The 72089-nt window shown below is 45.4% G+C and overlaps 1 protein-coding gene across 1 annotated transcript; it reads right to left on the reverse strand.

Moving 5' to 3' along the window:
* Positions 1 to 2716: 2716 nt before the first annotated feature.
* On the reverse strand, positions 2717 to 56168 carry LOC146072895 (transcription factor Jun-like). The gene is made up of 2 exons (XM_083180077.1): positions 55605 to 56168; positions 2717 to 18966 (listed from the first exon to the last, which is right to left on the reverse strand). The coding sequence occupies exon 2, from the start codon at positions 18705 to 18707 to the stop codon at positions 17280 to 17282; it is 1428 nt and encodes a 475-aa protein (XP_083036203.1). The 5' UTR covers positions 18708 to 18966; positions 55605 to 56168; the 3' UTR covers positions 2717 to 17279.
* Positions 56169 to 72089: the final 15921 nt, after the last annotated feature.

Genomic DNA, 72089 nt, shown 5'->3' on the forward strand with positions numbered 1-72089 from the left:
ATATGTATGAGAAGTGAAAATACACCACAGACCTGTTTGAAGCACTTTCTGGCATAGTATATGCTGGCCACCTTCTCCTAACGGACTTTAATCTGTCTCTTCCTTTGGGCTTGGCACCAAATGCTGTCACTGGTCCAGTCCTACTAACCAAAACCCCTCAGTGCTGCTTTCATTTTTACAAATTGCACTATGAGCTTCCTCTCCAGACACTCGGTAGCTCCCTTCACCTCCATTCCAACAGTGCAGCTCCCATTCCTCACCTGGGTTTTCACCACATATTATTCTGCCTGCGAGCTCTTAAGACCTGCCACTTAGCAGCCAGCATGGTCGAAAGTCCCTTATCACCACCCGCTGGCACTGTGTAATACTGCTTCCACTGTCACCAATGCAGTCTGACAACAGAAGGGACGGCATCTGCAGTAACATAAAACTGCTGTTCTAGAAATTGAAGAACTTCATGTGGGGCTTTAACTTAATGACAGGCGCAGAACAGGGGGTAATGGAGGAGGTTCTGCCCCTGCCGTTCTGCCCCTGCCCAGCCACCCTCCCTACCAGTTCTCTCCCCCCATACTGGCCACACCTAACAAACATTACACCTTTAAGCCAGACATAGCACGCTGCCCCCTGCCAGCCATGCAGTGAACTGCCTTCACAATTCCCATATCTACACGCGGAATTTGGTTCACTAGCTCTGCCCAGTATCTGACATCAACAATGTACTTCCGTGCACTGCACTGTCCGTTCCTGCAGAAGCCTGTTTATTCCCACAGCACCGGCTCCTCCAAGCAACTGTAGGGTCTGTGGCACCATCGTTAGGGTGAGCAATGCAAAAGGGGGGGGGGGAATAAGTGCTGACAGGGGGGAAATCAGCAGCGTTGACAGGGGGAGGGGGGAATCAACGACGCTGACACTTGGGAGAGGAGGCTCTCAGCCCACTGAATATTAATGAGCGGATCCCCACTCATAACTTATGCGCTTTCAGTGCCGCTATCCCCAGGGAACCCACTCATTTATATTTACCGCAAGCTGGGTCCCCGCTCTTACTACTGCTGTCAGCGTGCCAGGTTGCAGGCAGGGTGCTGTCAGGCAAAATGCCTGTTTGATTTTCCACCTATTCAGAATGCTTTCCTAGCGGAAAGCATTCTGGTGGGAATACCAAACTGGAAGGATCATATTATTGATGGTTACAGATAATGGATCTGATTAATCATATGCAAGTCCAAATTCTACACCTCCAACATTTCTTCAGCATAACTTACAGGTAGATTAAACAGACTGAGGCTTGGGTTTTTTCTATTCAACTGATGGACTGAAAACTGGGACACTGAATTTTATAGAAATCAAGTTAATGGTACTTGCTCTGGCACACTGTCGGCAACCCCCATGGAGGACTTAGCCAATAATAGCATTTTAATGTAAAACAGCTATACCTCATTTCATGTTTGACGACTTTTCATCCTCCTCCTGTACTGCCCAGAAAAGAGATGCAGATAATGGGGGGAGGGGGTAATGCCTTTCAGCATTAGGACCCATCCTGCCATAAATAATGGGTCTGCGGGGGAGCTTTAAAATGATGTAATGGTCATAAAAATACATCACAATTTTCTCTATCCCCTCCCTACAGAAATTCAATTCTCTGCTGACTTTACTAGAAAGTGAGTGGGATGCAATAGATATACCCACTCTACCAGAAAAAATCATGAGTATCCCACACCTTCCATTACAGTATGTTACAATATATCTTTTTCATGTAAATATACTTTTTTGCACATCTCTATGACGATTTGAGAAGTAAAAATACAAAATGATTTGGAAATGTGTAAACAAGCAGGTTTAATAAAACAACAAGATCCACAAGCCACAAAGAACATACCAGATTACATATGTAAACAACAGTTTAAAAATAAAAAAATTCACGGTCATGTGAATAGAACATTGATGCATGTATAAATGTGATAAAGATTCATTAGAATTAATAAAAATATGTTCAAATGACATTGCAGACCAAAATTACAGATGGAGCCTTCTTCAACTAGCCTTCTCTGGAGAGCCATGGCTCACCAAGGTTTATTGTCATCTATTGTTCTCAGCTGCAAAATACAATACATAGAACAGTACAATAGGAGATTAGCAGAGGATTAAGTCCGACAGCTCTGGCTCACTTAATCCTATTAAAGGGCTAGACGAGGATGGTTTTATCTTTACATTGATGCATTGATATTACATACGTTAGACCATCCCTTATGTTTACCTAGGTACAAATTAAAACGATAAACATAATTTGTGGGAAGAAGGGCACATAAGATTAGTTACGGTTTTAATTGCAATGGCCAATCAGAGTGTATACAGATTATTAGCACAATGCATCAAAATAGATCTTCTATCAGGCATTTCATTGAGAACATTAAAAATAGCTACAGCATGAGGCTGAACTGTAAACTTCAGAAATCAATTAAAAACCTCTGCAACAATAAAAAGGGTTAAAAACTCTTGTCTGGAATGTCTCATACATTGGTAGTAAAAAATAAATGAATAAAAAATGTATATACAGATGGAGCGAGCACCATCTTTGCAGGTGCTGGCGATAGAATCACAAGCCCCGCCAGCGGCTGGCTACCGCCAAGGGCGCGCGCGCATGAGACGCTCACGCGCCCCTTTTGCAAACGGAGCCTGCCGCCGGTCCCTGCCACCTCCCCCGCTGGTCCCTCCCCCTCGCTTCACTGCCCCCCCCCCCCCCCCCCGAACTGGGCAGCGTCTTCTGAAGCGGAGACTGGCAGGGAGACACTGCCCAGCCGCCGTGATACTGGGACGCACGTGCGTGTGAGACACATGCGCGTCCCAGTCTCTATCGCCGGCGCTCGCCAGTGCAAGGGATCTGGCGAGTGCCGGCCAAGGATGATGCCCGCTCCATCTGTAGATACCCAAATGAATTTCTCAAAGATCATAAAATTCAGTTTTGATCACTATTCTTCCTGGGAGAGTATTGTTGTAAGTAAGGGGGATATAGCCTATCAGCCCCAATGCTGCTTCGGCTAATTAAAAAAATGGGTGGCTGTCGTGATTAATGACGGATTGTCATTATTACAATGACTAATTGATGTCCATTTTTATCATTCAAGAATGGACCCGCGATTTGGAGAAATTGCATGGGGATCGGGTATAAGTGAAATTTAGCAAAACTGTAACAGAGTCTGAATCAGGCCCATAGTTAAGAAGGATTATAGGCCTCATAGCACTGAGGTTCGGGTTTGATTCCCTCACGTTCTTATCTGTGTGGTTAGTATAGTCTCCCTGTACTCCAGTTTCCTCCCAAAATCACCAAAATATTGGTAGGTTAATTGTCTCCCAACAAAAAGTCGGTGTGTACATGTGTTAAGGGCAGTCTAGATGTTATCTGCTGTCAAAATTCAGTTTCTAGGCTGCAGGGGCTAAGTTTAGTGCCATAACAGAAACAAAAGATCACAGAGCTATTTTGAGGAGAAATTTAAATACCATGGGATATGCAAAAGTAATTTAATTATTTGACAATAATAGAAAAAAAATACATAATAAAAAATCATAATAGAAGGGTGCAGTCTCTATCATTGGTATTTCCTCTGCCTCCGCCATGGCAGCCATCATGAATGGGTTTCTCCCTGCTGGGTAGTGCTTTTGGAAAGGAAAAAAAGACCTCTGGATCCTATAAGAAGACTCCTCCTCCATACACCAGTGTCTTTTTTTCCTTTCCGGGTAGTGCATGCATGTGGACACCTGCTCACCTTTGGCTGCAGACTGTCGCTCCCTGCAGCTGCTTTGGCTTCATGCAGAGGAGAGGAAGAGCATAAGCTCTTATGATGCCGAATGCGGGCCCCATGGGGTAGCTGTGCGGCGGCGTCCAGGGGAGAGAGGTACCAAGCAGGCAGTGTGTTGCCGGCACGCGCTCCCCTGCCCTAGCTCTGTGCTAAGGGCGGGCGCCGAGTAGTGCGCGTAACGTGTACTCAGGAGGAAGCGCGTCATTAGGGCGCGACTTCCGGTACGCGTCAGGTCTTAGCGGTGGTTTGTCAGTGTCACGCTGATCTGAGGTCTGGGAGAGCAAGCGCCGGTGAGCGCTAGCATCTAGGTGACTTACAGGTCGGAGCTGTGTTTTTTCGCGAGAGAATTTTCTGACACGGAGGTGAGTTTGTAGCGGCGGCGTATTATGCCGTTTGTTGTGGAATGGGACTGTATTATAACAAGTACTTATTAGACGTGACTGTGTTTTTTTAGAGTGGCGCACTACTAAATATGGAGGAAGACAGGCAGTTGGGCGCAAAAACTGGGTGAGCAATGGCGATGTAAGGGTGTCCACATAAGTGTTGGTGTTGTTAAGTAGTTGTTAGTAACTGGTGGATGTCATTATAGATCCGAGTCTAGCAAGGATAAAGGGAAAAGTAAGCAGAAGAAATCAGTACAGAGCAAATGCACAGCATGTGATAAGACGCTGCCGGACAAGCACATTGGGACTGTATGTGAAGGCTGTAAGGCGTCTCAGTTGTTTCCCCCCGGCTCAAATGGCGAGCCTGGTACAGATGTTGAAGACAGCCCTGGCTGATACGTTTGCTCCTAAAGAGGATACGGGCAAGATGCCCATTAAGCGGAAAAGCTATGTGCTGAATGAGGATACAGAGGACACGGGGGGTCAGTTGGCCGGTCCTAGTGGGCTTGGAGGCGACTTAGATGATGAAGAGGAGGATGATTCAGGGCAGGATAGGTCGGATTCGGACTTTAATGCCGACATGGTCGAGAACCTCCTGGTCCGGATTTATAAATCATTAAATATTGAGGACAAACAGGAGGATGTAAGCTTGCATGAAATGCTTTTTAAAGACAAGAAACAGAAAACTAAAACTTTTCCCTTGTCTCAAACTCTGAGGGACATAATAACCGAGGAATGGAAACAGCCGGATAAAAGGGTGGCTATTCCGGGGAAGGTTAACAAGATGTACCCTTTTGACAAGGCGCAGGTACTCTCGTGGGAGGAAGCACCTAAGATAGATGCTGCAGTGGCGAGGCTGTCGAAAAAAACGACATTGCCACTAGAAGAGGCCAACGCCTTTAAAGATCCAATGGATCGTAAGATTGAGTTGGGCCAAAGGAAACAACATTTAATTTCAGGAGCTTCCCTGAAAGCAGCGTCAGCAATGGCAGTGACGTCCAGAATAGTAAGAGGCTGGTGTCAGCAACTAGAGGGAGATATTCTGGACGACCTGGCCAGTTCGGAACTGTTGAAAATTGTACAGGATGTGCAACTTGCAGTGGAGTTTGTTTGTGAAGCATCTATGGATGCGGTAAGACTGGCGGCTAGAGCTGGGGCGGCAACAGCCGCAACAAGAAGGGCACTATGGTTAAAACCATGGGCAGCGGACGTTCAGTCCAAGAATAAGCTCCTGTCCATGCCGTTCCAAGGGGACTATTTGTTTGGCAAACAATTGGACGAACTAGTGGCTAAGATATCAGGGGGGAAGTCAGTCTGGCTTCCTCAGGATAAGGGAGGCAGAAGAGTACCCCCAGCCAAGTTCGGGAGATTTCAGCCCCAGGACTACAGAGAGTCACGGGCTTATAGACCAGGAAGACCCTATAGAAGGGGATCCTGGGTCTCAAGGGGCAATTTTCGTGCCCAAAGAAATAGAGATAAATTCCCCTCCAAAAAGGAGGCACAGTGACGCTGGGTCACAGACAGTAGGGGCCAGACTGCTGAAATTTGCAAGCGTTTGGTCCGGGACCACTGGAGACAAGTGGGTCCAAGAGGTAGTATCCTCCGGGTACAAAGTGGAGTTCAACAAAGTCCCCGGAGAGTTTTTTGTTCAGTCTCCAATTCCCGAAAACAGGGAGGAGAGGAAAGCGTTATTAGCAAGTTTGCAAGAGATGCTGGAACAAGAAGTAGTCAGCATTGTTCCAGAAGGTCAGGAATTTCGGGGATGTTTTTCCCGTTTCTTTTTAGTAAAAAAAGCAACAGGGGGATTTCGGACCATACTAGATCTGAGACGACTCAATCAGTTCATAGAGGTAAAATCCTTCAAGATGGACAGTATCAAATCAGTGATACTAGATTTAAGTCAAAGAGACTTCATGACGACAATAGATCTCAAAGACGCCTATTTACACGTTCCAATTTGCATAAACCATCGAAAATATCTGAGGTTCAGGCTGATGGGCACAAGTTATCAGTTCAACGCCCTACCATTTGGGCTGGCGACATCCCCGAGAACATTCTCAAAAGTGCTGGTCGTGCTGGTAGCAGCACTAAGACAGAGCGGGATAAGATTATTTCCTTACCTCGACGATATTCTAATAGTCGCAGACTCCGAGGAGAAGGCCCAAGAGCACACAGACAGGGTGGTGCAGTGCCTGTTAGAACACGGATGGCTGGTAAATTACAAAAAGAGCCAGCTCACTCCGGCTCAAGAAATAATATACCTGGGGGTATTAATCAATGCAAAGGAGCAAAAAATTTCCTTAACAGAAGTCAGAAGAAAAAAGTTAATCCACCAGGTAGAAAACCTGCAAAGAAGACGCGTTGCATCCTCACGAGGCTGCATGGAGGTGTTAGGCCTGATGGCATCAGCTATAGAGGTCGTTCCTTGGGCGAGGTTCCATACAAGGAAACTACAGAACTGTTTTCTTCTGCAATGGAACAAAAACTCAAAGGACTTGTCCCAAAGGATAACCCTGTCCACAAAGGCCAGACAAGACTTGGACTGGTGGGCAGCAGAAGACAGGTTGATAGCAGGAAGATGCTTTGGCATGAAGCCGCAAGTTACGCTAACCACGGACGCCAGCGAAACAGGCTGGGGAGCAACCTTCAATCACCAAGTGGCTCAAGGAAAGTGGCAACAAGATTGGAGGGAAGCTCACTCCAATCTGAGGGAAATGGAGGCGGTGGTCAGAGCCTGCAGGTGGTTTCAAAACCAACTACAAGAGACAGAACTAATCGTGAGGACCGACAACCAGGTGGTAGTGGCCTATGTGAATCGACAGGGAGGTACACGAAGCAGAGCATTGATGGAGGTGGCCACCAGACTATTCGAATGGGCGGAAGGCCGGGTTCTGAGCATCACGGCAGTTTACCTAGCAGGAAAAGAAAATGTGGTGGCAGACCAATTAAGCAGGATAGAATGCCTGCCTGGAGAATGGGGTCTCAACCAAGTGGTATTCGAAAGCTTGGTGGAAAGATGGGGACGTCCGCAGGTAGACCTTATGGCAACGGCAGGAAACAGAAAAGTACCCAGGTTTTTTTCCAGGTTCTGGGAGCCGCTGGCGGAACAAGTAGACGCCCTGTCAGTACCCTGGGACATAGAGAGGGCTTATGTTTTTCCCCCAATACCAATGGTTCAGAGGCTGCTGAAAAAACTGCAGAGGGAGAAGATCGAAGTAATAGCGATCCTGCCATATTGGCCTCGCAGAGCATGGTTCAATACGGTGCAGAAGTTGGCAGTAGACGATCCGTGGAGGCTACCTTCAACCAAGGATCTGCTAGTACAAGGAGAGGTATTCAAGGAGCAGCCGGAATCGTGGAAACTGACGGCTTGGTTGCTGAAATCGGAAGTCTGAAAGCAAAGGGGTTCAGTGAAGACGTAGTAGATATCTTGCTTAAGGCGAGAAAGCCGGTAACCATGAAGATATATTATAGAGTTTGGAAAAAGTATGCGTTTTGGGCGAAGGAGAATAGGAAGAATCCTCGTAGTGTGGTGACCATACTTTCCTTCCTACAAGAAGGTCTGCGAATGAACCTCTCCCCGAGTACTCTGAAGGTGCAGGTCTCGGCCATATCATGCATCTTGGATTGGGACATAGCCAAGAACAGATATGTACAAAGATTCATGCAGGCAGTAAAAAGAATTAAACCAAGGGTAAAAAGTCCGATACCCTCGTGGGACTTAAACCTGGTGCTAGGCGTGCTAACAGAGGCACCGTTTGAGCCACTACAAGAGGTGGCCTTGAAGTTTCTGTCATGGAAAGTATTATTTCTAGTAGCCATGACCTCAGCTCGTAGAGTATCGGAACTCCAAGCACTGTGGATAAAAGAGCCGTACTTCAAAATATATACGGATAAAGTAGTCTTAAGGACGAACCCAATGTTCGTACCTAAAGTAGCGTCAGAATTTCATATTAATCAGGAGATCATATTGCCTACGTTCTGTACAAATCCGACAAATAGTAAAGAAAGCAGGTTACATTGCCTGGACTTGGTCAGAGCCCTGTCCATTTATAAGCAAAGGACGGCTGAATTTCGTAGAGCCGACAATTTATTTATATTATCAGAAGGAGAAAGAAAGGGGCAAAGGGCCTCTAAACAGACTCTATCAAGGTGGATTAAAAGTTGTGTTCGACAAGCATATGTCACAAGACAACAGGAGCCACCAGAAGGGTTTAAGGCGCACTCAACGCGATCAATGGCGTCATCGTGGGCAGAGAAAGGATCTGCGTCACTGACAGAGATTTGCAAGGCCGCAGGGTGGTCCTCAGCCCACACATTTACAAAACATTACAGAGTGGACGTCTGGTCCTCTGCAGATGCTAAGTTTGGGAGGAAGATCCTGAGCGCAGCAGTAAATTGAGACGTGAAGAAACGCTCTATTGAGTTTTACACTATATGGCCGATGGCCTGTTCTTAATTTATACGTGAGTATACCCTCCCTATGAAATACAGTACTGCTTGGGCATGACCCATTCATGATGGCTGCCATGGCGGAGGCAGAGGAAATACCGGGTTATTACCTGGTAATGGGTTTTCCTCTACTCCGCCATGGCAGCGGAATTTCCCACCCTTCAAGGAAATGTTCAAAGGGGGGTGTATGCGGAATAATGATGTTCGTTTGTTTTAAAGCTGAAGAATATAAGACACTGGTGTATGGAGGAGGAGTCTTCTTATAGGATCCAGAGGTCTTTTTTTCCTTTCCAAAAGCACTACCCAGCAGGGAGAAACCCATTCATGATGGCTGCCATGGCGGAGTAGAGGAAAACCCATTACCAGGTAATAACCCGGTATTTTTAAACCATATATGTCTTGTTCCTAGATGTGACCTGGAGCCCTGGTGACAATGCCCTCAAAAAGCAGTGGTCTCAATCACTAGAAGCATCAGGAGTTCCTGGAGTGGAGAAGAAGTTGGTCTAGGAGTTTGGTATTGGTCACAGGCAAATTTTATGCAAACTCAAGGTCCTGAGGTCTGGTCCGGGTCAATTTTATAAGTTGGACTGTGCAGAGATGGGTCTAATAGTCGGATGGATGTCCAGAACCAAAGAAATGCTGGTAGATGCCTCTCTGCAGCCAGAGTGAAGTGGTTATGCAATAAATAAAAATGAAATGCAAATATGCATCACAAGGCACCTGTAGAAGACAGACACCTAAGTGCATCTGTGAGATAAGTGCTGCATCGGAGGATGCCGCATCGGATCACCACTGCAACTTGTACAGACTGCCCAACAGAACTTGCAAGTTCTCAGTAAAAAAACCTTATGGTAAACCTTATTTAAATGAAACATTAATAATTACATTTTTAAAATTATCCTTCATTTAAAGACAATTTTTACCAGCACTCAATACACAAGAAACTTGGAATTTACATACGTGACATAGCAACACTAATCAGAGGCTGAATTAATTACTCATCAAAAGGTGACCGGAAAGTGTGTGTGAGGCTATAATGACTCAGGACAGATCTAGTAGAATTATTCTATAGATTTATGTATGGAAAAAGGAATACATCACTTGGGTTGGCACTATATATCAGAGTTGTATACTAAAGCATTTGAAGCTGGGATCTCATATGCAGATACTGGCCAGTATTCAATGCTCCCGATTCACCGATTTTTCGGCGAATCGGGCTGTTTTCACTCCTTGCAGTGAATGTTTTTCACTGAAAATATGGATTCACCCTATTCAATGTTCACTGTTCGCCGAAAGCGAACAGTGAATGCAGGCCAGTTCTCCGTTTCATGCTCGCTGCAATTCGCTGGTGTATTTCAATGGGTTTTCCTGGGATTCGCCGATAGAGTATCCAATACGCAAATGGAGAACTGCTTTCTCCATTGATTTTCGCCATGATTCTCCGTTTCACGTTCGTCATATTTTTAGGTGAAATGGAATGTGATCTTTTAAAATAAAGCATTTTTTCATTAATATTCATATATTCACTGCACTCTGGTCCCGGCTTGTTACGTGCGGGACCAGAGGAGTGTCTCCCCACCCCTGCCCCCCATGCCAGCATTCCCGAGGGGCAGCCTCTGCTGCCTGTGCCCCGGGAACCCTCCCCCATAAATTCTGGGGCAGGCAGGGAGGCTTACATCTCCCTGCCTGCGTTCCCTGGTAAAATTGCCCAGCAGGGGCAGCAAGCCCCTGCTGCATTTAATAGGGTTACAGGGAGGGCTGGCAGCAAATGCTGCAGCCCTCCTGAACCCTGCGAATGTGCAGCGAATCCTAAACAGGATTCGCTGCACATGGAGAACACAAAACATTGAATACTCCCCACCGTGTGAAAATATGCAAGTGTCTCAGCTTCCAGAATTTGTATTGCGATGCCATAAGCATTTTCATAGTTCCAAGCAACTGTACATGAAAAGGCAGTCCTAAATAAGTCTCTGGTGCCATGTTTTTGTGCACAGAATAGCAGGCACAACCCGACACACACATCGAAAACCGTTGGGACATGCCTTTTGTTTCCCCACCACTACCCATATACCCTCTTTGTGAAAAAAATCCTGAAACAGTCATTGCTAGTGTGCATACAGTCTGACAAAAAGCCCTGATATGCATAAATATCAGGACTGCATACATCTCATTAGGTCCGTGGTGTGTAAATTTTTCTTTTTTTGGGGGTGGGAGGGGCTACCCATTTAGAACACCTGGAATAAAAACCTACACACTCACACACTTTCAGATAAACAGTCACTCGCACCGGCTTACCTGGGGCTAACTTGATAGCCTTCAGTAACACAATTATCCATGTTACAGGGTAATTGGATTTTCCATAATTTAATTTTGAGGGTCACATTGACACAATAAATATAAATAGGGATACATAAAGCTATGGGCAGTGATAGTTAGGACTACAATAGTCTCATCAAATAGGAATACTACTTAGTGATGTCGGTCACAGACGATAGAATTTATTAACAGATCTGGTTTTCTAGCACAACAAATGGGCATTTCTGTAGAAACGCAATAATAATTGATTTGCACCCCAGGGATTACTCTCTGTAAAACTAACGTAAACAAACAAAAGGACTTCTGTGGGCAACAATGTCTACAGGCAAAGCTTTACTTAAGAGAAAATGTATATAAAATAGCTAACCATGGCAGCAGGAATATGGTCCTCCAAGAGGACAGACTGCATGCAGACTGGTTCCATTTAAATAAGTAGCTATAACAGGAAGTGTACAGTCACAATGCCAACAGTGACATGAAACAGGTGCGGTGATTAGGCTATGGTTAAAATGCTATTTACAGCATTTCAACTGTGCGAGCATTACAACTTTCAGCATGCTTAACATTACATAGGGGCTTATTCTGTGATGGAAGCCAAGTAAAACAGAGCAAGAAACTGCTCCTTGGCAATCCCATGTAACACTGGTGGAGCAAATATAAATGCACAGAGATTAAGCTTTGAGTGAAGGGTTCAAACTCATTTTTTCTAAATGTGTCAGCAGATGAAAAAAAACGCATCAAGAAGCACTTTATTTCACAGGACATTGGACTTATTAAATGGACTGCCTGCATTAAACCAGCTCCCCCATTGTATGTAAATCACTGCTACCACACATACGGGGACACCCCTACCTGCTTACTACTTGGACTGTTTTATGCCTAAACAGTGAGTTCATCCCCACAACAGGGACATAGTTCTCCTAAGCGGCAAAACAAACAAAGACAGGTTTATGGATACCCACTCAATCTTGCTTTGGCTATAAAGAATCCAATTGAGGGCCACGCAAAAAAGCCTATAAAGATCCAAGAAATATAACAGGAACAATCGGGACTCCACTATTAGTATTACTAAAAATGTCTTACTCAAATGTCCTTCTCTCTGACAGTTATTTACTGTGTTTATTCAATACGTTTGTAGTGCAATTATTCATATTTTAATAATTGTGGTTATAGTTAAATTTTAATTACCGGTAATTCTATTTGATTTATTACTACTTTCAATTCTTATCTAGTTGTTATACCCAATTGATCACTTTAATTAATTCACTTTAATTAATTAGCTGTCCACCACCTTTTTCTTTTACTTGTGCTACCCTGACAGGGAACTGACCTTCCCTAGTGAGAACAGCCACATGCATGCTTTTACCAATGGTAATCTTTCTCATGGTATGTAGTTGCATTGGTGCCACTCTGTAGCGAATAGAAGAGGTGACACTCACAGGACTTCTTGATATCAGTAAATACGGTGCAGGATGACAAACAAGTTTCAAAGTTTCAGTTTTTTTTGCTAAACTTTCATCAGGATATCCTGATGAAAGTTTGGAAATACAACTGAAACAAGTTTGTCATCGCGGGCCATATTTACTGATATCAAGAAGAACTGTGAGTGCTGCCTCTCATATCCACTACACACACACACACACATATACATATATATATATATATATATATATATATATATATATATATGAATGAGAGAGTGAGCAATGAACCATGCAATTGACAGATATATCAAGTCAACAGTGCTGCAAAATAGATGTGAGGGTGCATATCTGCACCCAACCAATCGAATGATATATATAGGCAGCAGATTCCATTGAATATGACATTAGTGGGTGGGCATATTTTAACGGATCTGCTGCGAGATACATCGGGCGGATGAATGATGTTTAAGTTGGCCAAGTGTGTAGTCAGACTAAGAAACAACTTCACTTGTGTTGCATATTTTGATCCTTTTAAACACAAAGAATATTAGCTATATTTTACTGTACCGTCATTCAAACATCCAATATGCTGCTCCCATTTCTAAAAACAGTCATTCTACTATATATAGCAAGAGATTTAAAAAAAAAAAAAACAGGAATAGATCATCGAAAGCAAAACAAAAAAAATGTAGTTACAAACTAGTATGAATCTATTCCAGTTTTAAAGGAGTGTTCTGCAAATTGAAAACAATTAAGTAAAAAAAAAAAAAAAAAAAAGGGAGCACACAAAAAAGTTTGCCCTTGCATTATACTCAGGCTTGAGAGAGACAGATACAGGTATGGCATACTGTACAATGGCTAAACTGCACTACAAAATGCCTGAATTATAATGCATCACTTTGGCCAGTATTCAATGCCTCTTATTCTCCATATTTTCTGGGGAATTAGTAAATTCCCCGGGATTACAGGGAATTTTCTCACTGGAAAAACAATTTGCCCTATTCAATGGACACAATTCTCTGCAAATGAAGAGCGAATGTCTGGCGATTCTCTGTTTGTGATTCTCCGCGATTCGCCAGTGGTTTTCAATGGGGTTTTTAGTGGAATTCGCCGAGAGTGTATTCAATGCTGAAGTGGAGAACTGCTTTCTCCAGTGATTTTCCCCGGATTCTCCATTTTACGTTCGTCATCTTTTTCTGGAGAATTGGAATGTGATCTTTGAAAATAAAGCGTTTTTTATTTTGGTGTCAAAAAATCAGATTTTTTTCGTGAAGGGGCATGCTATTTTTATTCATGTGCTTGCAGCACATGAATATATTTTCATTTTTTCATATTTTCATTTTTATTTTTTTAAACAATTTTTTATTTTTTTTACACATTCACCAGCAGGGGGCCGAGCCGGGAGCCGCTCATTAATATTCATATATTCGCTGCACACTCATCCCGATCATTACACATGCACGATCGGGACCAGTGTGTAGCGGCTCCCTAACACAGCCCCCTGCCAGCTCTGGGGGCTCTCCCTCTGTCCCCCACAGCCCTCCTTCACCCCCGCAGTGTCTGGCGCAGGGAGGCTTCCGTCCCCTAGCTCCCCGGAGGCATTCGCCGGGGGGGGGGGGTTAAAATTCGCCGCCAGGGGCAGAGAGCCCCTGAGGCGTTGAATAGGGAGAACGGGCGGCTGCCCGGCGAATCTCCCTATAGGGAGAATTGGGGAGAAAGTGCAGCGAATCCTGCACAGGATTCGCTGCAGCTCCCCATAGAAAGCATTGAATACCTGCCTTTTATGTCAAACACATTTGTTTGTACACTACCTTCCAAAATCTACCAATCACAACATAACAGGACTGAAACAATTAATCTGTAACTAAAGTATTTCAAATACAGTATCTTAAATAGAGATTCTTATGCAAAGTTTGATACTACAGAAAAGCGTGACGTGTAGTTTACAAGCCCAAACATTTGACTTTAGCACAACAAAAGATCCAAAAACATTGCACGCAACTACTACATTGAAATATGGATTTTACTCACTGGTTTTCCTAAATACACAATATAGGTAAACATATGAGCTGGTGTGGGAATTCTGGTATGGAAAGTATCACAAACCACTGCAGCAAATTTCCATAATACAAATAACATCAAATACACAAAAGTTTTCATGTTAACACTGCTGTGCCATAAACGTACGCATCAAGAAAGAAAACCCATGTCAACATGCCTTTGTTAGCATAATATAAACAATTTTTCTCATTTAAATTATTAAATTGCCAACATGATAACCTCTCAAAGTAGAGACAAAAATGTGTTGCAAGGCTTTTACATTACCTCCATACTCTAGATGACTATATTAAATGTCATCTTATTTTCAGTAAATTAAAAATAAAATCCAACTTTTTTAAAGACCTTATAAGAAACATTAACATGATCCAAAAAAAGTTATAAGCCCTTAACGAGTCATCGATACGTGATTTAGATGACTTGTACAGCTGGAATGTACACATTAAGAAAGAGGCATATAGAGGTTCGGCTTGTTTCTCATTTGCAAACATGCCTCTTTCAGTTTCTTACAAAAATAGAAGATTTACAGATGTCAAGTTTCAATAAATAAATAGAATCTGAATGATCATAGCATGAAGGGAAAATAAACAACTTTAAGCAAAAAGTCACAAAAACAAAATATTTCAAAAAGAAATTTAAAATAAATGCATTTCCCCCTCATTCTACAGGCATTTATGGTTGAATTGCAAATTGGATAAAATGCAACAACCAGATTTTTATATGTACACATTTCAAATTTTAGCAAAAATACAACAACATTTATATTTAGAAAATAAATATATACCATACAAATATTGACATCTGTAACAGATTTCATAGGGTTTTAGATGTGAAATATATCTATATATAAAAAAATAGATCCTAATGTTCATAGAATCTCAAGCATTTGTGACCAGGTCCCTGCTTCCATCTTTGTATCAGTTTGTAACTCATTTTATGTCTTTAACAATTTTCGTTTTGTCGAGAATGTATTCTTCCTGTCAGAAAAATAACTTGTATAGGAAATAAAGACTTCTGCAACTGGATTACATGAAATTATGACTAGCAAAGGATATATTAGTTATCACGCATTAGGTTTGGTAATAGAGTATCATGACGACTCATGTTCTGGATCCTGACCCAAAAGGTTAAGACCCACTACTTAAGGCTAAAAGCGAAGTAAAACAAGTCTACTCTATAAAATGTGAACTAAGCATAGCACAATACTATAAACTCATGACTGGACTGTATCTGCATACTTTACAAAAGTAAACTTTTAAATTACGCACAAAACCTTTTCCTTTTCTTTAACAGATTTATGATTTCAGGACCATGTGCTAGAAGAGTTTTATATCCATATCTGACACATAGATAACAGAAGCACCATGGTCCATACTTTTAGTAATTTAAATACATGTTAAATAAGTTGCATGTAAAACACATCAATAAACTATATAAAAATACATTTAGAACTTAGTGCAATTTCCAGAAAACATATAATCCATAACAATACTTAATATCTTGCTTAAGACCAAGTGCAATAAATAAAATATAGGTCTCAGTCTAAGCACATTATGGTCATCTAATGTTTAAGGATTTAAATACTTACAATTTAAAAAAAAAAAAAAAAATTGGATTTCACTAAGCCATTTCGTAGCTCAGCGTCTTAAGTGCATATACACTTTTATTTAACCAGGAATGGATCTACACGGAAAGCAGAATTTGGTCCACAACTATTTTTTTTTTCTTTCTACAGTATGTTAAATTGTTGTTTTTTTTTACACCCTGTGCTTTAATAAATGGTGTAGGGGTGGAAAGGGGTTGAGCGAGGCTGGGGGATTAGGACATTGGTCTGAAAGCAATGTTTAGGTTACTGTTGCGTTACTCATTCAGTACCTAATTGTATTACTGCATTAGGAACAGTCCAGAACTTTTATAATGTCACATTTTACCATCATGTATTTAGTGTGTTGTGTTGGTCTTGTAACATTTTATAGTTTTTCCATTGTGAATGTATTAAACTTAAATTTTACAATATATCACTTATACATTACATAGAAGTCATTTTACAGTAAAACCTGATAAATGTGTGTAATTCACTAACAAGAATTAACACATTATGTTCCTTTCCAGAAACTGCTATGTAATAAAGGTTTCTTTGAAGCGAACCAGAAAGTTTTTGGCACCGGACAATAAAAAATAATTTTTGCATAAACTATATTTCTATTTACATTCCAGTTACAAATGCACTGAATATTGTTCCTCAACAACTAAACATAATGACCCTTTGATATCCAGGTTAACATGCACTTTTATTCCTTTCACTGTTGCATATAATACAGAATTTGCTGTTTGCGGAGAAACACATCCAAGCAAGTCCAGCAAGTTAAATAAATGCTGGGTGGAGGCATGGGATATGTAATCTCATTCCTAGAAATGCAATGTCACTGTATGGTCTTGAAAAATAATTATAATCCTTTGAGATTATTTTACAGCAAACAGTATTTAATGCTTTCCTTCCTCTCACACAGTGCAATACTATCGGGAAAATAAAGCTTCTTTACCACACTGCAGAATTGATGAAGTCACATGACCAATCTTTGAGGTTCCAGACCAGAGGATAATTGGTCCATATACTTGTTACTCAGGAACATATGCACTTTCTATATGCAATTCTGCCAGCTCATAGCTTTTCACTTACTGGTACCTACATTTTCCCTAAGACGACCTGCTTCAGAAAAAAAAAAAGAATAGAAAATGCAAGCCAAATGAAATGCAGCCATCCATGTTCCCAAGCCTGGTTTGCAGTCTCTACACACTGTAGAAGTCACTGCTTTTGTTATAACATTATAGATGAAAACCATTTGTATCTCTCCTCAGCAGATAGAGCTGTCTCCCGTCTTGGAGGCTGGTGATGTTTTTGCAACAGCTATCTGACAACCACTTGTGACATGGCTCATAACCTTATGTTTGAGCTGAGAAACTTGCTCTCGCAATACACTGGCAGTGGAAGCCAGGTCAGAGTTTTGTGACTTCAGTACCTTCACCTTCTCCTCCAGACGTGCAATGCGCTCCAACTTTCTTTTACGGCACTTAGAGGCAGCAATTCTATTCCTCAGTCTCTTCCTTTCGGCTTTGATTCGCTCCTGAGTCTCCAAATCAATTGGGGATAATGATGGTGGTGTACTTGTATCTCCTCCACCACTAGCTGGAGCACTGGGCTGTGACACATCAGGTACAGTTTGTGGCTCATCTAGAGGACCCCTCACTGTATGCAAACGATTGAGTGCTGAGAAGTGGAGCTGTACTGCAGGTGTGCTACTAGTAGAATTACCAGTATAGGAGCCCGATGGGGAAGGTTGAGGAAGCGGAGGACTAAGCTGTGTAACAGCTGCAGATGGGTTAAAACTACTGAGGTTAGTATAGACTGGAACCTCCCCAGCTGGATGTAGAGAACGAACTGCATTAGCAGGGAAACCTATAGCAAGAGTAGATGGTGAAATAGGTGCTCCCAGTAACTGGTTCTGTTTGTGTAGGTCAGCCAAGGCCTTTACAAAACCATCTGCAAAGCCTTCCTGCTCTTGTGTGATTGCCTGCTCTTGTGTGATTGCCTGCTGGTTGCGGTAAAGAAAGGGATGTGGTACTGGAGTGCCCTGCTGGGGCGGGGCAGCAGAACCAGGACTGGTATTGTTACTGGTGGCGGTTGACAGACCAGGGTTAGCAGCCTGGATGAGGAGGTGTTCCAGTTCTGGTGGAGAAAGCTTAAGCAGATTCAAAGCAGCAGATGAAGCTGAAGGGAGGAAAGAAATATCCAATGAAGTGGCTGCACTGTTGCTACTGCTAGCTGTACTGTTACCTGCTACTACCACAACTGTTCCATCTTCTCCTGTAGCTGGTACTGCATTAAGATTACTCCCAACCACCACTTCAAGACTCGCTGAAGAATCGCCCAGTTCACCAGTCTCGTTCTGCATCAGTTTCAGAACATCACTGCCATGGGTAATTACTTCAGAGAATCCAACAGGCATGACAGCTGGTGGAACAGATGCTGCTGTAACGGCAACCATGCTTTTCTTTTCCAGGTTGCTACTTTGAATAATAATATTTGCACTCATAAGCTTGTGTTCTGAGGTGTACCTGTCCCCAGTCTCTCCACCACTAGCTTGGAGAGTTGCCGGGGTATCCCCCAGAGAACTGCCACTATATCCTGAAATTCGCGTAAAATCCTGCAAATTCAAAGTTTCCTCGTGATAAAATGGGGGCTCCATTTTCACATGGTCAGTGGTAGTGCTGGACATCATCATTCTCTTATCTCCTTTTCAATCAGAGATTATATATTTTTATATACTGTGAAAATGTAGTCTCCCTCTCCTTCTCTGACTATTTCAAATCCTTTATACTTATATGGTGTTGGAACCACAACACAAATTTCCAGTCACAATCCAGCGATGGGTAAACAAAGCATATCTGGTGGGCAGCAAAGAGAACTATTCTGTATTACATACACGTGCTGCCATAGAATTCAGAATCTCCAGAGATTACAGCTTTCTTATCAGGAATGACCTATGAAACAAAAATACAGATCTCATTAGCTGCAGTGTAAAATAAATTATTGTGTCAATACAGCACTGCTTGAATGGCAACATAGGGCTACATATACAGTCCATTACATGCAGGACTGACACACTGCTCATACATAGATAAGATAGAACCATGAGTAAGTCAGACAGTCACCCCCACACTGCGCAGGGATTGTGCCTAGAATTGCCGTGTGATTATGGAAGGAGAGGTCTCCCCATCTGCAGGACTCGTGACAGATGGGGGGAAAGGTGCCAAGTGATGCCTCGGTCACTGTGTCTGGGGAAACAGATAGCACAGATCCCCCACCTCCCACCGCAGCTCCAGCCACAGAGGGATAGTGGATATGGCCCTGGGGTGCCTCTCTGATACCCGTGAGCAGTGGCTGGGCATTACCAGGAAATGGGCAGCAGCGGGAGCACCAATCACTTACACCACTACCATCTACTTGTTGCAGCTGCCTAGCAGCCAATAGGCCCCTTGTCTGCAGCCCACCACTAATCAGTCTGAGAGGAGAGTAGCGATTGGCTGGTAATTTAGCCTGAGACTATTGTGTGGTGCTGGCTGTATGGACTACAGAGTAGAGATGGCAGAGGGCAGTAATGAGTGTGAAGAGATGTGTTTGGTGCACTAGGAATGGGATGGTTAATGCCTTGTATATCAACTCACTGGCCCGCCCCCAGGCAGTGCTGCACATGCACATTGGCTCTTACAGGGAGGGTTCCGGGGGAACCCTTTACCAACTGGGTATGTGGTGTGTAGCCCATAGGCTACTACCATTTACAGATATGGGGAACATTTTGGGAATGCTTCACGTTCGGGAAATTGCTAACTCAATGTTAGCGGCTGTATACTATACCCCAATTCCAGGGGGTGACACCACAATGCAGGCTCCACCTCTGTAATTGAGAGCTGGGTGCTGCACTGTAACATTATCATTCAGCACCCAGCTACAGTCACTGAGAAGAATCTCCAAGAAAGCTGGACAATACCCCCAGAGAGATGTTAGTGGGAGCTTCCCATGAGGCCATGCGAAGGATGGCCATAATTTATGACCGATGTAGCATAGTTTTGCCATCGATGGAAGAGAACTCGACTGGTTTCCTCCATTGATGGCTCAGCATAACCAAATAAATAAAGTATTTGCATAAATTGTCTACTTCTTTCTCTTCTCCAGGATGGATTCTTATTGGAGGCCATGTTCCAGTAAGGTAAATTTGCAAAATTACATTACATTGTGAACATTGCTTATTGTAGCAATAAGAAATCATATAAAATGTGGGAAACTTGTTAAATACGCCCCTACACAAGCCTGCATAGCTATGTTACTAACTGTATCAAGGGATAAGTAATCGAGAACGAAGGTGGGAAGTTTATCAAAGAACGGGTGTATTTTTAACCATTTGAATGCCATCTCTGTGAGATGTTCAAAATATCTGCTACAAATGCCAGCTTCACTTACATTTGTTATATAAATTCAAATAATGACCTGTGTAAAAATGATGTGTTGTGTAAAACAAAAACAAGATTTTATTTCCTATATAAAAAGGTAAGCACTACAGGTCATTATGATAATTAAAAATATTTGCTTGACAATTTTCACACCTATTTTGACAAATTCACTTGGCACTCAAAGGGTAAGAGGGGCTATCAGCTACAAGGAAAGACCAACCTTGTTTTTGCCACTTTAAAAATATGCACATTCCCGGACAAACTCTGTGCTTCTCATACCAAATTATATTTACTGTATCCCAAATCTTATAAAAAAATTTTAAAAAAGTGCACACAGACTCTACAGTTGTACATTATCAAAAAGTGTAACAATGTGATTGTTAACTAGCCTATTACATACTTGAACCGCATCTTTCTCGCCACACTTAACAAAATATCTATGATTATATACCACATTTGGCCTGCCAACAAGCGAGAATCCAAATGAAACTTCCTTCAACTATTTCCCCCTTTTTATTTATTGGGCATAACCATGGTTTTACAGCTGGCTTTCTATCACAACTTTTTACCACTTGTAATGCCCACGGGCTTCGCTATATTCATCAACTATTAGACCCATCCACTCTGAATATTTGCTCACATGATTAACTGCAGGTTCAATTCCCACATATTCAGATACCTTTATTTGTATATTTATATATAATATATTGAGCAAACTCCCGCCTCCATCTGAAAAGCAGAGTTTGGATGATGTGCTGTCTCGCTGCCCTACTGTGTTGTCCACTACTTCCATGCTTTATGGTCACATTCGTCATAAAATAGACTTGGCTTCGGAAACAATCCATATTGCAGAATGGACCATTACATTCCCTAATCTATCCCTGACCCAAATTCTTAAATCTTTAATCAAACTTAATAAGATATTAATTTCTGCATTATAAGCAGAAATGCAATATAAAAACGACTACACTGCTCATATTACACCCCTAAAATAAAATTTATTACTGGGCTTTCTACAGACTCAAGGTGCTTTAAATGCTTGCAATCCGACACAGATTTAAGCCCTTATTCTGGTTTACTCGCAAAGGCAAATTCCTTCTCAAATGGACCAAACAAGGTGGGGCAGATGTAACATGTGAATAGAGAATTAGATTTGGATGGGGTTTATGTCAAAATGAGATCTATATTGCATTGTAAAAATAAAGCAGTCCATATTGTCCCTACACAGAAACAAAATAACCCACCCAAATCGAACTCTCTATGCAAGTTACATCTGCCCCACCTGTATTGCACATGGTTTTGTCCATTTGAGAAGGAATTTGCCTTTGCGAGTGAAACCGAATAAGGGCCTTAATGCATTGTATGTGGTCTTGTATAGAGGTGAAGAAGTTCTAGGATCTGGTTCACATGGAAATATCCACAACGTTAGGTATTGGGTCTGTTCTAATACCAAAATGGGCCATCTGGAACATTATACCAAGTTGTAGTTCATCTGACCTCTCTGGAGCTGCTTGCCAACTGTTGGCTAAGATTGCAGCTGCTGCCAGGAAGACCATCTTGTCTCAATGGGAATCTACTGATGCATTGTCATTAACCCTTCTACATCCTACAATTTCATATTTATTGGACTGACTAGAATTGTCCCTTAACAAATACAAAAGAGACCAGAAGTTCTTCACCCTCTGGCTTCCCTATATTCACACCCTTTCTTTTCAGATTAAGGAGACAGTCTTCGTGCCGCAGTCAAATTTACTGCCTTGTATAACAAACAATTACTATTCCTTGATACCAGTAGTCCCCCCTCCCCAAATTACAATAAAGGTTCTTGTGTCACAGATCTAATATCTCTGTCCTGCTTGTTATATTAATACAGCATATATAATGTTTATAGGTGTCCCAAAGTGTGACATATTAGTTATTCTTTTACCAATCTTGTTTTTGCTTGACCAATGTTATTTGCATTTTGCAGTCTTAAGCTGTGTACACATGGTGCAATATCGCTGGTGATTTGTTTGTGCTGCATCGATAAATCGCCTGGAACACGCTCCTGTGTTCAGCCTCCTAATGGTCGCAGGAGCTTGCTCCTGCAATCAGCTGTTTCTCTCTGCAGCTCCCATGGCAGAGCCTACTGTTCATCAGCGACCATCTCTGGTCGCTGGTGAAAAGGAGACACTGAGCAATAAATTGCACAGTGTGTATACAGCTTTACAATAAACTATTTTGAAAAAAAAATGTAACAAAACAAATAGAGAAAACATTACATGAGTAAAAGAAGATTTTCTATCTTTATATTGAATTTGCCTCATGAAGACATGCAGTTGCAATGTCAGTGTTCATACTTAGTAAATACAGCTAATCACACGCTGGACTAAGCTATTTGATTTGCTTAGGCATAGCAAGTATCTCCTGCACTGATGCCGACTTGTTGCATTTCCTGAAACTGTGCCAAAGAAGCCAATGTTCTATGAGCACCATCAGCCAAGCCCTCTCATTACTTCTATTAAACTGTGAACTGCACCGTCAGCAATTTTATATTTACTTACTTTTCACACAAGAGGCCTGTGAGATATTGGGAAAGGAGCCATTTTTATATTTACATTTTAAAAGTCTTGGAACTTAAAGGTCTCTTATGGAGCCATGGTTGTACATGCTGAACATTTTGTATATAATTATTTGTAAATGCAGTGATTGTTATCGGGATGCTATATATGGAGGCACTTTGTACATGAAGGTACTTTTTATGATACATCCCATTTACCTACTTATAACCTTACCCCTCCATCCATGTTTTATGTAGCTTGTTAAATATACTGTAATGACCCAGGTACACATTATAACACAATTCATTAGATATGTTTAACCGTCAAGTGAATTTGCCAATATTAGTGTGAAAATTGGCAAACTTTTATTTATCATAATGACCTGTAATGTTTACTTTATATAGGATATATAATCCTTTTCTACACAACAATTTTATATGAATTTATATAACAAATGTGAGCGCTGCTGGCATTTTTAGACGATATTTTGCACTCTCAGAGATGAAGCATGGAGAAGCAGTGATACAGTATGTTGGGGGAGACCAATAATATTGTGCCTGAATACTTCATAACCCCTTTGAGTGCCAAGTGAATTTGTAATGACATATATATATATATATATATATATATACATATATATATATATATATATATATATATATATATATATATATATATATATATATATATATATATATATATATGGAAAAGCAGGTGAAGGACATGCGGCGCTGATTCCTTAGCACCACTCCAGCAATGGACTAGCTCAAACAGGGTACACCTGGGCTAGTGCACTATATCCATAATATGAATAGCAGCCACGGTACATGTTTCCTATCTGGGCGCCCAGGTTTTCTACGTACAGCACCGTAATGAAATCGGATTCGGTACTCGATGATGTACGATGGTATACGATGCGATGCGATTTCCCATAGGAAACAATGTGAAATGGCTCAATTTAGCCAAATTATCATAGGAACAATAGTAAATGGGCCAAAAACACCCCTGAACATTGAAATGTCCCCCCAAAAGTAGTTGACGCCACCCCGCTATCAACGTGAACCCGAAGCGTGGCGAGCGCAGCGAGCCCGCGAGGGGCGACGGTACGCGTCCTCCGACCTTTTCATGCCCTACTATCCACTAGGGCGTGGAGTGAGAATAGAATAGTGTGGCGAGCGCAGCGAGCCACCGAGCCCGAAGCGCGGCGAGCGCAGCGAGCCCCGCGAGGGGACGCGGATACCTTCACAGGTAAACGCTTTCCTTCGCGGGCTTCCCAGGTGTCCATGGCGACGCGGACACCTGGGAAGCCCGCGAAGGGACGCGTTTACCTGTGAAGGTATCCGCGTCCGCTCGCCACGCTTCGGGCTCGGTGGCTCGCTGCGCTCGCCACACTATTCTATTCTCACTCCACGCCCTAGTGGATAGTAGGGCATGAAAAGGTCGGAGGACGCGTACCGCTGCGCTCGCCACGCTTCGGGTTCACGTTGATGGCGGGGTGGCGTCAACTACTTTTGGGGGGACATTCCACTGCTCTGTGGGTTTTTTGGGGGTTTCTGGCCCATTTACCATTCTTCCCTATGCTGATTTGGGTAAATTGATCCATTTAACATTGTTTCCTATGGGAAATCGGATCGCATCGATTTTTATACGGAGAATAGCATGGTGCGCAATTAACTTAGCGGGCGCCCAGATAGGAAACAAGTACCGCAGCCACCTCTTTGAACTCTTGGGACTCACGAGAGGGGGAAGAATCTGTCAAAAAGAAGGACAAGAGGGGCGCTCCATAGTGCATAAATTACAATTTAATAACAACATATAAAAACATGGTCCAGGAAAAGCAACACTGTACTCGTACCGAACCATGCAGCGCTGTGGGCTGGGTACCACAAGATATTCAAATTTTGAATGCCAGGCAAAGAGGGCGCCCTCTGACGAAGTTGTACTACGATTCGCGTTAGGGCGGGGCCTGTGACGTCTGCTCCAACTGCTGCCCGGCTCCCTCCTCCGTAGCTGTTCCCGTGTGGTTCCCGATACACTGACACCTGTTGACGGTGATCCCCAGTGGTGGTTCGTGGTTTCCAGCGGTGCCCCGGCGTTTGGTGGTAAGAGCTTTGCATGGCATTCAAAATTTGAATATCTTGTGGTACCCAGCCCACAGCGCTGCATGGTTTGGTACGAGTACAGTGTTGCTTTTCCTGGTTTTTATATGTTGTTACTAAAATTGTCATTTATGCACTATGGAGCGCCCCTCTTGTCCTTCTTTTTGACATATATATATATACACACACATATATTTTTTTACACAACATTATTTGAAATCATATAATAAATGTGAGCAACGGCAGCAATTTTAGTCGATCACTCAGAGATATTTGAAACGGGCAAAAGTCGCTCAGTGATTTTCCCCATTATTGATTACCATACATGTCGGACAAAAAATGTCCAAATGTTTATGTACTCTTTGCATGCAGAGATCATTATTCATCAGTGATTTACATAAACATCAGACCTATGTAAATCTCTGAATCAGGCACACAGTAACATCTCTTGGTAAAGTTTTGGAAATGTTTTCCTATTTGTGAAAAATGAAGTGTACGGAATAAAGGGGGAAATTTACTAAAGGAAATTTGTAAAAAATAGGTGTATTTGTATCCAGAAATACACTTATTTTTGACATTTACTATCCCGAAAATACGGCAATTCGTATTTGTATTGATAGCACATCAATGCGACTACGAATTGCTGTATTTTCGGGATAGTAAATGTCAAAAATAAGTGTATTTCTGGATACAAATACACCTATTTTTTTTTACAAATTTCCTTTAGTAAATTTCCCCCAATATATCTACTTGTTTTTGTAGATCTCCAATAAATTCAATAGATTGTAAGCTCTTTGCGGCAGCTAACCTTGTAAAAGTCCAATGTAAAATTCTCTCTGCACAAGTTACATCTGCCCCCCATGCAGTGCAGCATGGTTTTGTCCATTTGAGAAGGAATTTGCCTTTGCGAGTAAACCAGAATAAGGGTCATAGTCTATAAATCACCTTACTGCCTTTCTTACCTCCCACTCCCTGCTTGATCCTTTCTAATCTGACTTCCATCCTCTCCATTCCACTGAAACTGGCCTCACATAAATCTGCAATGATCTTCATAAGCCAAATCTAAGAGTAGTCTCTGTGCTTATTCTTCTTAACTTCTCTGCCACTGTGGACCACCCTCTCCTTCAATTCCTTCACTCACTTGGGCCCTTATTCTGATTCGCGCGGTACGGCCCGCGTGCGGCCGTACCGCCGATGTTTTCCGTCTGCACATGCGCAGAGGTCAATCTGCGCATGTGCAGGCGAATTCGCCGCACATAACGTTACTACGCCGCAAAGGGGGCGTATAGGGGAGTGAGGGGCTTCATGCCCTCATTTCCCTATGTATACGCCCCGCGTTTCATGGGCGTTCCCATGCAAACGCGGGGCGTACGCATGCTAATGAGGGCATGACGCAACTCATGGGGGCGGAAAGCTGACGTCGCCGGATGTCAGCTTTCAGCCCCCATACAAGCTACCACACGGACGATTGTCCGTGTGGTCTCAGCTTGCGGGAGCTGCCGCGGCGTGCGGACCTGCCTTCGATGGTCGACGACCATCGAATGCAGGGGGCAGCTCCCACCATGGTGGAGGCGTAGCCTCCACCATTTTTATGCGGATCGCCAGCCGTCCGTGTACGGACGGCCGTGGCGATCCGTACGGTGGGCGGGGATTCGTCTGGTGCGGTCGGAGCCGCATATGCGGCTCGACCGCACCAACCAGAATAAGGGCCTTGGTCTGCATGATATTGCTCTCTCCTGGCTGTCTTCCTCCTTCTCTGTCTCTTTTCATGACTCAACCTCTCCTGCACTTCCACTGACAGTGCTTTCTTTTTCTTTTTTTTATATCATTATTTTTATTCATTTTTTTTATTCATTTTTTTTTCATTACATAATCTGTTCTCTCATTTTATATTATTTTATGCATCGCAATTTCATGTATATTATAATACAATACATATTATTCCATTTCCGATACTACAGCAAGAAAAATAAAAAAACAAAACATGACAATACTATAACTTACAAGGCAGGGGTGGATTCACATATAGAGGGGAGGTGTTTTATCACTTCATTCTCTCTAGCTTACTTTGTTCTAAGTTATAAGTCCATATATGAAGTCTCTACTTTTATTTTACCTCGCTATCAGTCAGGGGGGGGGGGGGAGACCATGGTACAGATGGGGCAGGCCTCTTCCTTGCTGGTGAATCGCCAGAACGTCAGCGATGGCGATCCACCAGCGGCCTGCCTAACCATCTGACTGAGACGCGCGGTGACCAGGGGGAGCGGCTGGAAGCGCCGTCGGAAGGGGACGCGCACGCGCGTCCCCTTCTCGCTATGCAGATGGCACAGGCGGGGGATGGTGGCTGGCGTCGCCATCCCCTGCCAAGATGGGACCTGCCCCATCTGTATGTTAGCCATGGAGTCCAGGTTTCTCTAAAGGCCATTGGTTTCTCTTCCACAATGCTTGATAGAAATTCCATGTGATATAAGTCCCAGATGACCTCCTTTATTGCATTTTTAGATGGGCTTGTATCTGCTTTCCAGTGTGTCGCTATTTTTATTTTTACTGCACTGGTCATAAACCATATGAGTTTTTAAATATATTTTGAGGTCCCTGGTATGTTCTGTGGGAGTAACATGAATTCGGGCAACATCGGTGTATTCAGTCCAGTGACTTGTATTAATTTATGTATATATTTCCAAATATCCCGTATTCGAGGACACTCCCAAAAGATATGGATCAGGGTGCCTCTTTCTCCACACAGCCTCCAGCATTGATCTGAGGCCTCTGGGTAAATATGTGCTAATCTGCTAGGTGTCAAGTACCAACGAGTATATAGTTTATAGGCATTCTCTCTATAACGGATCGAAGGGGAAATCGAGATCAGGTTTTGTTTAATCTTATCCCATATCTCTGGTTCTATTTGTTTCCCAAAATCTGTTTCCCAGGCCGCTTCATATGATGTTCGTATTTCCTTCTCATATTTTAACATTAGTTGATATATTGTTGAGATTAGTCCACTAGAGTTTACCCTTTTCTGGCACAGACCTTCTAATTTTGTTTTAACCCTAACATTTTGAACTGCTGTATAATAGCTGCGAATCTGCAGGTATTGGTAAAAACATTTGGAATATTATATTTTAATTGCATTAAAAGTCATTTATAAATAATATTTCTGTTTTTGCCCAGTCCTTATATACTGTAGTTGTCTGTCTTTGCTGACAGTGAATTGTGGATTATCCCACATAGGTATTAGAGCTGGAGGAGAGGATAGCAAATTAAATCCTTTATTTAATCTATCCCATAAAGTTACTTTTATTGGTCTCTGATTTTTTGGCAGCCAGAGTAATGTTGAAATAGAATCAGAATAGCTACAAGTATACTCTAATGGTACCCATCTACATGTATCTGTGTCTGAGTGCCACAGTACCGCCTGGGCCATATGTACTACATAATAATAAAATTTCAGATTTGGTACTCCGAGTCCTCCTCTTGTAAAGTTTTTAACCGAACCCTTGGTCTCTTTCCTGACCATAAGAATCTTGAAAACATCTTATGTAAGTTTTTGAAAATTATTGGTGGTATTATTATTGCTAATGATTGAAATAAATATTAGAAATCGGGACAGTACATTCATTTTTAGAGTGTTTGCTCTTCCTGTCCATGAGATGTGTTGCCCGGACCATCCAGTTAGATCACTTGTGACTTTGTTTATCAGTTTGGGGTAATTGGCTTCGTATAATTGAGGACATTGTTTCGTGATATTAATTCCTAGATATTTCAGTTGTGACTTTTTCCAATTGAATGCGATTATAGATGATATCTCCTCTTTCACTGTGTCAGACATGTGAAAATCCATAACTTACGTTTTTGCCTTGTTGATCTTAAAATTCGAAACCTTACTGAATTCATGCACAGTCTCAAATAGTTTTATCAGAGAAGGCCTTGGGTCCGACAGGGTGAGAAGTAGATCATCCGCATACATTGCTATTTTATATTCCTCTGCTCCTAATTTTATTCCCCCAATTTCCCTGTCATTTCTAATTTTAGCTGCTAGGGGTTCTATCATCAATGCAAATATTAAAGGGGATAAAGTGCATCCCTGTCTGGTCCCGTTTTTTTTATTTCAAAAGAAGGGGATTTAATTCCATTTATCATTACTGAGGCTATCGGGGATTTGTATAATGATCGGATTCCGGTCAAAAAATTTCCTCCTATTCCATATCTCACTGTATAATCCCAAGACACTCTATCGAATGCCTTTTCGGCGTCCAAACTCATAATCATGGCTGGTGTCTTAGAACTGTTCACAAACTGCATAGTATCTATTAACCGTCTAATATTTTCAAAAGCTCGACAAACCGGTATAAAACCTACCTGGTCCGGTTGGACCAGTGAGGGAATGACCTTAGCTAGACGATTTGATAACATTTTTGCAAAGAGTTTTAGGTCTGAATTTAATAGTGAAATTGGGCGATAGCTACTACATAAGGTGGGGTCGCGATCTGGTTTTGGGATTACTATTATTTCTGCTGTAGTTGTTGCATCTCAAATGGTTGGCCCTCTAATATTGAATCGAAAAGATTTTTTAAATTCGGGGCTAAGATTTTACTGAATTTTTTGTAATATATGGCCGAAAAACCATCTTGTCCCGGAGCAGAGGCATTTTTTACAGATCTAATTGTTGTTTCTATCTCCTCTATAGATATTATGCTCTCTAATATTTGCTTTTGGTTATCAGTCAGTTTTGGTAAATTACATGTTAATAAAAACTTCTCCAACCGGCTCTTAAATCTTTCTTCTTCAGTATTATTCGGTAAATTATATAAAAGTATGATAAAACTCCCTAAAGCAAAGTGACATTTCCTTTGGGTCATAAGTCAATTGATTGTGTATTTTTTATTGCAAATATCCAATCTCGTTGTTTATGTTTCCGTAAGTGATATGCTAAGAATATCCCCTTTAGCATAGAATTTCTATTGGAGCCATTTCATGTTTTTTGCTGCTTTTTCCGAGTATATCTGATATAGTTGGCTTTTTAAGGTCAATAGTTTACTATAAATTCTACGTTTGGGATTTTTTTGGTGCTTCATTGTTAGCGCATTTATCTCCTGCTCAAGATTTTTTATTATCTTTTATTTTTTTAACTCTGGTTAATTTTATTATTTGTCCTCCGATTACTGCTTTATGTGCTTCCCATATTATTGTGGGTGGCATATCATCTGTATTATTTAAAAATATTCTTTCAACATTTTATCTATCTGCATATTGTAATCTGCCTTTGAAAGAAGAGAGGAGTTAAGTCAAGGACTTGTGTTTTTAGACTGGATCATTATTGATACTGCCATGTGATCCGACCAGACCACTGGTGATACCCAAGCTTTGACTAACTCCGTGGTCACACTTGCATCTACCAAGAAAAGGTCCAGTCTAGAGTAAATTTTATGTGGAATTGAGCAGTGTGTGTACGTGCGTTCTATTGGATATAGCACCCTCCATGCATCATACAGATTATTTGAGGTTATCGTTTAAGTCTTTTTGATTCCTTAACTGTTGCCGAGCTAGGGGGGAGGTTGCTTCTCTGTCCCACTAAGTCTGGAATTGCGTTAAAATCTCCCCCTGGTCCCCCCCACAGCCGTAACCAACACCAGGCTAAAAGAGTCGGGGCCGGTAATAAAAAAAAAATAAAAAATAAAAAAAAAAAAATCAGGAAACCCGACAAATAGGGGTTCTCCGTTTTTTTAAAACCAGCCCCAGGTTCCAGGTCCTGGGCTGGTTCCCAAAATACAGGGGACAAAATGACTAGGGGTCCCCCGTATTTTGAGAACCAGTCCCAGGACAAACCAGCCAGAATGTCGGCTCCTGATTGGCTAGGCGACCAATAGAATCATTCAGTGGAGAGGCAAGGAAGATGAAAGATCTCTGCGCCTCTCATTAGTCCGATGCGGGGAGCTGCGGGAGTCGCCGGCATGTGACAGAAGATGAGGACTAAGACGACAGATCTTCGCAGGAGGACCTCGGTGAGTTGGATTTCCTTACACAGGTCTCCCATGGATTGCTTCGGACCGGACGCCGACAGACACTGCTGACCTGGACGTCGACATGGAGCCGAACGCCGACATGGACAAGGAGAAGCACCAGGACACCGGACCAAGACCCAGGGACCTACCTACGGGCTCAAGATAGGTAAGTATCGGTATGTATGGGCTTTGGATGTATTAAAGTTTTATTTTTATTGTGTGTCAGTGTGTGTTTGACTATTTTTATTTCTGTGGAACTACAAGTGCCAGTAGGCCCTTTAATGCCCCGCATGCTGGGACTTGTGGTTCTCCAAGTCCCAGCTTGTGGGGGAGGCTTGCTGGGACTAATAGTTCCACAGTAAAAGACAATAGTTTTTATTCTATTTTTTTACACTGAAATCAGCCCGGTGACCACTGCACAGGGTCACTGGGGACAGCACCAGGCTTCAGCCTGGTCAGGTAAGTCCTGGAGGGGGGACCCATTTATTGGGGGGTCCCCACTCCCCCCAGGGCCTCTGACCAGGCTGACTGGTTAGTAGGGTGATGTTTTGGCCGCGGGACCTTATCTAATAAGTGTCCCCCGGCTATGACATTACCCTGCTGGCTGGTTTGGCCTGGGGCTGGTTCTTGAAATACGGGCGAACCCTAGTCATTTTGTACCCTGTATGTTGGGAACCAGCCCCGGACCTGGAGCTGTTTTTAAAAAAAAATAATAATAATAAAAAAAAAAAAAAAAAAAAAATCGGGGAACCTCTATTTGTCGGGTTTCCTGATTTTTTTTATTACCTGCCCTGGCTCTTTCAGCCTGGTGCTGGTTACGGCTGTGGGGGGGACCCCACGCTGTTTTTTTAAATGTATTTATTTCTCTATTTTTTAACACTGAAGCCTGCACGGATCAATAGGAATACGAAAATTCGTATTTTTGGCATAGTAAATGCCAAAAATACGTACACGCCAAAAAAAAATAATAGTATTTTCGTATGAAAATACGATTTTTTTTTTGTCAATTTCCCCCAACATGTCTAACAATGATCTGACCTTCTTTCCACCCTCCCGCATAACCTCACGTACCACAATTTCACTGTCACTAGAGCAATGGACAATGCACCCGGCTCCGGCTGTACCAGAGCAGATCTGCGGCGCAGCTATTTCAAAACTCTAGCCAGTTTGCGAGCCATTCGGAGCTTGCAGTTCGTTAGCCAATATATACAGAGATAGATAGATAGATAGATATCTATCTATCTCTCGATCTATATATCTATCTATGTGACAAAAGCGGAGTGTGCTCTAAGTGTATCACCTATCCCAACATAAAATACAACGTCATTTAGAACATGATGTGATCATCAAATCCTTGTATAAAAGTGAAACGTGGACTCAGAAAATATTCTTTTTATTCAAAGTAACCAACATGTTTCGTCAGAACGACTTTGTGAGGATACCGGTTCCTCAATCATTCAGACACTGAGCAGATGAAACCAAAATAACGGTTTATTTTTCACAGCACGCACAAATAGATAACAAGAGGCAAATGTAGCATAGAAACCATATCCAGGTAGCAGTCCAAACAGGCAGTCCTTGTAGAGTCACAGTTCCAAACCAATTCCACAGAGCAAAACTATCGCTTATCCACACAGCAGCGATAGCAGATTAGTCTTCCGTATTACACAGTAATGCCCACTCAGGGCAGATGATGCGTTCCACAAGATACCTAGGCATACCTAAGTATTCCCTCTTAGCCCACAATAGAGACTAACATGAGGAGCTGGCCTGTGCAAGTGATTTTAAGACCTTCTAAATTCACATGGTGCTTAATCCATCAGTGGGGTTGCCCAATTTCCTGATTGGTGGGTTCAAGCATCAGGTCTACCCCTCCTTCCTCCCTCAGCTATCACTTTCCGGTTGCCCACCTGCTGTGTCAGGCTCTACAATGTCTGTTAGAGTTCAGGAAGGCACAAAAGTGCAAATAGAAGGCACAATGACAGGATAAATGGGTTAGGTCCTGATCACCCCTCGTGGAGATTGCCTTTTGGTGAGAAGATATACTTTTCCCCTGGATACTTCCTGTCTGGCCATATAAGGGTAACAGCATATGATATACAGGTTAATACTATATGAATGAAGTCCTGGGAACACACACACACACACACACACACAAGATGGACATAGGGTACAGACAAACTAAAAAGTATATTAATCACTACACATAATAACATTTTTAGTCCCTGTACCCAGGTGTTCAGGAACCATTAACAACCCGGAGCCGCGGGATGCAGAGCAGTGAATCTTGGGTATGGATGTACCACAGAGTGACATAATACTAAACTCATCTTGTAAGAGGCAGCTGGCTTAGAGAACCAACAAGGGCAGTAATACAATTTAAGTTATCCATTTTAATTTTAGCAATTCCCCTACATCAGATGTTGGGTATCCCCGCTCTGCAATATTGTCAACTTTTACATGTGGCACACCTATTGGGTGTACTAATACCTTTGCCTCTGGCACAATGGGGCAGGGAGTACTTTCCACCTCCCCCTCTTGCACAAGGGACAGCTGCCAAAAGGCAGGCCAATGTCGGGGCTCTGGCCCTGGCACTTCCACCACTCTGTCTAGTCCTTCCTCCCTCAAACCCAAACTAGGGGCATGGCAAATTTCAGTACAGGATGTGGTCTCAATGCCCAGGGTTGAGGAGGGACCCTCCATCAGGAACAATTCAGCTGGTGGCTGCAGGGGAGTCAACAGCACAGGCTGGTCCTGTGCCAGCACTCTCCCCTCAAAAGCCAGTATCTCACCTGCAGCTCCTTCTGCGTACTCCTCCTCCTGGATAACATCCTTCCCCAGCCGAATATGCTGGGCAACCTGGAGGAAGACGTCATCTGTGACTGGTATACTTGTGGCCTGGCAGTCGGAGAATACTCCCCCAACCATGGTGATCAACTCTTGCACGCAATCCTCATAGATACCCTGGCAGCAGGTTAATATTTCTTCATCTTCGAACTCAGCAATGGGAAACTGTAGTATAGCTCTTCCTGGGATGCCTGGCTCATAGGCCCCACTTCCTTCACTTTGAGGCTAGCCTCCCCCAGTATATAACACTGAGCAGCTTCTTCCCTAGGCTGTAGGAGAAGCTGTTGCAGGCGGTGCCTTTCATCACCCACTCTGCGACACTGGTCTCGCCATGCTGGAGTGTCTGGAGGAGTGCTTCATGGTGGAAGAGGCAATTGATCACAGGCTCCTGGATACCCCCGTGATCAATTGCCTCTTCCTCTGCCACCATGAAGCACTCCTCCAGACACTCCAGTTGTTTCCACATACTCAGCCGATAGAGGATACCAGTTCCTCAATCATTCAGACACTGAGCAGATGAAACCAAAATAACGGTTTATTTTCCACAGCACGCATAGTGTTCCCGCTAGGCTGTTTTAGCGGGGCGCTGCGCCCTGCCTGATTTTTAAAGGGCAAAAAATGCGCCCTGCCCCTCTAGCAGCGCCCCGCTAAATCAGCCTGCAGTCTGTCCCGCCGGAGTGCCCGGGCCATCGCATCGCTAAAGGGGGCTTGCCCGGCCATGGCTACGTCCCGGCAGCTCAGTGACGTAGTCATGGCCGGGCACGCCCCCTCTAGTGACGCGGCGGCCCGGGCACGCCCCCTCTAGTGACGCGGCGGCCCGGGCACGCCCCCTCTAGTGACGCGGCGGCCCGGTCCGCCCCTCCAGCGCCCTGCCTCATTTGGTTCCTAGAAGAAACACTAACGCACAAATAGATAATAAACGGGAACAAGAAGCAAATGTAGCATAGAAACGATATCCATGTAGCAGTCCAAACAGGCAGTCCTTGTAGCGTCACAGTTCCAAACCAATTCCACAGAGCAAAACTATCGCTTATCCACACAGCAGTGATAGCAGATTAGTCCTCCGTATTCCACAGGGATCCCCACCGCAACCCTATCACATATTCCACACAGCCGTGATAGTGCAGGAAACCTGTATAAGTCCACAGGAAACCTGTATAAGTCCACACAGTACCGGATGCTCCACACCGGAGCATGGTAGGGCCCACCCAGGGCAGATGATGCGTTCCACAAGATACCTAGGCAGAGTATTCCCTCTTAGCCCAGGATAGCGACAAACATGAGGAGATGGCCTGTGCAAGTGATTTTAAGACCTTCCAAATTCCCACGGTGCTTGATCCATCAGTGGGGTTGCCCAATTTCCTGATTGGTGGGTTCAAGCATCAGGTCTACCCCTCCTTCCTCCCTCAGCTATCACTCTCCTGTTGCCCACCTGCTGTGTCATGCTCCACAATGTCTGTTTGCACTTCTTTGTGCCTTCCCGAACTCAAATAGAAGGCACAATGACAGGATAATTGGGTTATGTCCTGATTACCCCCCGTGGAGATTGCCTTTTGGTGTGATTATACTTCCTGTGTCCATATAAGGGTAACAGCATATGATATACAGGGTAATACTATATGAATTAAGTCCTGGGAACATGCACACACACACACCGGGAATAGTGACATAAGCATGATGGACATAGGGTACAGACGAACTAAAAAGTACATTAATCACTACACATAACAAAAAATACCATAATTACAGTTTTACTCTAAAGCCCCCATACACGGTCCGTTCATTGGATCCGTTCTGTGCTTAAACAGCACACATCGTATTGGATCACATCCCTTGTACATGCAGTACAAAAAGTATGTGGAGCGTGCATCGCATAGTACAGAACGGAGCCGGTCCACAACAGACCGTGTATGGGCTCCTTAAGTTTAATACATACCCTGACAGACTTCATCAGGGGTATAACAAAAAGAGACCTTAAAGCGAGGTCTACACAATGAGGAAATGTCCTACATATAGTTTGGCACTTTATAATCAATCAATACCTCCATGGGAGATTTGTATATTAGACATTGTAATTATCCTTAAGGGGGAGCCAATCCCTTATTATATTTCACAGTTAAGGTCGTCTCATTGAGACCGAATCTAAAACAGGGGCACCAATGGCGCTGGCTCTCGCCAGCTTGGCCTCCCAAAGGTAACATTAAACTCAGTCGCCACCCCCCTGGCCGTACTAAGTTCCTCCGTGGAGGTGGTCCAGCTCAGATGATGTGAAGACAAAAGTAGCTGTTGATGATCCTGTCCTGCCTTGTGCTTCTTGCAGCTGCCCATGTTAGGCGAGTCAGAGTGTAACTTCTGACTGCTGTTGAGCACATCACACACATACATATATTTATATACAGTAGGAGCAAGTTTCATCTTTGCTCCTTTGGCCATGGCTATTCTATTGTTCTCAGCTGCAATACAATACGTTTTGCAGCTGAGAACAATAGAATAGCCATGGCCAAAGGAGCAAAGATGAAACTTGCTCCTACTGTAGGTATGCATACAGCGGACAAAGTGTGCCAGTATACAGTATGGCATACTAGCACATCAATTTGCACTGTCCCAGGGCCCAACATACACCATTGCAATGAGTTCAATTATAGGAGTCATATGCCGCTGCGCTGTACGCCACCAGAGCCCCGAGCGGCAGGAGGGGTGCGCGCTCCCCTCTCTTAGCTACTCCCCCGAACTCACTAATATTGCCTGGCAGTCTGCCAATGCCAGTGCCCAATGTCACAATCTAGGTTACCAGCCCCATCATGAAACTCAGAAGACAGGAGCCTTCCTTTCCCAGATGGTCAGTTCTTCACTCACAACATTCATTCATTCCCTCTCTCGCAACCCACCATATTCTCTGTCCTCTCATTTTTTCTCCCTCCCTCTCTTATCACACACACTATTTTCCTTCCTCTGAATCGCCCCACTCTGTCTCTCTCCCTCTACCTTGCAATCTTTCCTCAGCTCACATGTTAAACCTCAGGGTTTTTTCCCTGCTTTTCTCCTCCATTGATACTTTTATGAGGAAATGAACTCTAACATAATACACCCTTTCCTCCCTCCACAGAGACCTCACATATCTTCTGCCACTACATGTCATTCTCTGCCTCATTCCCCACTCTACATCACCCTCCACGCCTCCCTATCACTCTCTCCCTGCACCAGTCCACATCCCCCACTCTCCATCATCTCTCCTTTTGGTACTTGTTTCCTAGCACGGCGCCCATCGCATACCATAAGGCATACGATAGTATGTGATGTAACGCCATGGCAGGCGATGTTATACAATTTAAAATTTTATGCCATCGCATTGTATGGCATATACAATGGTATACGATTTAAAATTGTATAAGCACCCTAATGGGTGTTTCCAATGTTAAATGTGCCCCCTATAAGATGTTAAAAGCACCCCCATGCCACCCCCACTAACAACGCCAACCTGAAGCATGGCGAGCGCAGCGAGCCCGCGAGGGGTGGCTGTACGCGTCCTCCGACCTTTTCATACCCCCACTATCCACGTCGGCGTGGAGTTGATTATCTATAGTGTGGCGAGCGCAGCGAGCCACTGACGCGGAATACATGTGAAGTGATGCGCGTCTGCTCGCCACGCTTCGGGCTCGGTGGCTCGATGCGCTCGCCACACTATATAAGATCTACTCCACGCCGACGTGGATAGTGGGGGTATGAAAAAAGGTCGGGGGACCCGTACCGCCGCCGCTCGCCACGCTTCGGGTTGGCGTTGATAGTGGGAGTGCATTTAACATTGTAAGCACCGATTAGGGTGCTTATTCAAATAAAAATCATATAGGGGCTTATACAATTTAAAATCGCATCGCATGCCATATGCCCGAATGCAATGCGATGAGATGTCATACAACTTAATATAGTGGGCGCCGTGCTAGGAAACAAGTACCGTCCTTTTCACCTACTGCTTCTCCAAATTACCCTGTTTGGTACACTGTCCCAATCACCCTATTCCTCTCTCTGCTACCCTATGTAACTGACTGCTTCTTGTCAGTCTCTGCTTAACATTACTGCTATTACCTTCTACCTGTCACCCACTACTTCTCCTCGTCATCCTCTGCTTCTCTCTTCCATCATCCTCTCACCCTGCTATAAACTGCTCACCCTGCTGTCAACCAATACCTCCTGATATCAGTGTCATAGGCGTGTACAGCACATTTTATTAGGGGTGCATCGTCAAAGGGGTGTGTAGCATCGCCCATCAGGCGTGTCTACCATCATCTATTGGCACTCGCTGCAATATAAATCGTCTCTCAGCCACACTATAATCTCCTGCCTATTTCAGGGTTAATCTTCTAATTACTCTGTGTAACAGTACATGCAAATAAAGTAAAAAATATTATTCTTTTAACGGAAGACAGTTCTATAAAGCAAAAGTCTTTGATAGAAAGTATTGCTGGTATTGCTATTGGGAGGTATTCATAAGGGTGTGCACAGAATTAGGGGGTGCCTGGGCACCACTAACAATCAATGTGCACACACCTATGCATAGTGCCATTTTCTGGGGATCAGGTAAAACCCGGAAACTGGAAACCGGAACCCTGCTGGAATGATAAAACTGCCCACAGCGCCACCTATCCCCAGATAGTACCAATAGCAGGGGGTGAAGAGCGAACTTGTGAGCGGCGAGGGCGGCACCCAGTTCACGCTGGCGTTCTCCCCGGAGCACATCGCCTGCGTGTGCGAGGCTCTGCAGCAAGGTGGGGACCTGGACAGACTCGCCCGGTTCTTGTGGTCGCTGCCCCAGAGCGACCTGCTAAGTGGCAGCGAGAGCATCCTGAAAGCCCTTCCAACCACGCCGCGCTGCAGGACCTCTGGTACCGGGCTCGTTACAACGAGAAGGCACGCGGGAGGGCGCTGGGGGCTGTGGAAAGTAAGTCGCAAAGGGGGGGGGGGGGCAGAAAGTATGTCGCAAAGGGGGGGGGGCAGAAAGTAAGTCGCAAAGGGGGGGGGCAGAAAGTAAGTCGCAAAGGGGGGGGCAGAAAGTAAGTAAGTCGCAAAGGGGGGGCAGCATAAAGAAGTCGCAAAGGGGGGGCAGCAAAAATTAAGTCGCAAAGAGGGGGGGAGCAGAAAGTAAGTCACAAAGGGTGGGGGCAGAAATTAAGTCGCAGGGGGGGGCAGAAAGTAAGTAAGTCGCAAAGAGGGGGGGTAGCAAAAATTAAGTCGCAAACGGGGGGGCAGCAGTAGGTAAGTCGCAAAGGGGGGGCAGAAGGTATGTTGCAAAGGTGGGGGGCAGAAAGTAAGTCGCAAAGGGGGGGCAGCATAAAGAAGTCGCAAAGGGGGGGGCAGCAAAAATTAAGTCGCAAAGAGGGGGGCAGCAGTAGGTAAGTCGCAAAGGGGGGGGCAGAAAGTAAGTCACAAAGGGGGGGCAGAAAGTAAGTCACAAAGGGGGGGCAGAAAGTAAGTCGCAGGGGGGGCAGAAAGTAAGTCGCAAAGGGGGGGGGCAGCAAAAAGTAAGTCGCAAAGAGGGGGGTAGCAAAAATTAAGTCGCAAAGAGGGGGGGCAGCAGTAGGTAAGTCGCAAAGGGGGGAGCAGAAAGTAAGTCGCAAAGGGGGGGGCAGAAATTAAGTCGCAGGCGGGGGCAGAAAGTATGTGGCAAAGGTGGGGGGCAGAAAGTAAGTCGCAAAGGGGGGGGGCAGAAAGTAAGTCACAAAGGGGGGGGCAGAAATTAAGTCGCAGGCGGGGGCAGAAAGTAAGTAAGTCGCAAAGGGGTGGGCAGCAAAAAGTAAGTCGCAAAGGGGGGGGCAGCAAAAAGTAAGTCGCAAAGGGGGGGTAGCAAAAATTAAGTCGCAAAGAGGGGGGGCAGCAGTAGGTAAGTCGCAAAGGGGGAGCAGAAAGTAAGTCGCAAAGGGGGGGGCAGCAAAAAGTAAGTCGCAAGGGGGGGGGGCAGAAAGTAAGTAAGTCGCAAAGGGGGGGCAGCATAAAGAAGTCGCAAAGGGGGGGCAGCAAAAATGAAGTCGCAAAGAGGGGGGGTAGCAAAAATTAAGTTGCAAAGAGGGGGGGTAGCAAAAATTAAGTCGCAAAGAGGGGGGGCAGCAGTAGGTAAGTCGCAAAGGGGGGGAGCAGAAAGTAAGTCACAAAGGGGGGGGCAGAAATTAAGTCGCAGGCGGGGGCAGAAAGTATGTCGCAAAGGTGGGGGGCAGCAAAAAGTAAGTCGCAAGGGGGGGGCAGAAAGTCAGTAAGTCACAAAGGGGGGGCAGCATAAAGAAGTCGCAAAGGGGGGGGCAGAAAGTAAGTCGCAAAGGGGGGGGGCAGAAAGTAAGTCGCAAAGGGGGGGCAGAAAGTAAGTCGCAAAGGGGGGGCAGAAAGTAAGTCGCAAAGGGGGGGCAGAAAGTAAGTAAGTCGCAAAGGGGGGGGCAGCATAAAGAAGTCGCAAAAGGGGGGCAGCAAAAATTAAGTCGCAAAGATGGGGGGCAGCAGTAGGTAAGTCGCAAAGGGGGGGGGGCAGAAAGAAAGTCACAAAGGGGGGGGGCAGAAATAAAGTCGCAGGCGGGGGCAGAAAGTAAGTAAGTCGCAAAGGGGTGGGCAGCAAACAGTAAGTCGCAAAGGGGGGGGGGGTAGCATAAAGAAGTCGCAAAGGGGGGGGGGCAGCAAAAATTAAGTCGCAAAGAGGGGGGCAGCAGTAGGTAAGTCGCAAAGGGGGGAGCAGAAAGTAAGTCGCAAAGGGGGGGGAGAAAGTAAGTCTCAAAGAGGGGGGGTAGCATAAAGAAGTCGCAAAGGGGGGGGCAGCAAAAAGGAAGTCGCAAAGAGGGGGGGTAGCAAAAATGAAGTCGCAAAGAGGGGGGGCAGCAGTAGGTAAGTCGCAAAGGGGGGGGAGCAGAAAGTAAGTCGCAAAGGGGGGGGGGGCAGAAAGTAAGTAAGTCGCAAAGGGGGGGCAGCATAAAGAAGTCGCAAAGGGGGGGCAGCAAAAATTAAGTCGCAAAGGGGGGGGGCAGCAAAAAGTAAGTCGCAAAGAGGGGGGGTAGAAAAAATTAAGTCGCAAAGAGGGGGGTAGCAAAAATTAAGTCGCAAAGAGGGGGGGCAGCAGTAGGTAAGTTGCAAAGGGGAGGGGCAGAAAATAACTTGCAGATTGGGGGGGGGGAGCTGGAAAAACAGTTGCAGACAAGGGGGGCCTAGCAGAAAGTTGTAGGAGAAAGTTAACAGCGCCATATTGCAGCGGGCACTATAGCTGCTGGTGGAGTTCTTCGCTCACCTCTTGTATTGCGCCTCAGACGGGTTCCTGTCGCGCTGCCGCCGGTTCTTGAACCAGTTGCTGACCTGGGTGAGGGAGAGGCCGGTGATCTTGGCCAGGTTGCGCTTGGCGGCCGGGGACGGGTACCGATTGTGCTTGTACAGCTCCTTCAGCGCGTTCCGGGACCTCTCCTTGAAGCAGTAGACCGTCTCCTCGCCGTCCCAGATGGTCCGGGGCAGCGGGAACTTCCTCCGTAGTTGGAGGATCAGGTCAAAACCGGAAACTGGAAACCGGAACCCTGCCGAAATTGTAAAACTGCCCACAGCGCCACCTATTGCCAGATAGTAGCAATATCTGTACTTGTGTTTCCCCCTATATCCCTTTAGATTGTAAGCTTGCAGCAGGGCCCTCCTACCTCTAAGTCTGTCTGTTGTTACCCAGTTTGTTTCATCACTGTTTACTATTGTAAAGCGCAACGGAATCTGCTGCGCTATATAAGAAACAATAAATAAATAATAGCAGCTCTGCTGACAGGAAGCAAACAACGGAGGAGTGAGGGAGAAAGGTAGCGGCTAGATCCCCTTCTTGGAAAGTCAGCACGGAGCGCAGCTCACACTCCACAGCGGCGTCAGGTTGTACACTGGGAGTGGTAATCATACTATGTCTGTGTCCTTGGTGTTATGTGCGGAGGGGGAGAGAGTGCACGGGCCCTGCTATCCTCCCGCGGCCTTGCCGCCCCTGGAGGGGTGGGGGTGCGGGTGCCTTGCCGGCCGGGGGGGGGGGCGGGTGCTGGGGCCTTGCCGCCACTGGGGGGGGGGGGGGGAAGTCGGGTGCAGGGGTGCCTTGCTGCCGCTGGGGGGGGGGTGCGGGGGTGCCTTGCCGCCGCTGGGGGGGGCGGGGGTGCCTTGCCTTCGCTGGGGGGGCGGGTGCGGGGGTGCCTTGCCGCCACTGGGGGGGGGGAAGTCGGGTGCAGGGGTGCCTTGCTGCCGCTGGGGGGGGGGTGCGGGGGTGCCTTGCCGCCGCTGGGGGGGGCGGGGGTGCCTTGCCTTCGCTGGGGGGGCGGGTGCGGGGGTGCCTTGCCGCCGCTGGGGGGGGGGAGTGAGGGTGCATTGCCGCCATTGGAGGGGTGTCCTGCCGCCGCTGGGTATGGGGGTGGAGGGGTATGGAGGGGTATCCTGCTGCCGCTGGGTATGGGGGTGGAGGGGTATGGAGGGGTATCCTGACACCGCTGGGTATGGGGATGGAGGGGTATCCTGACGCCGCTGGGTATGGGGGTGGAGGGGTATCCTGACGCCGCTGGGTATGGGGGTGGAGGGGTATGGAGGGGTATCCTGACACCGCTGGGTATGGGGATGGAGGGGTATCCTGACGCCGCTGGGTATGGGGGTGGAGGGGTATCCTGACGCCGCTGGGTATGGGGGTGGAGGGGTATGGAGGGGTATCCTGACACCGCTGGGTATGGGGATGGAGGGGTATCCTGACACCGCTGGGTATGGGGGTGGAGGGGTATCCTGACGCCGCTGGGTATGGGGGTAGAGGGGTATGGAGGGGTATCCTGATGCCGCTGGTTATGGGGGTTATTTATTCCTAGTTTTATTTCTTAGATAAAGGAACTTCTCTTATTCTCTTCTAAATACACAACTTCGCAGAGGTGTGAGAATAAGTTGTTGAGCACCCGTATAACAGAACATTGCACTCAATTACAGAGATGAAACATATTCCACAAGCAAAAACCAACAAGCAATGGTAAATTGAACATTAATTAAATGTAACGGTTTCTCTTTTCTGTTTCTTTTCAGGAAATACCAGCGGATACCAAAAGATCATCAGGTATGTATAACTTAACTCTAAATTATTAAAATTCCTTTCAACAAGGCTATCTATATTGTATAACCTAACAGTTCTAGCTTACGTTACTGACATACAATGTTTCAGTTCACACTTTCCCTTATGGGTTATGTAGCAGTTAATGATCCCTTCTCATATATTACTTCTCTGTTCCTCAACCCACGAATGGTTTTAAGAAGCTCTGCAGTTCCAAGACTTCTGGTACCTAACTATTCTAACGACTCCTGAGCCTGTTTTTGCTTAGGATTTGTTAGGCAGCCGGGCTAATTACTGTCTTGGATGGTAAGTCGACAAGGGAGTATGGTGTTTAAGCGTCCCCAGGCTTATTACGCCGGGTTTAGCTCACTCCTCTCGATCTTCCTTCCTCTGAAGGTTGTCCCTCTCTGTCTCCTTGCCTGGAGGTAGATAGTGGTTGGAAGAGGCGTCCCCTAGTGACTGTCACCGGGTTTAGCCTGGCTACTCTTCCTTGACTGGCTCTCTCTTCCTTCCTCTGAAGGTTGTCACTCTCTGTCTCTCTGCCTGGAGGTAGATTTTGGCTTAAAGAGGCGTCCCCTAGTGACTGGCACCGGGTTTAGCCTAGTAATTCTTCCTTCACTGGCTGACTGAGAGATCTGAACCTGCTGCTAATAACAGGAATTACTCTGGGGTTGCATTCACTGTGCTGCTGACGTGACGCACATTTATGGGGAATCAGAGATAAAGATAGTGTTAATAGTCTGTGCAGCTATTGGACTGTCCTGCTTTGCACACTAGATTATGCTGCAGAGTGAGAGATTCTGTTCCGCTCCTCCCTAATAGCAGGGGAGCTGTCTGCCTCAGCCTAATACTCCACTACAAGTCTGGGGAGTGGCTTATCATAAGGGGCTTGCCGAGACCGGTTCACTCACCGCCCCTGGTAAGGTCCACGTTCAGCCGGAGGATCACTTTGCATATGCGCCTCCCAGCAATGGCGCCGCAGCCACCGTAAGTTCCACCGCGACTCCGCACCAAGCCAGCAGTCCGGCGCAACAGAGACCAAACACACGGAGTCTCCGTTCTTACTAAGTGGGTGAATTTCGGCAGCTCTGCGCGCTTTTTAGTAACTTCAGTCTGCGCGGACCTGCCTCACTCTTATCCGGGCTGGAACTGCGCCACAGGGCAACGGTCACTGGGTTTATCATCCCCCCTCGCGCTGGCACCGGCGCCAGTGCACACGAGCCAGGTCTGCTTAGTCCCACAGGGGTTCGCTGGGGTTTCCCCCCCCCCTTCTGTACATAAAATGGGACGATCGTTTCCACCTGGGTATAGGACTGGGCTGTACCAATTCAACCCCTTACAGGGTTTCAGTCAATGTCTCTGGTACCAGATGCTTGCTATCTGTTATCAGGACACATACATACATACATCATATTTCTTGCTATTGGGGCTATTACATGCTGTCGGCGCTGGGTATGGGAGGTGGAGGGGTGGTTTCCTGACGCCGCTGGGTATGGGGGGGAGTGGTCCTTCCGCCGCTGGGTATGGGGGAGGGGTGCATTGCCGCTTGCTTAGTGAAATCATCAACCCGACGGCTGCGCGCCCCCCATGCCCGCACCACGCACGCTCCATGTCACCCACCCAATGGCTGCACCTAACCCCCCCGCCTGTTATCTCATCCACCTGACGGCTGCACCTAACCCCCCTGCCCCCGTTATCTCATCCACTGGATGGCTGCGCATCCCCCATGCACGCTCCATGTCACCCACCCGACGCCTGCACCCCCTTCCCGATTCTCATCGGCGCCTGCACCCCCCCCCCCCTTCTCACCCATGGCGCACTGCATTCCCTCTCCATCTCACCCCCCGGATCTCCCCCACAGCTGCAGCCCCCACCCACCCCTTCTCATCCACAGCTGCACTGCTGCCCCCCCCCAAATCTTATCTGTGGCTGCCCCCGTCAGCTGACACCTTATCACTCCACCACATCAACTCACCCCCTCTTATCTCCCCCCCAACCCCAACTCATTTGTCTTTTTCCCTCTCCACACCTCACCCCTTCTTGCTTTTCATCAACTCACCCCGTCACCCACCCTCTCTTGCTTCAGCCCCTCTAGCCTAGTAGCTGTGTGCTGTGCACTGCAAGTACACATTTTACGGGCTGCACCTCACTCCCCCGCACGCCTGGTGGCCGCACACATCACCTGCCATTGCCCCCTCCACCCTCATAATTTCTCACCTGTGCCCACCTTCTCCATCTCATCGACCCAATGGCTGCGCACCCCCTCTCAGTTCTCCATCTCATTCACCTGCAGCTGCACTCGCCACCTCTCTTCACCTAGGCTGCCCCTGCCACCCCTGGTTCTCGTCCATGGCCCTCCCCGTGTCTGCCCACCCCTTCCGTCGGCCCTCCCCGTGTCTGCCCACCCCTTCCGTCGTCTCACCTCATCGTCCACACTAAGCTCGCCATCACCTCTTCCCTCTCATCTCAGTCCTTTCTAACTTGCCTCTCTCCCCTTCTCTCCCTCTTTTGCTCTCAATTGCTCTTTTTCCATGAAGCTATGGATCGTATGTGCTACCTCTTGAGGGAGACGAGAGCCATGCACCACCGGCACCCACCTGCCACCTCCTGTGGAAGCCCTCAGCCGAGCACCGCTGTGTCCCACTTTCCACCTTCCCATGGGAGACCAGAGCCATGCACCACCAGGACCTGCCTGCTACCTCTTGCGGTAGGCCAGAGCTGCACGCTGCTGGGAGGCTGAACAGGACAGAGGGCAAGCAGAGCCATCAAGTATATATACACCCACTGTCCTCTCTTTCTCTTCAATTGTCCTGGTGACACAGCTCACATTGGGATGTAGGAGGGTTCATCAGAGCCAGGCACCTATGCGACAACCTTTTAGAGAGATAGGCCCTTTGGAATCCCACAATGCTACAGTTTTGGTGCTATGCTGAACAGGGCAGATGGAGCAGCCTTTATTAGAGCAGCTAGGTGTTTGTTTTGTCGTAATTTTTCAATTAGTTTAGGTAAGCACAGTGGGCCTTATTCTAGTTCGCTCTTTCTGACAAAATCATTCTTAGATGGACAACACCATGTGCACTGCAGGGGGGGAGATGTAAAATGTGCAGAGAGAATTTGACTTGGGTGAGTTATTTAGTTTCTTTGCAGGAAAAATACTGACTGCTTTATGTTTACACTGCAAAATAGATCTCACTTTGAAGTAAAACCTCACCAAAATCTAACTCTCTCTGCACAAGTTACATCTGCAACACCTGCAGAGCACATGGTTTTGTCAGAAAGAGTGAATTAGAACAAGGCCTAGTGTGAGGATTCTACATGAAACCTCACAATAAGAGCACAGCAGGGGCTGACAGAAGCACGTCCTGTCAGCTCCCTGCGTGCAGAGAGACACTGGCAGGTATTCAATGCTGTGGGTGAGCGGTGACATTGAGCAGCACTTCCTTCTCGCTGTCATCACTCGCCCTGTAAGTATTCAATGCACTCCCCCTCATACGGCAATTCCCCATCGCTCCATTTCTTAAACGAGGGGGAATTGGCGTATGCGGCCCCAGAAGCAGCGAGACTCGCGGCTAAATAAAGCGAGTTTTCAGCATTAGCCGCGGGTCTCGCTGTTTTGAGGAATTCTCGCCGCCCTGTGACGGCGAGGATTTCCCCAGAACGTTGAATAGGGCGAGTGGCTGGCGAGGGGGTTAAAGAGCGCGGATCGCTGGTTTTCTGCAATCCTCGCTGTTTAATACCCTCGTCTGCCGCATTGAATATGCCCCACTGTCTGGTCTCTGCTCAGCGTTTGAAACTTCTTTGAAAATAAGTTTTCCTGAGTCCCGGGGGACCCCAGAGCCGGCTTCTGCAGGGTGAGGGGGTCGTGGGCGACGGCAGCGGCCATCTTGGTTGGGGCTTTCAGGATGAACCCATGAGGGATCGCAGCCTGTGACAGGAGCTCTTCTGAAGGGTGAATCCAAGTGATCCCCAGCCAAGGGGAGGCATTTGGATGAGGAGAGATCACCATTCAGGAGCGGTGCAAGGGGTAGTTGGCGCCCCCGCTGTTGCATGGACTTTGATCTCTTCCTGCACTCTGTTTTTTGCGCCTTTGGAAGCACTGTCTGTGCAAGCTGAAGGAAGGATGCCTGCAGAGTGATTGATTTCTTCTGGGCATCACTACCCCGCTGACCAGAGTCCCCATCAGAAAGGATAAGTACTGGCATACATTTATTTGGTACTATCACCTGACATTTATGCACTGTGCTGTTAACATGACTGAAAGGCATGCTGCTGGTATGGAGGAGGGAGCCTTTGCCAGTTGAGTCAATTACAAAATGTGTTGGCTTTGTTTAACCCCTGAACAGATGGCTCAAGGGGAGATTTGCTCTGTGTGTGACGCTGTACCCAGAAGAGCACAAGCTCGGGGGATGAAAAGGCGGGCTGCGTCCCTAGGCAGGTCAATTTCTGCTTTAGTACAGGTTTTAAATAAACAGAGGGATGAGTTGGTTATGTATCCTAGGCCATTGTCATCCTCTCAGTAATCATCTGGCTCTCTTCTTTTCACTCATCCGTAGCCTGCGTTTTTGCAGGTAATGCAAGATACAGCTCATGTTATTAACAGGCTTAACACCTTTATGGACCAGTATTCTAAGGAACTGGAGCTGGCCTCTAGACTTCCCATTGCTTCTTCTCCTGTCCTTTACAGGGATACAGAGGAAGAGGGAGAATGAGAGGAAGAGGTGTCATGGGACCAGATGGATGACCTGGAAAGTTCTGCCCCTGGTGTTGATACTGCAGCCGCGTGCGGTAAGCCCAGCTCCTTGCCGCTTTCTCCCTTCCAGCACCTGCCGGAGATCCCCTGCTCTACCCGGCGGTGGGGGCAGTTATATGTACAGTGGCTGCTCCACTATTTGCTGCAGCTATGTGCGCTTCCTCCTGCACATTGGCGGCTGCTGGCTCTGGGTGTCTGTCTCTGACATGAGCACGGTCCACAGGTCATAAGGTCGACTTGTGGTTTCCACATTTTTTGGACCCAACATGTGCCGACAGGCGGTGGTTCATGCCCTACCATCCACTACGGCATGTTGGATGTTATTAAAGCTGTGGTGAGCGTAGCGCGCCACTGTGCCCGAAGCATCGTGAGCGAAGCAACCGATGCAAGGGTACGATTCTCACTGCCAACTGTGTCCATGTTGACTGTGTTGACATTCGGGTCAAAAAATGTGAAAACCCCATGTCAACCTTATGACCTGTCGACCTTGCTCATGTGGACCTAAGCACCATGTCGACCTTGTCCCATGTCGACCTTGTTGCATGTTGACCTTTCGGTGTCAACCTAATGACTGTCAACGTAATGCTTGTCTGTTGAATGATCCCAACCCCACTTTGCTGCACTAAACCTTCCTGGCCCCTCCCCCTCTTTTTACACTGTGAAAACATCATGGGAGTCACCGTTTTAACCCAGAAAAGCCTATTTAAAATGACAGGCACTCATTTTTGCTGTAAAAATGTTTAGCAAAGCTTAACCTTTTTACCTGCAATGGGAATGGTACTTAAATGGTATTTTAAATGCTAATCTGCTGCAATGGGAATGCTAATACCGTTTAAAATAACTTTTACGATTACCAGTATTTTACACTGCTATAATGTGGGAAAGCAGCAAAAAACGCTACATTATAGTGTAGAACTCTGCTTTTAAAACGTGTTGAAATACCATTTAACTCTAAACGGTATTTCAACTCTGGCACTTTCCCACTGCAGCCTTAAACGGTATTTTGCAGGTTTAAAACAGCAATTTGCCATTTAAGAGCTGCAGTGGGAAAGCAGCATAATTCATTTCCCCTATAATCTGTTTATATTTTTGATTGTACATTTTTAAACGCAAACATTTATATTCAACAAACTGTAATCCAACATTAATGTGAATATTTTATTTTACACTTTCAGAGTATTTTTTCCCCATGAGGAAAATAAAATAAAAACATGTCTTCAGTTGTGTACATGATAAAAGACAAGCCATTGTCTGTGTTGGAAGTATTAGAGATTCTGAAAAGCCCAGTAGAAGACAAAATATCAACTCTTCCAGCAGCAAATCCCAAACATGGACAAGTTTACTTGTTCTCCTATGACGGAAGACCAGATGCTGTTAAAGACTGGCGAGCAGACCAGTACCATTGGAAGCACTTAGGAATACATTCCTTACCAAAAAAGAACCCAAAAATTAAAAAAAAACATATCATCAGAGGCTTATTGACAAGAAACCTATCAAGTTCTATCGTCATGGTTATCAAAGTGAGGACACGAACATAAAAATGGTTGTAGTGCAATATGTGGGGGTAGATTACAACATTGAAAAAGAAGACCCACATGGAAACATGAAAAAATACACACAGCGGGCCCATGTGAGAACCTTGCCTTCTGTATTGCAAAACATTTCTAGCCATATTGATAGGACACCAAGTGAAATCTACAAGGAAACAATTGTAGAAACACAAACATCTAAGATGCATATGAAGGTACAATTGCCTAAAAATTTGGAACAGATTTCCAACAAACTTAAATATGAAAGAAAAAAAGGAAAAATAAGTCATGACGATTTATACAGTATCTATGAACTGCAGTTTGCTATTGAAAACTTTGTTAGAAACTATTATTTAGTTCCAGAATTCACTCTTGTATTATCTTTAAATGAAGTTGTCAACATTTTTCAAGAAGTTTGTGGTATGTCCCCACATGCAATGCTTTCATATGACACAACTTTTCAGTTAGGAGACTTCTACGTTTCACCTTTAATCTTTAGATGTGTCTTCTTTGAAGAGGAACCCTGCATTCCCCTTTCTGCTATTATCCATGACCATAAAAATCAGAAGGTACATGAGTCCTTCTTCTATACTATGAAGGAAATTATTCCAGGCTTCAATAGGCCTGAGATAATTGTTGTTACTGATCGAGAACATGCTATTGTGAAGGCTATTCAGAGTGTTGTTCCCGAAATAAAACATGTCCTATGTTGGAATCATATACTGAAAGATGTAGAAGTCTGGGTGACTAATCATGAGGGATCTATATCCGACAGAAAGGTATATGTAAATCATATTCATTCTCTGCTAGATTGTAATTCTGAACAGGACTTTTATAGCAGTTTTGAGACAAAAATGGAGCATGCCATTCCTCCAATATTTTGAGTCAAAACTAAAAACTGACATTCTTGAAAAATGTGGGAGATGGATCTTATCAGAATTGGCCATTTACACAACTGGCAGTGGTGTAACTACAAATGTATCGGAGAGCATGAATGCCGTTTTGAAAAGGCTTACGCAATGGAAAGAGGTAAATCTAGAAAATATGGTTCTTGCATTTTATTTTTTACAGACCTTTTACCTAAAGGAAGTCTTGAGAGGACGCTGTGGAACTGGAAATTATCACTTAAAGGCAGAACATAGTACCATGGAACTTGACAGTTCAAATGTCTTTTTCCCATCAGACTTTGTATCACCAGAAGATATCATTCCATTTTTACAGCACAAAACATTGCAAAATGATACTGAGAAAACTGTGGATCATCAGAAATCTCTTACAATGGAGGCTCTAGCAGAAATGACAGTAAAACAAAACCGTGTCTTTCTTCAACCGCAGTCCCAGAAATTTATGGTAAAAGGTCTAAAAGATAAAGATTATGTTGTCTCGCTGTTTCCAAATGAGAAATGTTCTTGTAACAGTTCACGCACTTGCTACCACATTGTAGCAGCAAGAAGGTCAATTGGAAAGTCAGTAAAACCCAAGACAATGGTCTACAGTTTAAAAAAAAATTAAAAATTGGCTCACGCAAATTTAAATTTGGACACAAGAAACAACACCAGAAAATGCCTCTTGAAACAATTGCTGCACCTGATTCTTTGGAGATGCAGGATCTTATTTTTAGGACTCCTGATCCCCCAAGTGACGACAAAATAACTGACCCAGCCAACAGTGATGAAGATGCCATAAATGAACTAGAAGAAATCATTTTTGAGGAGTCATTGAGAGAAAGCACTATAAAACCTAGACAGGAATTGGCAGCTCCATGGGACAACATAAAAACGTATCCAGAACTATGTTCAATTACAATACAAAATGTTGCCATCAACATACATGATATGAAGTCTCTTTTAGAGAGAGAATGGTTAACTGATGCCATCATTGATGGATTTCTCTTGACAAGGACAACACTGGAAAACCTGAGAGCAAGTCATGTACAGCTGTGTGTTTTTAGCACTCATCTTATGACGTCCCTAAAAAATACTGGAGGAACAACTGATGTTTTCAATTTTGGAGAGAAAAACATACTAGAAAAGGACATCTGGTTAATTCCCACTAATGTACATGGAAACCACTGGGTACTTATTGTGGTATTCATGAAATGGAAAATTATTTTGTATCTTGATGCCAGTCATGGTTTTTCTAATCCATCTGTTGTCAGCATTCAAAATGTTATTGATTATTACATGAGAATAGTGAACAGTAGAATAGACTGGACAGAATGGACTATTCATATAGCAAGTGATATTCCATTACAAAAGGATTCCTGGAACTGTGGAGTTCATGTCTGTCTATATGCTCATATATTGTGCAGTGGATCAGTTGTACCTTTTCCAGATGACATGACATTTGTACGAATGTGGATATCATCCCAGTTGCTAAACACCTCAGGAGTCAGTGAAAATGCCATATTTCCCAAAAACAGATCCAGAAGACAAAAACTAGGCCTGGAAAGAGATGGACTGTATTCATGTAAAAAGTCCACCTATGGATAAACCCAACACATTAGCCTTTCTCTCAACAGCAGTGTCTGAATATTTTCTGTCAACATGGTCAACTTGTTTTGCTGGAGAAGAATGCATACATCCAAAAACATCACACATGATATTATGTGAAGGAAAATGCCAAGACTGGTACCACTTACAATGCACAGAAAAAAGGAAATTTAAAACCCATGAGAAGTATTTTTGTCCAAAATGTCGTTCACAACTTTCAAAATCATAGAGTATATTAGGATATACTACTTTGAAGTCATCATATATTAAAGTATTTGTGAACATCTTACCTACACCAGTTGTTCTTACAAATTAATATTATTGGATTTTAGGTGACTTATGCTACCTCAAGGCAGCACACACTTGACAATTACCTAATGAATAGAAAATGAATAGGAGATCCACACATAAAATGTGTGTAACATTTGGCGCATGCATATGCCCTTCCTTCCAGACACTCAAATGACGCAATATTGATGCTTAAGTTGGGTGTTGTACGGAGGTTAGGATCAGGCTCATTGTTCAGATAATGACTCGATATAAGAAACACAAGTTAAATATCATCTTTAGTATGCCTACTTTCATATAAAGGACACCTCTTATTTGTCCATACTATAACATTTTATGACAAGAACTAAATACAATTGTAAAATTACTTTGTACTTTGCACACTGCAGTACACACTGCATTGAAAGCACACTTGGACTTTCCGACTCCTTTACACTGTGAACTATTTAATTTGTTTATGTTGAATGTTTCCATTTTGATATTTGTATGTTGTTCATATTTAAAATACATATTTAATAGTTATAAATTGTGATGGTGAAAAGAAAGTTACCAATTGGCACAAAGATTGCCGATGACATTCAGCAAATTGGTGCTGCTATTTGTACCGGCATGGGGGGCATAGTCTCGGCCACAACTGGACCGCATCATGGAAACTCACCCTTAGAATCTCGTTGGTTGCTATAGACAACATCTCCACTTTCCCATTTTTATACTTGGTGCCCCTTGCACTTTAAGTGACCCATGTGACATAATAGGGGGATTAAGGAACAAGTTCAAGAAATTAAAAGTGTGAATGTGTAAACCTAATTTAGCACTTGTAAGTGGATCTCACTATAAGATCCATTGTTAGCAATAAGATTGTTTGTTATTCTGCATAATGTGAAAAATGTTTTTTTAGGAACTGTAAAGCAGCCCCAAAATTAGGCACCATATTGTGTAAGTAGCTTGTTATGTTACAAAGAATAGAAAAAAAAGAAAACAAATGTTTACATTTTTGTTACAATTTTTATATATTATTTAAATATTTATATATTCAACAATATTATTGTTTTCTGTCAAAAATTCTAAACCATAAATACTATTTTTAAAGAAAGGTGTTTTCATACATTATGTGTAGTTAATATGTACAAATCAAATATCAACCACTCCAACACTCTGAGCCGACAACATTACAAATTATGATCACTAAAATGCATTGATAAACCTATTCCAGGTGCTGAAATGAGTGGTTGGGTAAGTTAGGCCCCCGTTCCGGCAGTTGGAACAGAGTGCCTACACACTAAGACACCTATTCCGGGTGCTGGAACCGGGGGTAAAGTGCGTTAGACCCCAGTTCCGGCAGTTGGAACAGAGTGCCTACACACTAAGACACCTATTCTGGGTGCTGGAACAGGGGGTAAAGTGAGTTAGACCCCCGTTCCGGCAGCTGGAACAGAGTGCTTACACACTAAGACACCTATTCCGGGTGCTGGAACAGGGGGTAAAGTGCGTTAGACCCCCGTTCCGGCAGTTGGAACAGAGTGCCTACACACTAAAACACCTATTCCGGGTGCTGGAACCGGGGGTAAAGTGAGTTAGACCCCGTTCCGGCAGCTGGAACAGAGTGCTTACACACTAAAACACCTATTCTGGGTGCTGGAACAGGGGGTAAAGTGCGTTAGACCCCCGTTCCGGCAGTTGGAACAGAGTGCCTACACACTAAGACACCTATTCCGGGTGCTGGAACCGGGGGTAAAGTGAGTTAGACCCCGTTCCGGCAGCTGGAGCAGAGTGCTTACACACTAAAACACCTATTCCTGGTGCTGGAACCGGGGGTAAAGTGCGTTAGACCCCCGTTCCGGCAGTTGGAACAGAGTGCCTACACACTAAGACACCTATTCTGGGTGCTGGAACAGGGGGTAAAGTGAGTTAGACCCCCGTTCCGGCAGCTGGAACAGAGTGCTTACACACTAAAACACCTATTCTGGGTGCTGGAACCGGGGGTAAAGTGAGTTAGACCCCGTTCCGGCAGCTGGAACAGAGTGCTTACACACTAAAACACCTATTCCGGGTGCTGGAACCGGGGGTAAAGTGCGTTAGATCCCCGTTCCGGCAGTTGGAACAGAGTGCCTACACACTAAGACACCTATTCTGGGTGCTGGAACAGGGGGTAAAGTGAGTTAGACCCCCGTTCCGGCAGCTGGAACAGAGTGCTTACACACTAAGACACCTATTCTGGGTGCTGGAACAGGGGGTAAAGTGCGTTAGACCCCCGTTCCGGCAGTTGGAACAGAGTGCCTACACACTAAGACACCTATTCTGGGTGCTGGAACAGGGGGTAAAGTGAATTAGACCCCCGTTCCGGCAGCTGGAACAGAGTGCTTACACACTAAAACACCTATTCCGGGTGCTGGAACCGGGGGTAAAGTGCGTTAGACCCCCGTTCCGGCAGCTGGAACAGAGTGCCTACACACTGAGACACCTATTCCAGGTGCTGGAACCGGGGGTAAAGTGCGTTAGACCCCCGTTCCGGCACCTGGGATGGAAAGCAGACACACTCAAGCACCTATTCTGTCCACTGGAAGAGATAGTTAGGTAAGTTTGATTCATGTTCTGCCAGCTGGAACGTGGTTCTGACACACTAAGACACCTATTCAGGGTACTCAATTTAGTGATAGATAGATCTGTTTTGCTTTTATTATTAAAATTAGCTTATTTGTATCTGCACTGCTGTGTCTCCACCATGACATCATTAATAACAGCTAACAAATATTGTTTTGCATGAATTACTAGATGCCAACACTAGGTGTCGCTGCAGTGGGAGGACTCATTCCGGCAGTTCCGGTTCCAGTGTGGTTCCAGATTTCACCCATACCCCATTTTCTGTTGCCCACTGTCATCCACTACCTTCCAAGTAACTCACTGCCTCTCCTGTGGTCTTCCCCTGCCGCCACTTCCACTCTCTATATTCTTCTTAAAGCCATTGCCACAAGTGAAAACCTCACCATCCCATTCTGCCACACCACCTGCGTTTGAGTTGCCATGCCCCCTTTTCAGACGTGTGCAATAGAATCCAATAAACCTTTACAATTTCTGTGCCTACAATTCAAAAACATATGTATATTGGTGCCCTCCAGATGTAAAAAGGAAAAAATAACAGTGGCTCTGACAGATTTAAAATTTAAAAACAGTGTGTATTGGTCACAGAAACAAACAAATTAGCCTCTTTTTTAAAGTGTAAAGTGTCAGTTTGAATGTTTATGTGACCAATACACAGTTTTGGAATTTTAACTATGTGCGTGCCAGTGTCATAGATAAACCTATTTAAAATCTGCTGCTGGGTGTGTGGTGCTGGATGAGGATGTGTGTGGGTGAGGGGTGTTGCTGGCTACTGTGACCTATGCTGAACAAGTGGCTGTGGCACTGCCAACCTCTGCAATGAAGCACTAAGCTTTGTGGTGGAGGAATTATCTGCAAATGGCACCAACAAAAATGATGCCTAGGGCATCACATTTGCTAGGGCCCGCTCTGCCAGGGAGAGTAGTAGTAGTAGTGTGGCCCCACGGCAACAGGCGCAGCCCCCTTACCTTCGCACTGGAAGCCGGTCAGCCTCCAGATGAAGTCCGTGCAGTGGTGGCAGAAGATGGGTTTAGTTGGGGCGAAGCTCCGGTGAAAGAGGGAGCTCCTACCGGAGCTGCTAGTGTTTGCTGCCGGGTGATGCCGGGCTGCGATTTTGCTGCTGCGGGGGTGTTCTGCTCCTGCCTCCCCCCAGCTTGGGACTGGAAGACGGGCTGCTGTTGTTGCTGCTTCCCCCTCCACGGTGGCACAGATTCTCCAGCCTGTATCTAGCTCCGTCCGCAGCCATCGCTCCCTCCTGCACAGAGAGGGGCAGGCACGGGGAGGAGGAGGACCCAAAGAGAGCACACGAAAGGCAGGCAGGGAGGAAACGTGCCGCACTGCCGGGGGAGACGTGGGGCGCTGGACAGAGCGGTGTCTGGTGGGGGTCACAGCAGCGGCGGCAGGTAATAACTACCCCCTGGGGCTTCACAAGGAGAGCGGCACACTGATTGGATGACGGCGGTGGCAGGAAACCATCTCTCCTCCCGTCCCCATCAAGGAGCACCAACAGCAGCTAGTGACGGGGGAGCAGCCGCCGCTGTGCCTGTGTGTGAGGGTGTACTCTGTGCTGCTGGCCCCGCCCATCCTCTCACTCTGCCACGCTCACTCACACTCACTCAGATTACTACTCTAGTCTACACTCTCACTCCCACTACTGGGAGCACTAATCTTCTGTGTGTGCTATAATGACAAAGTCAACAGTGGTTGACATGCACGCACCAGGCTGAAATAAGTCAAAGTCCGACACGTAAATGTTTGACCCATGAAAACAGTTACAAGTTTTTATGGTGTCAATGTGGGGTATTCAATGCCGCAGCGAGCGGCCGGCGAGGGGGTTAAACAGCGAGGATTGCTGAAAACCAGTGATCCTCGCTGTTTAACCCCCGCGCCGGCCGCTCGCTCTATTCAACCTTCTGGGGAAATCCTCACCGTCACAGGACGGCGAGAATTCCCCAAAACAGCGAGACCCGCGGCTGCTGCAGAAAACTCGCAGTTTTTAGCCACGAGTCTCGCTGCTTCTGGAGCCGCATCCGCCAATTCCCCCTCGCTCAAAAAACGGAGCGAGGGGGAATTGGCGGATGCGGAGGCTGTGTTGAATGCTGTCAGGGTGAGTGGTGACAGCGAGCAGGAAGCCCTGCTCGCTGTCACCACTCGCAAACAGCATTGAATACCTGCCAAGTAGGTTTCAGCACTTGAAACCGCAATGACTGTATATCCCTTTTACACCGATGCAGAAACCAGGGATTTTGCCTTGTGGACCCAGGTCAGTGTAGCCTGCTGACTGAAAAAAAAAAAACCCAGTAGGGCTGTGTAAACATGTAACCCATTCACTACAATGGACAGCCGGCGCTTGGAGATACGAGCCCATACATACATGCACTGGTGCTTCCATTCATTCATACACTGCCGCTGACATACATACATACATACATACATACACTGCTGCTCACATTCATTCATACATGCACTGACGCTCCCATTTATTCATACACACATGCACTGATGCTCTCATTCATACATGCACTGACGCTCCCATTCATGCATACATACACTGCCGCTAACATACATACATAGATGATCTGCTGCTCAAATTCATACATACATGCATGTACATACAGTACATACATGTACTGCTGCTCTCATTTCTACATACATACACTGCCGCTCTGAGGAAGCGGGAAGCGAAACGCGCGCGCTGGCAGTACCAGCCATTCATTTACATTAAAAACAGCGTCTCTATGTATTTAGCCCTTATAAGGGCTGTAATGTACTAACTTAAATTTCAAACTGCAGGTCCTTCATCGATAGTGGTGTCCGTTTATCCTAAAGTTGTTAGGATTTAACGGCATTCACAAACACCACTTGGGTGATTCCTGATTTCCCATTCATACATATATACATACGCTGACGCTCCCATTCATACATACATGCACTGACGCTCCCATTCATACTTACATGTACTGCTGCTTACATTCATACATACATACATACATGCACTGACATTCCCATTCATACATATATACATGCACTGACACTCCCATTCATACATACATGCACTGACGCTCTCATTCATACATACATGCACTGACACTCTTATTCCTACATATATACCTGTACTGACACTCCCATACATACATACATACATACATACATACATACATGCATGCACTGACACTCCCATTCATACATACACTGACGCTCTCAGTCATACATACATACATACATACATGCACTGACACTCCCATTTATACATACATGTACTGCCGCTTACATTCATACATGCATACACTGACATTCCCATTCATACATATATACATGCACTGACACACCCATTCATACATACATGCACTGACGCTTCTCATTCCTACATACTGTACATACACTGACACTCTCATTCATTCATTCATACATACATGCACTGATGCTCCCATTCATACTATACATCCATGCACTGACACTCCCATTCATACATACATACACTGACAATCCCATTCATACATAAATACATGTACTGCTGCTCTCATTCATACATACATATACTGGTAAAGTGCCATGGGGGGGGGGGGGGGTGCGCTAGGATCATGGGCCGCAGGTGTCAGCATAAATAAAAAACATGTGGTCCACATTCTAGGTACTCACACCCCTCCCCCCCCCCCTTTCCTCCCTGTGTGGGTCACTTACACTGATAAATGATGTGCTCTGACATAGCCTGTTGCCCGGCATCTCTGTGCACCCCTGTGTGCAGCTACTCTCTCTCATTAGACTCCTGCTGACATCAGCACACTGAAGTGAAATCACATACACTGACTTTCCCATTCATACAGATATACAGGCGCTGACGATCCATTCATTCATACATACATACATACATACATACATACATACATGCACTGACGCACCCATTCATACATACATGCACTGACGCTCCCATTCATACTTACATGTACTGCCGCTTACATTCATACATACATACACTGACATTCCCATTCATATATAAATATATGCACTGACATTCCCATTCATACATACATGCACTGATGCTCTTATTCCTACATACATGCACTGCCACTTACATTCATACATACATACATACATGCACTGATGCTCTTATTCCTACATACATGCACTGACACTCCCATTCATACATACATGCACTGACATTCCCATTCATACATACATGCACTGATGCTCTTATTCCTACATACATGCACTGACACTCCCATTCATACATACATGCACTGACATTCCCATTCATACATACATGCACTGACGCTTTCATACATACATGTACTGCTGCTTACATTCATACATACATGCACTGACATTCCCATTCATACATATATACATGCACTGACACTCCCATTCATACATACATGCACTGACATTCCCATTCATACATACATGCACTGACGATCTCAATCATACATACATGCACTGACGCTTCCGTTCATACATACATGTACTGCTGCTTACATACATGCACTGACATTCCCATTCATACATATATACATGCACTGACACTCCCATTCATACATACATGCACTGACGCTTCTCATTCCTACATACATACACTGACACTCTAATTCATACATATATACATGCACTGACACTCCCATTCATACATACATGCACTGACGCCTCATTCCTACACACATACACTGACACTCTAATTCATACATATATACATGTACTGACACTCCCATACATACATACATACATACATACATACATGCATGCACTGACACTCCCATTCATACATACATGCACTGATGCTCCCATTCATACTGTACATCCATGCACTGACACTCCCATTCATACATACATACACTGACAATCCCATTCATACATAAATACATGTACTGCTGCTCTCATTCATACATACGTATACTGGTAAAGTGCCATGGGGGGAGGGGGGCTACGATCATGGGCCGCGGGTGTCAGCATAAAAAAAAAACATGTGGTCCACATTCTAGGTACTCACACCCCTCCCCCCTTTCCTCCCTGTGTGGGCCACTTACACTGATAAATGATGTGCTCTGACAGAGCCTGTTGCCCGGCAGCCCTGTGTGCAGCTACTCTCTCTCATTAGACTCCTGCTGACATCAGCACACTGAAGTGAAATCAGTGATGCTTTAGACGGAGCCCGCCACTTCTGTGTGTGCAGCGAGGGACACTGAGCGGCTGCAGCTCCATTCCTCCCCCGCTGGTGTCATCCCCAATCCCGCATACAGCGCAGGCTGCAAGAGCCTGCCACTCAAAGCCTACAGCCTGCTTGCCCGGGTCAGGTAATAGAGCCAACATAGCAACTGATGCCAGGGCCGCAGGCCAAGCCCACATGCATAAAAGGGGGGCTAAGAATCGGTGGGGCCCACTGGGGATTTCACCGGCTCCCCGAGGGCCCAGTCCAAGCCTGCATATTATTCCCAGCAGCCACAGCAAAGAAAGAAGGTAGAGAGGAGAAAAAAGATGAAGTGAAGAAAACTAATAATGAAGTAAGAAAAGTGGAACAAGAACGACAGGAAGTATAGGGAGAAATGGGGAGAATAGGAAAAGGAATAGGCGGAAACGAGAGGAATAGGTGAAAAATTTAGGGGGAGACAGGAAAAATAGATGAATACATGAATAATAGTAGAAAGAATAAGGGGAAATGTGTAGAAGGAAGAAAATAGGGACATGGGAGGAATAAGTGGTCTCTTCTCCACATGGTAGCCAGTTTAAATATAAGGGAATTAAATAAACCAGAATTGGGGTCCATGATGGCAAGGCAGCAGGAGAAAGGGAAGAAACTGGGTGCTGAGTGTCACAAGTATTACCTGTACTCTGAAAGGGCACTCACTGAGTGCCACCCAAGGCTTTCAGTAACTGCTCTTTGTGGGGGCAGGTAATGCCTGTAGGTGTATAGAAGGTAGGTATATACTATGCTAAGTGGATCCTGTCTCCTCTCTGGTCAGGTGGCCACACCCCTTCCAGCAAATGGCCTTGGCCCTATTTGATTGCATTTCCTTAATGGCCCTTCATGCCCCAGTATGATACAGATGCATACCTAGTCCCACTGTCACCCTGGGCATATCGCATGGATGGGATCTTTTTTTTATTTTGGAACACCAGAGATGTGGAGGGTGCCCCCTTGTTTTATCCTGCACACATGATATCTATATGCACTGTCGCCCCAACCATGTGCACTTCGGTGGCTGTGAACAGGGGTTCTTATTCCTCCTTTTTTGCCTTTATCTCCTCTGTGTGTGTCTTTTACTGTATTGGCTCCTCTGGTGTTTCTGGTGTTTTCTCCTGAGGGCAGAGCTGTGAGGAGTGACTCACAAAATCTGCACTGGTCCATGGGAGGAGCGGCTGTTGCTGAAAAGGCGCAGCAGCTCACCCTCAGTCATTTTACTTTTCCTTCTTAAAGTGTCTGTGCATATGCAGTAGGCCCAGCCGCACAGCAACGAGGGGAGCAAGGGGCCAGCCTGGTAGGAACTACTGTATTCCAGGTTCCACTATTCTTGCTAATGATGCTCTGTCCCAGCTTAGTTCACTGCACAGCTGCCATTATTAAGTATGTATTTATTAATACATATACTGTATCATTAATAAGTTAGCATGCGTAGAAGAAGGAATGATTCAAACAAGCCTAAAATAAAAATGATTTATTTTGTTTGATTGGTTTTAAATTAGTTTGATACAAACAAGTGACATGCTTCTTAATGGGGTATGCATCATTGGATAGACACCAACTAGGTCCACAAGCATTAGGTCGACACCAATAGTTCGACATGCATAAAGGTCGACATGACTGAAGGTCCACATAAGTTAGGTTGACCGGGTCATTAGGTCACCACAAGCATTGGGTCAAATGTCACAAATGTGGACACAATCTTCATAGAGGAATCAACCTGCATGTGGAATAATCCTATTGTCTTAGTACCTAAGCCTTCGGGGGCTTTACAATTCTGCAATGACTTCTGTAAGTTAAATCAGGTTTCTCACTTTGGGGGATATTCAATCCCAAGTCACAACTGTTGGGCTGGCCCAACAGCCTTGGCCCTGTCCCGTTCTAGGCTGGCTCAACAGTGATTCCGCAGACAGGATTCAATGTTCGCCGAGCACCAAAAAGGGGGCGTGACCATGAGGTCATCTGGAAATCATCGAGCTGCGGCCGGGAGCTTCACAATTCCCGGCCGTTCTCGGTAGAACGGGCCCGACTGCTTGTAAAGTTAGGCCCGTTGTGCCGAGATCCCTGTTCAATGCTGTCGGGATAGACAGCATTGAATAGGACACCATAGCTATATCCCCCATCGGGAATAGTGGTGGGATATTGAATACCCCCCCTTTGATTCTTACCCCATTACCAGGGTTGATGAGCTGGTGGAAAATTTAGCCTAAAGCCAGTATCTTTCACTGCTGGTTCCCCTTCTCTCTGCATCTGCTTGATGATGTTCTTTCTTCATCCTCTTATGTCTAGTCTTCTCATCTGAGCTGGATGGGAACCTCTTACATCCCTCCTTTCTTTCTTTCTGGATGCATATATTCGACTCTTCCACTTCAGAGCATTCAGAAGGGATTCTAATCTTACAGCCTTTTTAAGTTCTCTTTTCATCCTAGATTGGAATCTATGCCTGTTGTTCTTCAGGAGAATCAGAAATGGTAACTATCTTCTGGCGGCTGACATCACATGACATCTGCACCCACCCCCTCTTTGGCGGACATGTGAGGGGATTCGGCTGGAGTGTGTCAGACATTCGGCCGGGCGGCAGATGGCATTTCAGGGCTCTCTAAGCAGCAAACAACCGCTGCTTGGCGAGCCTTGCTGAATCAGGCCATATGTTTGTCACTCATATAATGGATAAAACCATGTGCACTGCAGGTGGGGCTGATGTAACATGTGCAGAGAGTTACATTTGGGTGGGGTGTGTTCAAACTGAAATCTAAATTGCAGTGTAAAAATAAAGCAGCCAGTATTTACCCTGCACAGAAACAAATGTAACTCACTCTGCACGTTACATCAGCCCCACCTGCAGTGCACATGGTTTTGTCCATTAAAGAAGGAGTTTGCTTATGCAAACCAACCTGAATCACCCCTTTAGTGTGAAAGACAATAGGTTATTAACAGTTTCAGTTAAGTGGCTGGTCCACTAGTGGGTTTCTTGTCCTGGCTGAGTAGGTTGCCCTTATTAAAGAAGCATTTCCTCAGTGGATCTAACACCACCTCACCTCTAATCCCAGTGGCTCTGCTTGGCAGAACCTATTTCTCCTCAGTGTTTGAGATTCAGAAGTTGTTGTTTGATGCCTAATAGTCATTTGGATAAAGGCTGCTCTTCTTACATGTATTTGACACAGTAATGGTTTACTGAATCTAAAACCCCTACATAATTAGTGCCATTGTACCTGAAACAGTTTCTGATTCCTTAATGTCCCTCTTGAGTACTGTGTTCAGTAGGTTAAGGACTATTATCAATATTGTACCTAGAATCTCCCTGTAATTCATTTGGGGCCAAGATTTCAGATTGTTGGCTTCAACACTATGGAATTTACCACCCTACACTGTCTGAAAGACATCCACTGTAGAAGCCTTCAAAAACAAGACTTTTATTCAAGCATTCCACTATTGTCCCTTTTGTTTAATAAATAAATGCAGCACTGTCTGTGCAAATCAGTGAATGTTAGTAGTTCTGACCATCAAAAGGTTAAGCACAGAGCACTGAAAAAGGGTATGTAGCTGTCCTGAAACCATTTTCCAGCTCTCAGGTTCACCATAGCCTAACATTTGCAACACTGTCCAGAAAATCTCTGTCAAAATGTAACTTGGCCGCATGTAGGTTTAGAGATATCCTGACTCAAATAGCTCTTCAGCTGGAGAAATGGTTCCAGAATATGTATACAGCTCTGCCCCTTCTCTATGCGGCCTTAAAGCAATTACAGGGGCAGTTGGTACCCTTTACATTTTAATTGGAGAGGGAGCTTGGCTTTATGAGGACATCCCTGTTTTCATCACTCAAGGGGTGCGCCCAGAACTCCTTGAGATTCTGAGCTACCCACAGGCTATTTGCACACTCTGAACAGATGCCATTTATTGACCTACTGCTGTGCTAAACAGAGCATTGGCGAGAGTGTCCCCTCTCCCCTATTGGACACTACAGCCCATAGGTGGTATGGCAGCAGGTACTGTGTGTATTTTATTGTTGGACACATAACCGTTGTAGGTGATAGCATTCTTTGAGTTGATATTTTAAATCTACATGGCCATCTTATAGGCTCTATATCAGTGACTACTTTTTATTTGGGGGGGGGGGATTCCTTATATGTATGGTTTCTTAGACATAGAATTGTATATAGCACAAAATAATCTTGTCACTCAGTTAATAAGAGTGCCAGTTTGTGTTTATAGAAGTAGTGGCTCCAGAGGTAGGGCTGCAGCACAGTTCAAAATTCAAATAGGGGTAGCATACCCATTGCCAGCAAGGGTCTCTTATTGAATTTTATATTGTGCTATAGCCCCTCCTCTGGAGCTGCCACTGGTGTTTAGTGTCAACATATATTTTTTTTTAAAGTGATCTCAAAATTTAACCCGTCTAAATCTTACACTCTCTGCACATGTTATATCTGCCCCACCTGCAGTGCACATGGTTTTGCCCAGTTGCTTGTTTGTTTGCTTTACCTACAAATATGAATTAGTCCATTGTTCAATTGACAATGTAGCACCTACTCATATTCAATGGGGTTAAAACTAAATTTTTTAATTCATTATTTATTTAGGTGAGATGAGATGGGGTGAGAAACCAGAATGGGTGTCCCTTTACAGTGAATATTAGTAGAAATTATTTATGCTAAATAAAATGTACAATTACAAGGAGAAAATGTGATATTTAAACATGAACTACAAAGTAAAACAACAAGGTGAAAATTGTAAATATTGGAACAACCAGGCTGTGGCAGAATGAATGCATGTACAGTGCGACCACAAATAATGACTTGCCAGATGAGACTATAAATAAAGGTTCTGTTTTCACAAACTAAAACTTTTTTTTTACGCAATCAATTTTTATTAAGAAATAAAGAACAAAACAAAGGGTCATACAAACAGTCTTCAGCATGTAACAGAAATTTCCAGTCGGGTATGGTGCGAAACAGTAAAATGTTCCTATGTGGAATTCCATTATAGTGCACAATCGTTTACATTTCCAACATACTGTACTATGAATCATTCTGAGCAAAAACCTTATGGTCAATCAGACCACTGAAGACTGAGTAAATATTATAACATACAATGGAATAAGAAAGAATATAATCTTTATAAGGTGAAAGGGGTAGAGTAAAGATGAGAGAGGGGGACAGTGTGAGGGAATTGGGGTGGGTGTGTGGGGTCTGTCTCGGATTCACACTGGGGCCGAGGCTTGCTCTGTTGAAATTATATTGGAGTACTCTGGGGATTCTTTGAAGGTAAGCCAGCTCATCCAAGTGGTGGTGAAGGTCTGTGCATTATCTCTCAGGAAGGAGGTCAGATCCTCCATGGCCATATATAGATCAACTCTGCGGAGCCAGCGAGAGATGGGTGGGGTGTCTGGGGACCTCCAGTAGCACGGTATGACCGCCCTTGCTGCATTCAGTAGATGTCTAATCAGTGATTTCTTAAACGAGGATATTGGTAGGTCTATGAGGTTAAACAACCAGAGCTCCGGACAAAAAGGTAAAGAAGTACCTGTTATTTTTTCTGTCAGATTGTGAATCTGGCGCCAGTACGTTTGGATATCTGGGCAGGACCACCAAATGTGTATATGTGAGCCCTGGGATTGACTACACCGCCAGCAGAGGTTGGGTAATGTCCTATTCATTTGGTGTAGTGTCTGCGGACATCTGTACCAACGCGAGACAATCTTATATTGGGTTTCTAGCGTCTGTATTGAGGATGAGGAGGCAAAAATATATTTAAAAATTTTGGACCACTGGTCTTCCGACAAGGCCCCATTCAACTCTCTATTCCAAGCTACCGAGTATGCTGGCATGTCATCTGCCCGGTTACTCAGGCATATCTGATACAGTTTGGATATTAAGTGCCTCGGGGGCTCTTGCGAGAGGATCAAAGATTCAAAAGGAGTAGGGTCCCATCCCTGGATCCTGGCAGGGAGGGAGGAAACATAGTGTCGAATCTGGAGATAGAGCCAGAACAGGTTTGCCGGGAGATCAGCCTCCGATCGCAGGTCTGAGAAGGATCTCAGTCCCGATTTATCCACTATCTGTCCTAGGTAGGAGACATTCAACGAATTACGTATGGGAAGTGTCCGGAGGATTTCTCCTGGAGGAAACTCTGGGTTGTTTATCAAGGGGGTAAGAAGTGATGTACCTGATTTAAAAAAGGGGAGGTTCCTATAGCTACGCCAGCATTGTAGTGTAGGGGTCAGGGTTGGGTGTCGTGTTGTGGGTATCTTACTAAGCCAGGGAGCGACCTTCGGGGATATACCCACTGCATGTCCCTCAATGGCGGGCCATTGTTTATGTTGTAGGGGTCTTGACATCTCCACAGTCCTAGAAAGGTGTACCGAGTGGTAATAGCTGAGAAAATGGGGAAGCTGGAGACCCCCTTTATCTCGGCTTTGTATAAGGATTCTTTGAGAAATTCGTGGCCTCCGGTTACCCCATATAAATTTTCCGACTGTGCCTTGCAATTCTCTAAAGAAGGAAGGTGGGACTGCGATCGGTAGGGCCTGCAATAAGTACAAAACTTTAGGGAGAATATTCATTTTGACCGTGTTAACTCTGCCCAGCCAAGACAGTCTGAGGGGTGTCCACTTTGCAAACTCCGCTTTTATATTAGTCAGTAGTGGGAGGAAGTTGAGTTGAAAAAGGTTGGCGTTATTCTTAGATAGCCGGATGCCCAGATATTTGATATGGTCATCCTGCCAGTGGAACGCGAATGCCTTTTTAATACCCTCAACTACATTGTCTGGAGCAGAGATATTCAGGGCCACAGATTTAGAGTAATTAATTTTAAAATTCGATAGGCGCGCGAATCTCTCAAATTCTTCAGGGAGGGCATTGAGGTGATTGGGTCTGATAATGATGCCAGGAGGTCGTCAGCATAGAGTGCCAATTTATGTTCTGTCTTACCAACTCTCACGCCCTTGATATCTCCGTTCAGTCTAATCGCACGTGCCAGCGCCTCCATACACAGAACGAAGATCAAAGGCGAGAGGGGGCAGCCCTGTCGTGTTCCGTTTCTAATCTTGAAGGGATCTGAGTACGCTCCATTAACTCTCACCCGTGCGGAGGGGGAACTATATAATGTCAAAATACGATGGTAGCAGTTTGGGCCTATTCCTATGTGTCTAAGTACGGCTTTCATAAAAGACCAGTCTATTCTGTCAAAGGCCTTTTCTGCGTCCGTTGACAGAAAGACCACATGCGCCTTCTGAGTTCTCGCAAAGTGTATTAGATCTACTGCTTTAGTCGTATTATCTTTGGCTTCCCTCCCCGCTATGAAGCCTACTTGATCTCCATGGACCAATCCAGGGAGGAGGGATCCCAGTCGCTGCGCGATAAGTTTGGCGTAGAGTTTTAGGTCTGTATTTAAAAGTGAGATTGGCCTATAGCTAGCGCATTGGGCGGGGTCTTTTCCCTCTTTGTGGATTATCGAGATGTGGGCTTCCAGACTCTGGGGCGAAAAATTAGTGTCTTCGGAGATAGAATTACAAGCTTTTAGGAAGAGAGGCATTAAGGTCGAGCGGAAGGACTTATAGTAGCTTATTGTAAATCCATCCGGGCCAGGGCTCTTCCCTGATGGGGTGTTTTTAAGGGCCTGCTCGAGTTCTTCTATGGTGAAAGGTTGGTCAAGCCACTGCATATCTGCCTCAGATAGGCGTGGGAAATGGACTGATGTCAAGTAGCTGTCGATGTCATGTCTAAGGTTGAGTTCCTCTATCTGGGACAGGTCTCCTCTCAAATTATATAAACGGGTGTAGTAGTCCTCAAAGGCCTTAGAGATCTGCGAAAAAGTGTATACCTTCTTACCGGAGTGATCTGTTACATTTTGGACATATGTTTGCGATCTTTGGGCCCTAAGCGCCCTTGCTAGCATTGAACCAGGTTTGTTACCCCATAGGTAAAACTTGTGTCTACATTTACGAAGCTCAAGCTTGGTTTTGTCCCTAAGCAACTGGTTTAGTGATGATCTGGCCTCAGTCAGTTCTTTTAGTATATCCGGTGAGAGGGAAGTCTTATGGGAAAGCTCTAGGGCCTTTATCCGTCTCAGTAATTCGGTCCTCTTAGCCTCTCTTTCTTTTTTTATCAGGGTCCCTAGCTGTATGCACTTCCCCCTGACCACGCATTTGTGCGCCTCCCAGACAGAAGTTGGGGACGCCAGTTCGTTGTCGTTGTTTAAGATATAGTCCGTGATAACAGATTCTAACTCCCCCTTTGCCCTCACGTCCGTAAGCATAAGCTCGTTAAAGCGCCAGGACCACGACCGCGGGGGCGCGAGGGGAATCCGAAGTTTAGTGTAGACAGGGGAATGGTCAGACCATGTGATCTGTCCCACATCGCTGCTAATAAAGTGATGTAGAAACTGGTGATCTACTAAGAAGTAGTCTATTCGGGAGTAGACTGAGTGTGCGTGTGAATAGTATGTGTAATCTTTATCTGACGGATGTTGAACTCTCCACACATCCAGCAACTGGTGTTCATGGAGAAGCTGTTTGACCTTGCGGTGGTCTCGTGCACGCAGGGAGTTAGGGGGAGGGTTACAGTCCAATAGTGGATCTAGCGACCAATTAAAGTCTCCTCCAAGTATCAGGCATCCTTCTTTCAATGGCTCTATGAGTCGCAAAACTTTACCGAAGAATTGCCGCTGGCGGGTGTTGGGGAAATAAACGTTAACGAGTGTATATTTTTGGGAGAAAAGTGTAAATTTAAGCACTTGGCATCGCCCTTCAATTAAATCATGGTGAGAAATCTCCGTTGGGTGTAGGTTACGGGACAGTAAAATGGCTACTCCTAATGTCTTACCTGCCGAGTTGTTGCTGGTGTGTGCAGTGGGGTAGTAGTGACTATTGAGTCTGGGTGCTGTACCTTTTTTAAAATGGGTTTCTTGAATGAAGGCCACATCAACCTTCTTGGACCTAAGCTCCCTAAGTAAGGTAGACCTCTTTTCTGGTACATTCAGTCCCTTTACGTTCAAGGAAAGAAGGTTAAGTGTTGGTGCGTTCAAGGCCATGTCAAAAAGAGTGTAGATGTGAGTATGACACGCAGGAGCCTACCCACCATTCCCCGAGACCCGAAACGGCCGAGAACCCTAGACAGAAGGGAGGGGGGGGAGTTAGAGGGGGGAAAGACATCAAGGAAAGAGAAAGATAAAGAAAAACAATCAACATTTCTCTTAGTAAATACATTTGAAAACTCTAAATCAAAGTACTTAAGAAAAACACAACCACTGGCAGAGACGGCGATGTCGTTTATTGACATCCCCTTCCTGCAATTCTGTGGTTCACCCAAACTGGGGCATATGCCCGCCGCCCTCTACGCTCTAAATTCAATGTCATGTCAATGTTAGTCTATCACTCATTGGATTAATACACATGTTAACTTTTGCTTGAGGAAGCATGCTGGTAGCGGTTAGACGTTATTCTATGAAGTCAGCCCAAGAGTACCTTTCTAGGGGGACTCGTCTCCGGGGGATCATCCCGTGGGCCAGGAGGTAATCTATTGCATCCCTGGGGGGAAAGGAGAATAAGCAGCTTGGTCCTGGGGGCAGGGTCCAATAAGGAAGGGGGGAGGGGGGGGGTGGGGCTAGTATCTATCTGACTAGCCTCCTTAACATGTAATAAACTCCTTCATCTAGATTAACCGGTCCAAGTTCTCACAGGAGCAAAATATCGTGACTTACCCTATTACTGAGAAAAATTTCCCCAAACGGGGGGTTAAGATACCCAGAAACAAAAACATAAGTTGAAAGAGCGGTCATCGCTTCTATTATTATGTCAATATGAGTTCTTACGGGCCCCGACATTCTTCAGTCAACCCTCCAATGGATCAGACCCCCAAGTTAGATTGGTCATCAGGTTACTGCGTCTCGGCTTGTGGAGCTGGCGGACGGAGCCACTCTGGTATTCCCAGGTACCACCCTCCACTGCTGTTCGCTTAGTGGCAAGGGGGGGGGGGGGATCCAAGCGGGTCGTCATGTGGGTCCATTCTGCAAGGAGCGGCTTAGGTATGTCAAGGGTCGAACAGAAAGACTCCAGATCGGATGGTTCCTGCAAGGTCGCTTGTTTCCCCTCATGTGATGCTTGAATGCTGAACGGGAAGCCCCACCGAAATCTAATCCGCTTCTGTTTCAGGAGATCTGTGAGGGGTTTGAGCATGCGCCTCTGTTGGAGAGTACTCCAGGAGAGGTCGGGGAAGATGTTTATTCTATCGCCATTGAACTCGATGGCTTCTAGCTTCCGTGACTTGGACAGGATTGCCTCTCGTTCTCTGTGGTAGTGCAGTCTACAGATGACGTCCCGTGGCTTCTCAGATTGTAGACCCCGAGGTCTCAAGGCACGGTGAGCACGGTCAAATAGAATAGCGTTGTCTGGCTCTGCTTCCAATATCTCATTGAAGATCTTTGTTAGGGCGTCGATCAGACCTGGACCCTGGACATCTTCGGAGAGTCCCCGGACCCGGAGATTGTTCCTCCTCCCCCTGTTGTCTATATCGTCCATACGACGTTGGAGGAGTTTCAGCTCCTGGGCATGGACCGCAGTTACTTCACGTAGCTTCTCTTGGAAATTCTCCATTGTGTCTGTGCGGTCTTCTAAAGTTTCGACCCTCTGTGTCGTCTGGGTAAGATCAGATTGGATAGCAGACACTTCTGACTTGATTGATTCCCGTAGGGATTGTTCCAGATCCAGAAAGTCTTTTTTGGACGGGAGGTCTGCTTTCGTGGGTAGAGTGCGGAGGTATGATAGGACCTCCGATAGGGTCACCTCCGATCCCTGGGGAGGAGGCGAGTCTGAGGGGAGATCCATTTGGAGCGGGTCTCTCGGTGACCGGGAGGCCTCAGAGGAGAGCTGTGAGTCCTCTACGTGTGGGTCAGGATTTGGTGTGAGGTATCTGAATATATTTGATCGAAGCTGACTATCGCCTTGGTTCTTAGTCACCGGTGTCTTAGAGCCTCTTCTTGTCTTCCCCATATGTGGATAAAGTGCTAGAGCCCCCCGGGGCGGGTGTCCTCATTGAATCAACAGCATGTCCTCGTTTCTGATGTAAGGAATGGGCAGTAGAAGGCAGCGTCAGCACCACCCCATATTTGATGGGTGACTAGGGGGTCATGGCCTGTCTATTAGGTCATTCAAGGCCTTGTTAGGACTGGATTAGGCTTCTGTGCCGTCTCCGCGAGCAGATCACGGTGCCTTAGTTATTTTTCACAGGAATGTCTAAGGTCTGGACACAACGTTATGTAAGGAAGTCAGTTGAGGGCTGGGCGGGATCTCCGCGCAAACTCCCGGCCTCCGTATGTGGGGGTCAGGAAAGTCCGGGCCGCCTGTTGGGGAATTCAAACCTTTTCAGAAGGATGTTTTGTGATTTTCCTGGGGGCTAGTAAAAGTTATGAGCCTGCAATTTGTCGGTTATGCCACAAGATGGAGCTCCAGGACCATTTATGGTTCAGATAGTGTAAAGCAGCAAGTAGACGGTCTCAGGCTTGTAGAAGAAATGGATTTTATCCTCTAAGAGCTGTTTTATTAGATGGCTGCTATACAGTTTAGATGTCTAGTAATCAGTATAGTGTGGGTACTGTCATTATCTGGGTTCTCCTTTAATATCAGGATCCTGCTCTGTCAGCACCCAGACTGAGCAGTTCGCTGGACAAGCTCAAGATCTGCCGGGGTCCAGGTTATTAAACTGCAGGGAGTGGAGGAAAGGGGTCAGAGAGACCGACCTGTGGGGGTGGTAGAACACCGACTGTAGGATGGCAGTGCCCCTGATGTAGCCTCCTCAGTCCTAGGATGCTGTGGCATCTGTTGTGTCTCTGCTGTGGCAGGAGGTTTCTCCCAGGCTGAAGGGGGGAGTAATGGAGCGTGCTGGGTTTTTTACTAGGTTGTGGGGTGTCGGGTGAGCAGGGCAGGACAGAGTTTTTGTGCCCCAGGTCCCCAGCTGGGCGCAGCTGCAGCCACGGAGGGATAGGGGATAGTAGCCGCCAGGCGCACTTTACCTCCTCCTGCGTGAGTCTCCTGTGATGGCGGCTCCGGCGTCCGTGCTGCGCAGCAGTCTCTCTCAGCCCCCCGCGCCGGACACCAGATCTCCAGTGCCACTCGTCAGGGAGGGAGGGGGGACCAGGCTTCTCTAGCCTCCCGTTCGTCCGTTTCCCCGCTGGCTCGGGCGTCGCGTCGTCACCCCTCCGGCGTCCCCTCCAAAATCGAGGTCCCGGCTTCTGTGAGATACCAGGCCGCAATCCGCAGGAAGGCAGGAGGCCCTCCCCGATTCCGCAA

Source organism: Crinia signifera, chromosome 1 (genome assembly GCF_055691185.1).
Source record: "Crinia signifera chromosome 1, ASM5569118v1, whole genome shotgun sequence".
NCBI lineage: Eukaryota > Metazoa > Chordata > Amphibia > Anura > Myobatrachidae > Crinia > Crinia signifera.

Bases quoted from the DNA above. Each gene is read 5' to 3' on its own strand.
- LOC146072895 (XM_083180077.1), bottom strand. From the start codon at position 18,707: ATGATGATGTCCAGCACTACCACTGACCATGTGAAAATGGAGCCCCCA.